We start from the raw sequence: 72,089 nt of genomic DNA, 5'->3' as shown, positions 1-72,089 counted from the left end.
TTCACAATTCCTGAAATCGGTATGTGTTTTTAAAAGCTGATGATTTTTATTATAGAGGTTGAGTTTGGTTGAATTTGGTTTTAACTATATCTCAATATCTTCCAGTGGTTATGTGCCTGATGTCAAAGATATTGCGAAGAGTTTGAAAGTTTTTGAGATGATGCTTCAATCCCAGACAGAAACACAGTGTCGGCCCCAGATCCGGCCCACATCTGGTACGCGTGGAATCCACATGTAGATGTGGCCTGGATCTGGGCCGACACTATGTTGACTGTTAATGTGTAGATTCTTCTAGTAAAAAAATAAATAAAACTCAGTCAGCACAAAAGTTTCACAAATCATTTCCTGCATGAACTTCCTGTAGTGATGAACACACGGATTGTGGCCGTGTAAGGGGCTCCACACTCACACGCTGAAGACTTGAGCTGGCACGGTTTTCATTGTCAATTCTTCACGTCAGATTCGCTCTGCCTTTGTACTTCTCTAAGCTTTTCCTTTCCTGGCTCTGCTTCTCTTTCCTCTCCCCGAGGGCCTCTAATGGACCTGCAGTTTATCTGTGTTCTGGTCATCTGTGTTCCTTCACTCGGTGTACACCGCACTGGTGCCTGTTGAACGGATGGTTTGCGGTCAGATTGAATTTGGCCGATGCGATCGGAGATCTGGTGAGATGAGATAATGATCACGTTACGCAGACTCCTGTAATCACTTCAGCTAAACATTGTGTTTGTAATGCATCAGGGAGCCTGTCAGCGTGTGCCGTGTGCTAATGCGTTCACTAATGTACAGTAAAGTGGCTCTGTGGAAATTATTTTTTTTCCGTCTGCTTTTTTGCCGGCCGCCACTGTTATCTAAAGAACACAGACGTCATTTACGGTAGCTCACACCCTCTTTATGAGCGTCTCATATCTAAAGCATCTTCAAAATGCAAACAAACGTGTTTGCTCTCGATGTCCATCTGCAATTTTGGTTAATACAAATTAAATGTTAAATTAGGGCGGGATAGAACCTGGAACGGCTTCACCAACGAGTCATCCGTACCGGAAATACAATAAAAGGTTACACTTTATTTCGATAGTCCACTTTAGACATTCTACTAACTATAAGTAACTTTTCAACTACGTCAACTAACTGTCATTAGAGTATTAGTAGACTGTCAGTAGACTGGTAGGTTATGGTTAGGTGTTAGGGTTCGGTTTTTTGGCTTTTTTTGTTTTGTTTTTTACATAGGCCTAGAGAAATTGATGTTTAATGATTCTGTATAAACCTTTCAAGACAGACCAACCATGACCTAGGAGGCTGTTAATAAATGTTGTTATATGCTTCTCTTGAATCTATTTTTCAACTTTCATTTTGTAAAGATTCACTTTAATAACCAAAGTCAGTCTCACTAAACTCTCACCTCTATATTTTTGTATATTGTGCAGGAAATTTAAAATGCAAATTGAAAATGTTTTTTAAAAATTTTGTAATCAGTAATATCATATAATGTGAAATTCTTTAATCCTTCATTCCTGCAGAAAACATATAAAGTAGGCCTACCTTTGTCTTTTTTACTGATGTTCTCATATTTTCAACATTTGTAATGTCATGATTCATCTCTGGTTGATCTGGTTAATGGCTTAGATCTCATTTATTGAATCTCTCTTTTTTTTTTTTTTTTTCCCTGTGGAAGAAATTAATGGGAAAACAGAATCAATACTGCTGAAAAGTGTCATTGCTCAGCTATACTATTATCTACTGACTTACAAAAACATAGATTGAGCGGAAGTCATTATCAAATTAAATTAAACATGTTAGAAGTTCATTTGAGGATATCAGTTGATCAGTAAAATGATGCTCCATCAAATAACTGTGATGAGGAAAAAATTGTGTGCTTTTGAAATTAGTGTATCAAAGATTTTGTGGCATTTCCAGTTGATTGCACAATTTTGAAACTTGCAATATGATTAAAATGCTTATTACTTTTGACCACAAGGTGGTGCTGTTACCAAATTGATTTTGTGAGGTCAGTGTGTGGAGACAATAGCTTACATCATCCTTCAAACTGCGAGAATTTAAATTGTGAATTTAAAATACACCCAATGGAAACACATCAATTTAGCAAAAACTCCCATATATAAAAAAATAAAATAAAAAAAAAGTTACGCTTGCATGAGGTGGTTTTTCAGCCAATTCGAAAAATGAATATTTCGCAAAGCTGCAATGGAAACAGTTTTTTTCACATTTACAAGTCACCTGGCGTACGTAACAGAAAATCGATTGGTGAAAATCAGTCTAGGATATTGAAAGGTTTTCAAAGAGATTCAAAATGGCGGACAGCAAGTTCAATATGGCATAATTGGCTCTGCCCTCCTACGTACTTCCGCTCAATTTTCATTTTCCTTCAGTACTCCGTCTGGGTTTGCGGTATATTATTGGGTTTTCTCCGGTCACATTTTGGCGGTCCAATCAGCGAACAGAGGAATTGGCTAAGAACGATGACGTTGAAGTGCGCTAGTTTGAGTTGTAGGGTTACGCCACGACCAAACGTTAGCGATTAGTTATGTCAGATCCAGAGTGGCTCTGGGCAGATCCAATAGTTTTACACTTCAACAGAGTACCCGCCTTCAAGGAAGTTAATGCTTGTCAATGGAGAGGCCAGACTCTCCGTACAAATGAAATGTATGAGAGTCTGGTAGGACCAGGCTAATAATTGGTATAACTGTCCTCGGTATGACTCAAGGAATCAATAAAGACCGGTTTCATTAAAAAAGGAAAATGAATCAAAAGCTATTAGCAGTTTTTTTATTTTATTATACATTTTGACTAGAAGGTGGTGCTGTTCTGAAACTTTTTGAGTACCTTCAGGGCATGGTCGCGATGACACATACCTAGTTCATAACAATATGCTAATGCGGCCATAAAATTCAGCATTTAATGATAAAATTCAGAATGGCTGATGTGGGAAAAATAGGGATCAGTTGAATTGTTATGCTGCACTGAATCAAAAGATCAGTTCAGAAGTTGTGAGCAAAAATGGCGCTTTTCTGAAACGGTACATGTAGCCTCACGTTATGACCTGTAGCAAAACAAGTCTCGTTTCGCTAAAGCGGTGCAGAGATACAGCCTTGTATCCAATTTGGTGTGCTCTTTGTCAAATCCGTTATTCAAGAACGGTTGGGGTTATCAAACAGTAACTTTTATGCCAGCATGGTCTGAAGATGATGTGAGCCAATTTTGGTGAAAATCAGACAAACCGTCTAGGACGAGTTCAAAATGTAGTGTTTTAGGATGCTTGGCCCCTGAAAATATTCAAATGCCTATTTAAAATTGTAACAATATTTCACTGTTTTTACAGTATTTCTGATCAAATAAATGCAGCCTTGTAAGAGACTTCTTCTAAAAACATTTAAAAAAAAAATCATATTGACTCCAAACTTTTGAATTAACGTTTTGTAATGCCACAACCAGTATGTGTGTATAAACAGTGTTTAAAACCAGCAAGACTTGTTTTACAATTCACACTCTCACTCTTCACTGACACGATGCTCTTCTTTTCCTCTTCAGATTGCAGAGATGGCTTTAAACTCTCCTCTCCAACACGTCACTCCGTCCCTATTCCCAGTTGCCCTCCCCAGTACGTTTTCAAACACATCACGGATTTCAGACACAATCTTGAGCAACAAAGTCGGGGTGATCTCCGGCGCGACCATCCTCAGCCTCGTGTTTCTCCTCGGTGTTCCCGGGAACATCTTCATCGTCTGGAGTGTCCTGGCCCGAACTCGCCGGCGCTCCGTCACCACCCTCCTGATCCTAAACCTGGCCTTCGCCGACGGGTTCCTCATGCTGCTGACGCCCTTCTTCGTGGTTTATTTGGTTCAGCGCAGTTGGATCTTCGGTCTGGCGCTGTGCAAAGTGCTGTTCTACCTCTGCTGCACCAACATGTACGCTTCCATATTTCTGATCACGCTGATGAGTCTGCACAGGCTGGTGGCGATAGTGTGGCCGAAACGCGTGGCTGCGGTGTCGGACCCCCGGGCGCTCACACGGGTCCTGGTGGGACTCTGGGTTCTCGCTCTGGGACTCTCAGTGCCCGTTTTGGTTTTCAGGACCACGGGAAATAACACCACGGAGTCTTTTGTGTGCGACTGCAATCACACACAACCACGATATGTGAGTTTGTGCTGCTCTAATATTTCAAACCGAAGCATTACACACTTATTCAAGAAGTGCCTTAAGAGTCAGAACTTTCTATTCACCAAAGAATCCTGAAAAATAAAATGCGGTTTCCACAAAACTATGAAGCAGCACAACTGTTTCCAACATTGATAATAATCATAAATGTTTCTTGAGCATCAAATCATCATATTCAAATAATTTCTGAAGGATCATGTGACTCTGAAGACTGGAGAAATGATGCTGAGAATTCAGCTTTGATCACAGGAATAAATTACATCTTACAATACATTCCAATAGAACACTAGAATATTTTATGTGATCAGATTAATGCAGCCTTGGTGAGAATAAAATACATTTAAAAATATTTAACGTATAACCAACCCAAACTTTTGAACAGTAGTGTATATGAGATGACCGGATGATGAAAAGTCATCTTAAAATATAATTTATCCTCATGTGAAAATAAACTTATTGTGTTTTATTCATAATACATAAACATTCACTACAGCGACAATAATAAACATATAGTTCTGCTGTATTTTGTCATTGTTAAATTGTGACTGATGCAATTACAGGGTGTTGTAAAGTTTTCTTTCATTGACGCAAGACCAGGAGACAGTTGGGATCGCGTTTAACAGAAGTTATTCTTTATTGAGAACTCCGCTGTACGTTGCTGCAGTACTTCCAACATTATCTAAAGTATGTAACTGTACATGGTGTCTTATAGGCATTTTAGGAGGAGGGACTTTTGAAGGTGGAGACAAATTCAAACAAAGCATGTAAATGAGTATACAGGTTAAGGAACCCAACCCAGACTCCAGACTCTCAATCCAATCATCATAACTATTCAAACGCATATGTGCTAATCCAATCAGCCCAACGATTCATCGTCTAGGGCTGGGGCTCGAGCCATTAAAGACAAAGGGTGCGCCTGGGGCTACGGGCTCGAACCATTAAAGGACAACTCCAGTGAAAAATGAACCTAGGGGTAATTAACACATGGTTACCGAGTCGATCGTTCCCTGCGATGCGCTTTCATGAAAATCGAATGTAAAGAGTTTTATCTTTAAAAACATATTAGCTCATAACAGTAGTATATGGGGCACAGAGTAAGTAAAAATAAATCGCTAGTTAATACCACTAACAAGGCTCAAAATAGCCTCACACTAACACGGTAACATAATGAGGGTCCTTACATACAAACCGAAGCATTGAGAACTGTGTAAGTGTACAGACAGTTTAATAAGAAGATACTTTATAAAGACAGTACATTACGTGTTTACATGCAGGATCCATCTTGGAAAACGACTAGTCTCGACTAATCGAGCCACGAACGCCGTCGATAGGATAGCTGGTCAATAGGAATTACGTTTGTGAAATCTAACGTAGCACGGCGTTCGTGGCTCGATTAGTCGAGACTGTTTTCCAAAATGGATCCTGCATGTAAACGCGTAATGTACTGTCTTTATAAAGTATCTTCTTATTAAACTGTCTGTACACTTACAAAGTTATCAATGCTTCGGTTTGCATGTAAGGACCCTCATTATGTTACCGTGTTAGTGTGAGGCTATTTTGAGCCTTGTTAGTGGTATTAACTAGCGATTTATTTTTACTTACTCTGTGCCCCATATACTAGTGTTATGAGCTAATATGTTTTTAAAGATTAAACTCTATACATTCGATTTTCATGAAAACGCATCGCAGGGAACGATCGACTCGGTAACCATGTGTTAATTACCCCTAGGTTCATTTTTCACTGGAGTTGTCCTTTAAAGACAAAAGGTGAGAATCTCAGTGATCTGAAAACAGGACTGGCAGGAAAGGAGACTTTTGCTGGAGACTCAATAATCATCTGAAATAAGTCTACTAAACTTTATCAGTTTGTATACTATTGCAGTGGAAAAAACTAAATTAAAAGATTTAAATTTGTAATACAACATTTCCCCCTTTGAGAGTTCTAATAACTCTCACAAAATACAAATTTAGACACTTAAAAGTTCATTCTTGTAACTTGAAAAAGTTACAGGCACATATAACTTATTCTGTGTTGTGTCCAGGGTCTTTTGCAAGTATTTTTCACCTCACTGAACTTTTTACACATTGTCTAGCTTTACAACCTGGAATTACGAGTTGGAGTTTGATAACATGTTTGAATGTGCAAAATATTGTTTTGGTGTAACCTAAAAGTTAATTAAGCCTCAAGCAATATCTGCTGGTTGCAAGTACGCATCAGTTCTTGTCGAAGCATCTTTGGCTGCAGCTCAGGGTTCTGGGAATGTTATCAGTTTTGCACATTCACGCTGTAACGTCTGGAAATTTTCCTTGGAAAAACTGCTCTGGCTCTGTCAGGTTGGAAGGGACTGCAGTCTGGTTGGGCTTTAACTGGGCCCTTCTGCTTTTATATCATTCTCCTGCTGATCTGGCCGTTTGAACCTTCACGTCAGTGAAGAGCTTCTCCATATGTTTCTGCCACACAGTGTTTTGTGCCAAAAACATTTGGCAGAGATCTATTTTTATGTTTGAAGTGTGTCCAACAAACCTTCCGGCAAATATTTTTCTATAAACAAATCCAGGATGACGCTTCTCTAAAAATGTTCCAGACTTGAGTCAACAAAACTTTTATTTATTTTTTGTACCAGGAAAACAAATCCTTTATCTTTTCTTTTTAAACTACAATATTTGTGTTAGTAATTTGAGTTAAGTCAAATGATAAAATTCCATTTAAAACCATTTTATCTTGATTGTAATGCTACAAGTGCTGGAATGTGCCTGTTTTTCTATACATTACCGTTCAAAAGTTTGGGATGGGAAAAATTTTTTTTTTTTTTTTTTTTTTTTTTTTTAGTCTCACCAAGGCTGCATTTATTTGATCAAAAATACAGTAAAAAACGTTATACTGTGTAGCATTATTATTACAATTTAAAATAACCATTTTCTATGGAAATATATTGTAAAATGTTATTTATTCCTGTGATCAAAGCTGAATTCTCAGCATCATTACTCCAGTCTTCAGTCACATGATCCTTCAGAAATCATTCTAATATGCTGATTTGATGCTCAAAAAACATTTATTATTATTGTTACCAATGTTTAAAACTGTTTTGCTGCTCCATATTTTTGTGTAAACCAAGACACTTTTTTTCATGATTGCTTGATGGATAGAAAGTTAAAGTTATATCTCATGACCGTTGTTGTTCATCTGTAGGTGGTGATGCAGTACGGTATGGAAACGGTGCTGGGCTTCTTGTTGCCGTACAGTGTGATCATAGGCAGTTACGTGTGTGTCTTGCGCAGAATCCGCAAGACGCGTTTTCGCAGACGCATCCGCAGCGAGAAACTCATCCTGGTGATCATCGTCACCTTCGGGCTGTTCTGGCTGCCGTACCACATCGTAAACATGATTCAGGTGTGTGTTAGACGTCAAGCGCTTAATCAGAAGTGTTTCAAATGTGAAAATGCTCTAAAAATGATTTCCTCACACAGGTGGCTGCTGCTTTACATCCAGAAGGTTCTGCAAAAGAAGGGTGAGTAACTTTTAGAAAACGCTCATACGCTCAGTAACACCGGCTAATTTACAAACTCATTTCTGTTCTTCCTCCGACAGACTAAAAACGATCTCCAAGTCGCTGCGAGCGCTCACCTCCACCGTGGCCTTCGTCAGCAGCTGCATAAACCCCATCCTCTACACCTTCGCCGGAAAGTCGTTCATCCGACGGGAAGGCCTGGCTTTCATGGCGCGGCTGTTCGAGGCGACGGCGCATTATTCGACAAAGATCCGCCAGAGCAATCAGAACAGCCGAGAGAAGGACACCGATGAAGGAGGAAGTCTCAAAGACAAAGACTCCGATTCCATCACCACCCCTCACGCGAGCTGCATTATTAAAGTTGTGCCGCAGAAAAAAGGAAAGTGAGCGAATGGCTGTGAAATTCAATTCTGAGAGTTGCGCTTTCCAGTGTTAAATCAAGACAGCTTGTGTTTTTGTAACAGATGAAAGTGAATCCAAGCTTATTTTATAAAATAAAAACTGTGTACCAATTGTGTACCAATAAAAGCCACAAGAGAACAAGGAGCCCAGTGCCTAACTCTCAAACCATCACCTGACTGAAGACTGAGGCAGCCGCAGGGTCTTTACCCTTTACACACGGAACAGGTTCAGACACATGAACCACAGAGTACTGGAAGCTGTATTTATTCCAGCACTTTCAAAGATCTGCTTCATGTCTTTGCCCAGTAGAGGGCGTCACACAACTGAGAGACAGATGAACTGCTACAGGAACAGCCCGCTTGCTCAAAATGGTTTGCATGGTTGTAAATAGTGTTGTTAGTGTGTAAATTGTGTTTTCTTATGCAAATGTTTATCAGTTTTTTTCTTATGCAAATGCTGATCACATTTAGAATAAGTAGATATGTTGGGGAATTTGGCTATTAACATGTAACATTTCAATTCAATTCTGTTGAAATGACAGAAAGTTAATCACTAGTTGTAAATAAAGATTCAAGACTGACCAATGAGAGAAGTTTGGTCGAGTACTGAGATTTGAGAGGGAACTCTGTCATTAGGCCTAATAACCAGCATGGGCATCGAGTTCCTATTTTCTTTTCAAAATGAATTTTCATGACTTTTCCATTACATTTCCAGTGCTGTATGATTGGTTAATGTTTAATTAATATTAATTTTTTTTTAATAATAATTTGACAAGGGTTGCACTCAGAGTACAAATAAATACTTAGCAGAACATATAAAGAGAAATCCATGACAATCAATGTTCCCTGTTTCTCAGGCCCAAATTAGGTTTTTTTTTATGTGTGTGTGTGTGTGTGTGTGTGTGTGTGTTTGTTTATATTACATTGTGGGAACCAAATGGCCCCACAAGGATAGTAAAACCTGAGATCACCTCCATTGTGGGGACCAGCCAGCGGTCCCCATGAGGGAAATGGGTAAATAAACATACTAAATTATATTTTTTTGAAAATGTAAAAATGCAGAAAGTTTTCTGTGATGGGTAGGTTTAGGGGTAGGGTTAGTGTAAGGGGACAGAATATACAGTTTGGACTGTATAAAAACCATTACGTCTATGGAGAGTCCCCACAAAGATATGTGCGCCTGTTTGTGTGTGTGTGTGTGTGTGTGTGTGTGTGTGTGTGTTTTGTGAGCTTAGTTGAGAGATGAAATGATAAACTGGAGCACTTCAATTGTGGTCCAGCTAACAAATATTTGTTCTAAAAACATTTTTCCAAACATTTAGTTTTGGTTATGGAAATGTAAAAATTTCCAGTTTGTATGATGTTCCTGAAACATTATTTCAAACATTCAAACACCTGTTTTTAACAAGCAGAATCACTGAAGGAAAGAGAAACACAAGAACTACAAATGACTTCAGCCACAGCCTTAGAGGAAATCAACTGAAGATAAGAGAAGACATTAAATCTGTGAAGATCTCAGCAGAGGAGGATTAAACAACTCCACTAACAGCATTACCAGCTTCACTTATTACTAAACAGACTGACTTTATTTCTGTCAGACATCTACAGAATAATTCTCTTTTCTCATTGAGAATTAACAGAGGTTTAGATTTGATTTGATATTTGGTGAAAAAAAATGCCTATACACTTAATATTCAGGTGTGCATAATTATTAAGCAGGTTTTCCTTTACAGGTAAAATGGGACAAAAAAGAGATTTAACTCTGAAAAGTCAAATATGATTAAATTCTCATGAGAAGGATGCAATACTAATGCAATACTAGAAATTGCACAATGTCTGCGTAACCAGTGGACAGGAAAACACTCTTTGGTTCAGCGGGGTCATACAAAAACAGGCCAAGAAGAAAAGACACGTTAACTGCTAAAACAATATGAATTAAGGTGAAGAAGTAAGTGTGAAACCATCAGAAACCCTTTAGTCTCCAGTGCCACCATTTTCCAGAACTGGAGTCTCCAGAAGTACAAGGATCTCAGAGACTTTGCTATGGTAAAGAATCCATAAGTTTTGAGAACGTTCCCTGGTAGCTTGGTAGACATGCAAGATCCAATAATTCAATACTTACGGTTCGTTTACACGACAACAATGTGCTCAAAACTGAGAAGTTTTTCCTTTAAGTTTTCCGCGCACAGACGACGCCACTGTCAAAATGATCCCCATAAAAACAAAAAGTTTATTAACATTCTAGGAACATTGATTTGTAACATTCCAAGAACATAAAAATGCCCAGTTTCTTTAATGTTAATAAACGCCATTTAAAAGTTAGTATGACGTTCCTGAACATTTTGAACACCTGCTGTTAACAAGCAGAATCACTGAAGGAAAGAGAAACAACAAGAACAGAAACTACAACTGACTTCAGCCACAGTCTTAGATGAAATCAAATGAAGATAAAAGAAGACATTAAATCTCTGAAGATCTCAGCAGAGGAGGCTTAAACAACTCCACAAACAGCATTACCAGCTTCCAACTTTATAGAATATATATCTATTTAGTAACATAGAAATAGCAAAAGATAGTAATATAATGGCATTTTAGGCCTTTATGTTTCAGGAAACACGCCGTCAAGTGTGGTAGAGCTACAGGATTGTTTTTTTTTTTCTTAGCCCATAATTCATGATCAAAACCTTTTCTAATCTTGACAAAACACATATTGTCAGAAAGGTTTGAGTCTCAAGGTTCCATATTTTGTGACATAAGTGATATTTGGACAGAAATGTATTTATTTGTTACGGCAGAATGCATACAATTAAATTCAATGGAATGTATGTCACCCGGTGGCTATTTTTGGTAATGCGCCCAAACAAAATCTCATGGGAACTTCAATTTTTGTGATATCAACTTTTATAGTAAAAGTTTATTTTGTAAAATATTTTATATAAAAGAAAAAATATTAAGTACAGTATATTTGATTTACTGTAAATTTAAACTTCTATTTACTTTTTCATACTTTCATTTTTTGTGCTTTCACGTCAGCAATAATCTGCTGAGAGTTTTCTTTAAAACAAGACCAAACTAAGGTCTATATTTTTTAATATAATTTTAATAGTTTTAAGTTTTAATAGTGCATTTTAATGTCCATTCTCAAAAACAGTTTAACCATTATGTGACAAATCAACCGTTTGGTTGAGCATGTTTTTGAAAAATTATTAAAAACATACTAAAGTTTTTTCATGGCACCAAGTAACATAATTTTGTAAAGTTAGGCCTCTTACAGTGTAATATGTCAAAAAATATGCTTACCTTGCAAAATTTCACCATAAACAGTTCACATAGCAGGAGTGATTTTTTTGTTGTTTGTTTCTGAAATCCATGTTTGAGGAAGTGTTGTGACAAGTGCTGTTGATTGACACTGTGACATCTATTGGCTTTTTTTTGGCATAACATACCTCAACCAAATGCTAGAGATTACTCAATCAGCTTGAGTTAAGTTAGGTACTCCTCTCAATAAAATATAGAGACTCAAAATGTGCTCAACCATTTGGTCGAGCAGGCAGACAAAGAAATCTGAGAGATTTATGCCCCTCCATAGTCAGCTACGCAAAAACAACTTTCAAGCCCCAGAAAAGTGGTAAAGACATCATTTAAGTAATCCATGTGACTCCAGTGGTTTAACCTCAATATTATGAAGTGACGTGAGTGCTTTCCTTGCGCAAACAAAACATAAATACCTTTATTTACAAAATACTATTCTCCAACGCGTGTCCATGAGATAACCACAACAATTACTTTAATGACGTCTTGACAAACTTTCTAGGGCTTGAAAGTGGTAGTTGTGTAGACTGTCAATGGATGGACAGAAATCTCTCAGATTTAATCAAAAAGATATTAATTTGTGTTCCGAGAATGAACGAAAGTCGTATGGGGTTTGGAATGACATGAGGGTGAGTAATTAATGACAAAATTTTCAATTTTGGGTGAACTATCTCCATCCTTCCCTCGGGTGAGGAAAAAACAAAACAAATTTCTGCATTGCGCCGGGTGTATGATAGGACCCACAATCTTCTTTTATGACGAATAATGGCCGTCATTATTTTAAAGAGTTTCTCCTAAATCGGCACGTGAGGAGCGACTTTTAGCCTTAAGATTTTATGTGAATATTGCCCTAGATCTTAAAGGGAACCTGTTTTTTTATTTTTTATTTTTTTATGTACAACTGCACTGCAAACAAAAAGCCTGGTCGGTTTCATTCAGATCACATAAAGCCAAAATCCAGTGAACTGCAGATCCAAAGAAAACACTTCAGCACTGGTAGATCCCTCAAAGTGAATCAACTGGACAGAAATCTCCTGCACTTCTGTTCTAACGTTGCGTGTGAAATGTCCCACTCTGATTACGACAGTCTGTGGAAACGTTCACTCTCCCCTGTTATGAAAACACTGCGAGTCGTTTGGAAATCGAAGTACACTCTGCAATTATCAGTGATCACAGGACTCCTCGACTAAATCAATTCAAAACAGAGAGAAAGAGGGATAGAGCAAAAAAAATATAAAAAAAATAAGATGGAAACTGGGAAGACAATATGCAACCGAAAGAAAAGATACCAAAATAATAAATGAAACTGCAATGATATTTTGTAAGTGTTAAGTGTTCTTTTCTCTTTCCTGTCTGAGGCAATTGGTAGTTTCTCAAGTCGTGCATGTGAAGAGGAAGCCATGACGTTAGAAAACCCCCACTATTTAAAAGATGTTAATGATAAGGAAACTCTGAGACACAGGTTAGAACTGATTCTAAAACTATTCCTGTCACGCTGATGTCCTCAGCTGCGGCATTCATACTACAAGACCTACAAGACAGTCCATGTGATTATACGCTCTCTTGAGGTAAGGCTTTTTAATGTCTATATATATACATTAATATACTATAAATGGGGTTCTGCAATGTGCCAGGTACAGAAGAAAGTATGTTGGTATTGTTTTCTTGAGAGTAAATTGGACTTGGTGACTGTTTTTTTTTATTATTATTATTATATATATCTAGTCTATAATAGTCACATTTCTAATGCGTGTGCTTGAAATGTTCTTCTTAAAGAATATTACAACATTTAGCATTGCTACATGAGCAGAGCATATTATCAGTCACAAGACAATACATGCGTCTAAAGCATGGTTAACACATCCTTTTGGCAGGAAACATTTCACAGCATTGGCAACTAATAGAATATCAAAGATTAAAACACAAATTACTTATAACACCAATTTTATCCAAAATCATAGTCACAAACCAATAAATAGGTCACCATAAAGATAAAAAAGGAGCAAGAACTGCAACATAAGCATGTTTTAATTGAGCAATGATTCCAGTGCAACAGTTTGTGGTGTGCTGGGTAAAAAAAAAAGTGCTAAAGGACAGCATGTATTTCAGTGTTGCTTCAGCCTCTCGAGCCACCAGTGTCACGAGGGGAGGACTGGCCATCTGAAGCACTGGGAGTTTCTCCAATTTCAATGTCGTTATTATGTCATTCGTGACACAATGTAACTCCTAATTGTGAGTAACGAGCAAATAAACAAATAAACATTACCGTATAGCAGCAGATTATCAGGCATAAGAGAAAGAGTAAATGTTTGTGAATATAAAACATTCATATTAATCATATTATTTCCAAGTAGTTGGGAATGGTTTCCCAATAGATTTTCAGTAATTTCACTTGTGTAAGAAAATGATTCATAAAAAAAGTGGGAAATTACCGTCCTTGAACAAGAACATGGCAAAACTTGTGGCTTTCACTCAAGTGTGTGCTGTTGTTAGGACAGTGTCAAATAAAATGAAATAGTATGACTGTCCTTGTATTGAAAAGAGCTGTAAAGATTATTCAAAATTCTATTTGCCGTGGATACCAGGAAAGGCTAGGCAAATTATAACGAATGCCAGTCATTTATTAATGTTAATGATAAGCACAAAAATATTTTTTACTTTTTAATAATAATATTTTTTATTTCTTTATTGTTTTATATTTTTAGTTTTAAAACTTCCTCAGCAAAAACTGAGCTGGTGTGTCATGTGTTTTGTATTGCGGACCGGGGACCATGGGCTGCCGAGTGCCAGAAAGGCCAGGGCCACTTTTTAGTCCCAGTCCTCCCCTGAGTGTAGCTTTAAGATGCTGTGTGAAGTTAGAGAATGTTAACATTTGAAACAAATCTCCAAACCCCTGCATTGTGTTGTTGTGCTGTACCTGAAGCAAGAATACGTCCCAACTGCCAATACTATTAAAAGTGTCAAACGAAAAAAGGAACTGCTCTTTGTGTTGGGCAATATCATCAACACTACTGCAAAAACAGCAAAAGACTATTTATAAAGATAGATGGATGGATGCATGGATGGATCCCAGATAGCAACATTGTGTCGGCCCAGATCCGGCCCACATCTGGCCCACATGCAGTGTGGAATGACGGCCCTTGGGTGGCTCACTCCTGTTTGCCAGATCTGGACCACAAGCAACCCATAGCAATGCCACATGCCAACCAAGAGCAAAGAAATAAACCAGAACTGGGCCTCATCTGAGCCAAAAAAAATCTGTGTGTATTATACATAGCAATCTCAGCCTTAACAAGCCATTTAACACGCCTGTTATGCTATTTAATCCTCCTCTGCTGAGATCTTGAGAGATTTAATGTCTTCTTTTCTCCTCAGTTGATTTCATCTAAGGCTGTGGCTGAAGTCAGTTGTAGTTCTTGTGTTTCTGCTCGTCTCTTTTTCTGTTCCCTTTTTTCAGTTATTCTGCTTGTTAACAGGCTTGGTATGGCTGAGATTACTATATACAGTTTTGTGGCTCAGATAAGGTCCAGTTTTGGTTTATTTCTTTGCTCTTGGCTGACATGTGGCATTGCTACGGCCTGCTTGTGGCCCAGATCTGGCAAAGAGTAGTGGGCCGCCCAAAGGCCGTCATTCCACGCTGCATGTGGGCCAGATCATCATTCCACATGTGCCAGATGTGGGCCGGATCTGGGCCGACACAATGTTGCAATCTGGGATGGATGGATGGAACCAATGGCAATCAAATAATTATCATCATATTTCAATATGTTAATAGTAATCACTTGGCATACACTTATTTGACCTCTTTAGTCCAGATCCAGTTTAAACACATTGGAACTAACTGTATTTATAAGCTATAAATATTTTTCCCAGTGTATTTTTTATACGTGCGTTTGTTTATCATTTCTTTGCCGGCAAAAGTGATCTTGGCTTTATTTTGAATTTCCTTCTCACGGTTTACTTTCTTTACACAGCAAACACAAGAAGCAACAATCAACTTTGAATCAAATGGCCACTTTTGTTCCTACGGAGATCCCAGTCGTATCTGGAACACCTCCATCTGTCGTTGTGCCCGCCTCGCCTTCCACACTACCCGTCTCCCATCAGATCGGGATTGCAATCCTGGTCATCGCCTTCGTGTTTGGTTTTCCCGGCAACCTGTTCGTGGTGTGGTCGGTCCTGTGCCGGGTCCGCGTCCGCTCCGTCACCTGTCTGCTGATTCTGAACCTGGCCGTGGCTGATGCGCTGGTGCTCCTGAGCGCACCGCTGTTCATCAGGTACCTGGCAGGAGGGAGAGGCTGGGAGTTTGGCGGCACCGTCTGTAAGACGCTCCATTACCTGTGTTGCGTCAACATGTACGCCTCAATCTACCTGATCTGTCTGATGAGCATGGACCGCTGGCTGGCCGTCACAAAGCCGTTTCTGTCTCAGAGATTGAGGACCAAGAAAAGGCTCCTGTCTGTCATGTTGGGCATCTGGGCGATGGCTTTTCTGATGGCTTTGCCCATGCCGTTCTATCGGTGAGTCCGAGAGATTTTTTTCCAGTCACTTCAACAACACAACACAAATCACACTTTGAATTGAGCAATAACAAGAAGCCATGCTATTGTAAACATAAAGGGTGCTGCATGATACTCAGCACTGCAGATTCATATGAAAGCACAATATTACGATAGATCCGATTGTCAAGAAGTTGACATTCTCACTTCCAAGGCATTCAAAACTGAAGAAGGGTTATGCGCTATTAAGACGCTAGATGTCGCTATATCGACACACCAGAACCGCCATTGGTTTCAATCGCTTCCCTTATGCATCAGGCCCACTCAAGTGCCTTGAAACGCGCAGCTTTGTTTGATGCGTTGACGTAATTTCCACTGAAACGGGAAGCTAAGGCGGGACATATTGAATGGCTCCTCCCCTTTTTTAAATAGCCAATAGCGTTTAGTTTCCCATACAGAGACTGTAAGTCATACTTGCGCTGATGATATGTTGGATTCAATAGTAGAGGTGTGAATAAATTCTAGCCATTCCATTCGTAACCAGCGCACAGTTGGGAAACGGAATAAAACTTGAGCGTTAGAGCAACAGAACTCACATCTCCAACCCGTGTTGCTCCGTGACGTGTCAACGCTCCCATCCGCTTTGGCCAGGCTTTTCTGACGCCTTAGATTCTAGAGAGCATTTGATTGGACAGAAGATGTGATGACAAGCTCCGCGATGATGTCATAAAAATCTGTGATCCATTTAGCGGAAGTGAGAGACTGTACGTTTTGAATGCTTTTATCTTCTAAATGCAAATTTTGTTATTGTTTTGGAACACACCAGCTTATGCATAACCTTAAGGTATTTAAAGTTTTTTGTATTTGTAAAAGCAGAATGATTGTATTCATAATCCGGGTGCAAGTGCTATGAATCAATGAAATATTCAAAGAACACTTCTCCACAATATAAAACATGTAACAGGCAGACAAAAGTACATTATTGCAAAAACCGGCCCCAAGAATTATGTAAAGGGCGGCCCATCCTTCAGGCCACAGGCAGTCTCTATGGGCCCCATCCTGCCTGGGGTTTCGTTGCGGTTACTGTAAAAAAAAACATTATTTGTTCTCCACTGAAAAAATGCATTTGGTTCACGGACAAAGGTATTATCTACAGATTGCAAACCTTCCTCAAAAGTGCTCAAGTTGTCAGAAAGGTACAAAATAGGTCACAGAAGTGATTACTTGACTATTTGAACTGCTTCCTGTGTTCAAAGCACGTTTGAATGGCAGGAACAGCTCTTCTGTTGCCGATTAATTCTGGGCAATGAATTCAAAGACTGCAAACCTAAAGGCCAGTATGCAGTAATTAATCCTAACTACTCAGGTACTCTCAAAAATCACTCGTTGGACTAATTTAATAAAAATATGACACGCATTTCCACACAGTTGATAAGATTTATTTGAACTTGTAAAATTCATCTTAATTCCGTGTGATCACATACATTTTTATTTGACGTATTCGTTTTCGCATCATACATCTGTTTACAGTGGAAGTTCGATGCGGCTGAGCCGGCGCAACACACGTCATAACCAAACGTTATGTGATTGGCTTACGGGTAAACATTGATTTTAAACTTCAGACAAGCACCCCCCCACAAGAAAGAAAACGCTTTTCAATTATGCCCTTCCAGACTCTGTCTACGAAGCAAAGCGAAGTAGCAGAGTTTGGTATTACCAGGCTAGAGAATGGAACCTGCAAACTTTGAGTTACAAGTCTGATTCTCTAACTATTAGGCCACAACTGCCCCACCTGAATGTAGTGTAGACTTGGAATTAAGCCTTTAGAAAATAACATTAAACAGTAAAATGTTTAGTCTTCAGTAGCCTATTGGAAATATAACAGTGATCCGAATTAACCAATTCAACTGTCTGAAAGAAGAAGTCCAGATTGCACCTCCCATCACTATTCAATAAGAAATATAACACTTATAGCTCACATGCTATGTGTATCTCTTGCAGTATGCAAATATATTCAGTAAGAATATTTTGCTGCATGGCATAAACTCAGTTGCTCATAAAGAGCAACATACAGCGTAGTTTCGATTAATGTGGCCTCAGAGCCTAACCACACACTCTACTCTTCAGCTCAATAGAAACCACAAAAACCAACGGCTTTGAAATGTCAGTATACACTGACTAGCTTCACTAAATGCAAGGCAAGGCATTTATCACATTTATTTTATTTACCACATTTCATACACTATGGTAATTCAACGTGTTTTACACAGGAAGGAATTAAAATAAGAACAAAATAAAAGCAAGGGAAATTAAAACAGTTAAAAAAGGAATTAAAAGAGTAAAAAGATGATACATAGATAAACTTCTTGTCTCAAAAAAACAACAACACAAAAACACTGGTGTGTCATATTTTTCACAGCTGCTTGTTTTACTGTGAGATTTTACCATGTTGATTGTGTCTGTGGACAAAACTTGCAACACATGCAACAAAACTAATTAATGTAGTCTCAACACAAAGGAATTAAATTTACTTAGCATTTTACAAATTTAATTATATTTAAAATTTTTGGCATCACTTTTTTTTTTTTTTTTTTTTTTTTTTGTGGTTTGACCCATTTCAGAGGCGGCCACAATTCCAATTCAAAAATATTCAGAGCTATAGAAATGTTTCTTCATATTTACAAGTGACACTTCTTTCTACAAACAAACCTTCTAGTGTCTGTTACATAGGCACAATTTAAACCGTCTCCTGTGACTTATGTCTCTCTCTCTTTATATGTTGACCTCTTTCATTTGTTGTTTGCACCGACAGTACCGTGAAGCCGCTCCGTCCAGGTGTGCCCATCTTCGTGTGTACACAGTACCACTGGGAGAGCAGCACTCATGAAATCTTCCAGTACCTGTGTGAGACTCTGCTGGGTTTCCTCCTGCCCTTCACCTTCATCCTGTTCTGCTATATCTCAGTGATCTGTCGGCTGCGCAGCACCATGTTCCAGCGCAAAGGAAGAGGAAACTTCCTCATCCTCCTCATCATCGCTGCTTTTATCGTCTTCTGGCTGCCGTATCACCTAATCAACATTTTACAGGTGAGTAACACACACTGTATGATTAATGCTGCCTTTATCCAAATGATCGTAAATACGAGTTCCCTTGTAAAAAAATGGACATGAATGCCCTCTCAAGTCACATTTACCCAGAGATGGGAAGTAACAAAGTACAAATACTTCGTTACTGTAGCCTACTCAAGTAGATTTTTCAGATATTTTACTTTACTATTTATTTTTGTGCCGACTTTTTACTTTTACTCCTTACATTTTAACACTAATATCGGTACTTTCTACTCCTTACATTTTACCAAATTGGCTCGTTAGTTTCAAATAATTTCAGTGGAGTTACCGTTATTATTTTCCGCGTCATCAGTCAATCATGACCAATCTGACCAATCATAATCCGCCATTTTGTCCGACAAAGCAGTCAGGAGAGTTAGTAGATTAACATGGGAGGATTTAAACTTGAAAAACGAAGTGTACCGACATCTTTTCGCGTAAAAACAACATTCCTTCTTATGTTCATTCATGTTTATTTGATGCTATAAATTAACTAGAAGGAAGAGATGATCGGTTCACAAGCAGCTTTAACTGAAGCTCTACAGCGATCTGTCATGACACATTAAAGATCCACAAAACGGTATTTATTGTTTAAATTTCTTTAAAAAATGACTAAATTTGAAAGGTGAGAATTTGTTTGATATAAAAAAATAACCTGGTCTGTCCTGTCTGTCAGTGTGTTGTCAGTGTCCTCTCTGCTCCGCGACGTGTGTTTCACTGCGTGAGAGCGGCGTCGCTTGTCGGACATAGCAACAGTAACTAAAAGGGAACAGAAGGGAATGGTTTGGGACCGTTCGCAAACCGGTCTTTGCGAACAGTCACAATTGAATTCATATCTTACTACTCAATCAGAATCTCATTAACCTGGATGAGTCTCTGTCACAATAATCATATAGGCTATGTGATGTTTTAGGCCTATTGGCAGACATCCATTTAAAATGTAGGCAAGAACCTTTTTTCCAAATCCACTTAAGTTTCTCAGCTTGCACTCCAGTAATATTAGTGTTGTCATGGTAGCTTTGCATAAAAAATGGTTGTCATTCGCAAGGCTACTTTTACTTTTATACTTTAAGTAAATTTCCAAGCCTGTACTTTGTTACTTTTACTTGAGTAAAGAATTGTTAGAGTATTTGTTAACACAAGTATCTGTACTTCTACTTGAGTAAGGGAAGTGGGTACTTTTGCCTTCTCTGCATTTACCACTAGGAAGCTCTGAGATTTCCTGTGTCGTGTGGGCATTAAACTTTAAACACTGCATATTTACATATATGATTAAGAATTTGAAGTGTATTGTATGTTTTTTTACACAGAGAAAATAGCCTGTATTTGACCAAAATTCAAATTCCACTCTAGATAGCGTGATGAATGTTTATATGGTTGTAGTCTCCCTGAAAAAGGAAACAAATATTTAAAAGAACATACATAAACACTTGTTGCATTTACCTCAATCTCTGTATTATAAGAGTGTAAAATAAACAATCATATAAATCAGATTAAACATAATACTCAAATTATGAGTCATCTGTATTCAAATAATTTGTACTCAAAGTGCAAATCAATCTCAAAACATTTCAGTTATCACAATATGATAACACTTTACACATTATCAGTTTAATGAGGTCATAACACGTGCCATCAGGAACTTAACACTGACCATTCAGCACGTGACCCCTTAACATTCACTCATCCATGATACTAACTCAAAATAAGAATAAACCAGTGTTAAGAGATAAAAGTATCATATCAAACTCATCTTAACATCATAATAACACTGTATTTTCAGCATACGAATTGTTAGACAACCATCAAACTTCACATATTAACCCTTGTGTGGTGTTCATATTTTTGTTACTCAGCCAGTGTTCGTGGGTCTGGTGGACCCGCTGCATTTTTGGGTTTTTAATTCAACACAATCAAAAATGTTATGTTAAAATACTCAACAGATGTTTACTTCATCCCAATTACAAGCAATATAAACAGCATATGGTTAATATTTTCTCTTTACCTTTGTTAGATCACATTTAAGAATTGCAACCTCGTGTGGGAATGGCAGGAGTAGAAACACAAAACTCACTCTTGCACTCTTTCACACTTACACACAATCTCTCTCTCACACGCATGCACACACACACTCATGCACACACATACACACACCCACAACACACACACAAAACACCCACACACACACAAACACACACACACACACACACACACACACACACACACACTCACTTGGATATGTGGTGTACGGTCACTCTCCATAGGCATAATGGTTTTTCTAATGTACAAACTGTATAATCTATCCCCCTACACCAGGGATGGGCAGGTCCTGGAGGGCCTCTGTCCTACAGAGTTTAGCTCCAACCCTGAAAAAATCACCTGCCTGTAATTTTCTAGTAATCCTGAGGACCTTGATTAGCTTGTTCAGGTGTGTTTGATTAGGGTTGAAGCTAAACTCAGTACGACAGTGGCCCTCCAGGACCGAAGTTGCCCATCCCTGCCCTACACTAACCCGACCCCTAAACCTACCAATCACAGAAAACTTTTGGCCTTTTTTGAATTTCAAAAAACACCATTTAGTATGTTTTAGTATGAGGACACAGATGTCGTCATAAACCATGTTTACAATGTAATACCCATGTCATTATACACATTTGTGTCCTCATAAACTATATACAAGAACATACACACACTAACAGCAGGCCCTGACAGGAGGAGGACAGAGTAAAGGTACACAGGACCTACAATTTCCACACTTTTATTGGCCCCGGGTCCAGTGGACCCGAACATCCTGTGTGTAATATAAATGTGTAGGGGGGGTTAGGTGTTCAGTGTGTTTTCATTGAAAATGTGTTCTGATATATATTCCTCACAGAAAATGAGCCAAGGCCAATGAGTCTGAGTTTAAAAAATAATTAATTGTATCATTTTTCTTTTGATAAAAAATGAAAACGGGTCCAACAGACCCGAACACCATACAAGGGTTAACGGTATAGTGCATGAAATGTGCTAATGGTAGCATATAGCATCGGAAGCTATTCAGCATTTATTAACCTTAGATAATGCTACAGATGGACTCTTGTTGTAAAGTGTTACCGTTTCAAGTCATGCTTAAAGATGGTGATCTTTAAACATCTGCACAAAAGACCATAGCATTGAAATTAGACATGTATATTATTTATATGTAGGCCTATACTTTCACATGTTATTTGTTTCTGTCTTAGAACAGTTTGATTATTAATCAAAATAACAAAATATGTGTTACAGTGACGATAAAAAGAACTGATATTGAATGCATCAGTTTGGTTTCTCACATCACTAGCTTTAAATATGCAACTTGCAAACGAATGCATAAAAGCAACCAGCTGGATATAAACTAGTGCAAATAGATGTTTACAATGGTGATACTAAACATTTGGTTCGTGCTTGCATGTGTTTTTGTCATATTGTTTTTAACCGTTTGAGGTACTCCTAATATTAGCGTCCTCTCAGCCTCGACGGCAAACATACTGCTATTCTCCACTAATGCAGAATATAGCCAACAAATGAATTACCGTATAATGATATGAAAACATGTAGTGTAGTGTATACATTTTGCTGTCTATGTTTTAAATCTTCATCTGAAGTGTCCCGCACTGACAGTCTCACGCGTCAAAACAAACTATACGAGGCGTCAGTGTTTCCCCTCTAGAGGCCGCTCTCGTACTGTATAATGACCCTTCTCAGCTGTTCCAGCAACAGATGTAAGCCGGAAAACTATCGGTATGGATTTTTGCCGATTACCAATTGTTCCAGCAATCGGTGCCGATAACAGGCAAAATCTATCAATCGGCCGACCTCTAATTTCCAATAGCACATGAAAACAGCACAATATCTCAAACCTACACAGCAAAATCCCCAGAGTTAAATGAACTCTGCTCAGAGTACATATGGTCCCACTCTACAGAGACTTAAAATAGCACTGAAGAAGTGTTAAAGTTAATGAGATAATTAAGTGATTAATTAAGTGATGATTGAGCATTAGTGATGAACACCTGCTGTTAACAAGCAGAATCACTGACGGAAAGAGAAACACAAGAACTACAACTGACTTCTAACAGAGGTTTCGATGTTGATGATTTTTTTTTTTTAATGTTGGTCAACATTATGGTGATTAGTGTTTATTTTAGTTGGGCAGTTTGAGCTTTTTATGCCAGTTTGTGGTCTTTGTAACAGTGTCTACGAAAAAAAAAAAAAAAAAAGGCCAGAAACAAAGATGATCAGGTGATATAGTTTTCAGTAGAATAAAGTAGAATAATTCACTAATCTTGTCCCTGACCAAAAGTGGTTATTTGTTATCAATATATTATATTCACCAACAATATTTTCTTGCCACAGATTACACATTCAGAATTTTGATTAAGACTGTGGCTGGAAGTCAGTTGTAGTTGTTGTTTATCTTTCCTTCAGTGATTCTTCTTGTTAAGAGCAGGTGTTCATCACTAATGGTTAATCATCACTTAATTAGAATAGAATAGAATAGAATAGAATAGAATAGAATAGAATAGAATAGAATAGAATAGAATAGAATAGAATAGAATGAGGCATTTATTCATATGTACTACTGTACAGCCAAAGCGCTTTACAATCATATGAGGTGATCTCTCCTCAACACCACCAGTGTGAGACGGCAGCCACAGAACAACGGCGCAGTGCGCTCACCACACACACACACACCAGCCATAGTGGAGAGGAGAGAGAGTGATCGAGCCAGTTCAGTGAATGGGGATTATTAGGAGGCCATGATTGGCAAGGGCCATTGGAGGGAATGTGGCCAGGACACCAGGGTTACACCCCTACTCTTGTGAAGAAGTGCCATGTACGGTGTACATTTTAGGACATCCTCAGACCTCAGACATATGAAGACAAGGCATCATGCCTCAGACTAAAAGGCTTCAGTCATTGGACAAAACGGCATCGCGCCTCAGACTGAAAAGCTTCAGGTCTCAGGAAAAACAATGTCAGGTGTCAGGTCTCGTACAATTAGGCATCAGACGAAACAGCCTCAGACAAAAAGGCATCAGACATAAAGACATCGGACGAAACGGACTCAGACTAAAAGGCATCAGACATAAAGGCATCGGACGAAACGGACTCAGACTAAAAGGCATCAGACATAAAGGCATCGGACGAAACGGACTCAGACTAAAAGGCATCAGACATAAAGACATCGGACGAAACGGACTCAGACTAAAAGGCATCAGACATAAAGACATCGGACGAAACGGACTCAGACTAAAAGGCATCAGACATAAAGGCATCGGACGAAACGGACTCAGACTAAAAGGCATCAGACATAAAGGCATCGGACGAAACGGACTCAGACTAAAAGGCATCAGACAAAAAGGCATCAGACGAAACGGACTCAGACTAAAAGGCATCAGACAAAAAGGCATCAGACGAAACGGACTCAGACTAAAAGGCATCAGACATAAAGGCATTGGACGAAACGGACTCAGATGGAGTTTGGAGGTTCGCATTGCCCCGCCACATGTGACATCACATGTACGCAACACAGAGTAGGGAGTGAGACTGTGTTGATGTACGCGATTCATAGCTCGAAAGAACGCTTTACTTGTTACATTTCTGAAGTCTCTAAGGTTGATTAAAAACAAGAAAAGTGACAGATTCTTGAAATATTATGATGATATTTTTGACAATACCACTGATGCATAATGTTTCCTCTGTGTATTTATTTATTTATTTATTTATTTATTTATTTGAAGCTTTACATATACTTATCAACATAATTAGTATATATATATATATATATATATATATATATATATATATATATATATATATATATATATATATATATATATGTATATATATATATATATATATATATATATATATATATATATACAGTACAGGCCAAAAGTTTGGAAACATTACTATTTTTAATGTTTTTGAAAGAAGTTTCTTCTGCTCATCAAGCCTGCATTTATTAGATCAAAAATACAGGGAAAAAAATGTAATATTGTGATATATTATTACAATTTAAAATAATTGGTTTTCAATTTATTATACTTTAAATTATCATTTATTTCTGTGATGCAAAGCTGAATTTTCAGGATCATTACTCCAGTCTTCAGTGTCACATGTGACATCCAGTCTATCACATGATCCTTTAGAAATCATTCTGATTTATTATGAGTGTTGGAAACATTTCTGCTGCCTAATATATTTGATGAATAAAAGGTTAAAAAGAACTGCATTTATTCAAAATAAAAAAAAAAATTTTCTAATAATATAAATCTTCTTTACAGGGGCGGATCTAGAAAAATATTTATGGTGTGGCGAGAGGGGTGGCAACATATGGCAGACATATATATACTGAATTTAATCACAGTTAAATTGGCTATAACATTTAATTCGTTGCTGCCAACTAGGGTGATCCGCCCCTGCTTCTTTACTATCACTTTTTATCAATTTAACACATCCTTGCTGAATAAAAGTATTGATTTATTTCAACAAAAAAAAAGAAAAAATGACTGACCCCAAATTACTGACCAGTGTATATTGTTGTTACAAAAGATTTATATTTTTAAAATATTTCATATTCAATATTTTTTATTCATCAAAGTATCCTAAAAAAGTATCACAGGTTAGGAAAAAATATTAAGCAGCAGAACTGTTTCCAACTTTGATAAAGAATCATCATATTAGAATGATTTCTAAAGGATCTTGTGATAGACTGGAGTAATGATCCTGAAAATTCAGCTTTGCATCACAGAAATAAATGATAATTTAAAGTATAATAAATTGAAAACCAATTATTTTAAATTGTAATAATATATCACAATATTATTATTTTTTTCTGTATTTTTGATCAAATGCAGGCTTGATGAGCAGAAGAAACTTCTTTCAAAAACATTCTCTCTGTCCTAGCATGTATCCCATATTTGTATAAAATTTGTGGTTAAAAACTTTTTTTGTAAAAAAACAAAACAAAATTTAATAGGCTATGTTTCAAAAATTTTGGCCTGTAGGCCTACTGTATATATATATATATATATATATATATATATATATATATATATATATATATATATATATATATATATATGCTTTAATGAAATGTTACACTAATTAAGTTGTTTACAGAAGAGAACATGCATTTTGCAATATGCCATATTTCAACTAGCTAGTTTGTATGTTGGCAAACTAACGTGGAGTTAAAGCGTTCTTTCGAGCTATGAACCGCGTACATGTGACGTCATATGGGGCGGAGCAATGCGAACCTCCAAACTCCATCTGAGTCCGTTTCGTCCGATGCCTTTATGTCTGATGCCTTTTAGTCTGAGTCCGTTTCGTCTGATGCCTTTTTGTCTGAGTCCGTTTCGTCTGATGCCTTTTAGTCTGAGTCCGTTTCGTCTGATGCCTTTTTGTCTGAGTCCGTTTCGTCTGATGCCTTTTAGTCTGAGTCCGTTTCGTCTAATGTCTTTTTGTCCGAGTCCGTTTTGTCTGATGCCTTTTAGTCTGAGTCCGTTTCGTCCGATGCCTTTATGTCTGATGCCTTTTAGTCTGAGTCCGTTTCGTCCGATGCCTTTATGTCTGATGCCTTTTTGTCTGAGGCTGTTTCGTCTGATGCCTAATTGTACGAGACCTGACACCTGACATTGTTTTTCCTGAGACCTGAAGCTTTTCAGTCTGAGGCGCGATGCCGTTTTGTCCAATGACTGAAGCCTTTTAGTCTGAGGCATGATGCCTTGTCTTCATATGTCTGAGGTCTGAGGATGTCCTAAAATGTACACCGTAGCCATGGGATTTTTAATGACCACAGAGAGTCAGGACCTTGGTTTAACATCTCATCCAAAGGACGGTGCTCTTTGACAGTCACTACACTGGGGCGTTAGGACCCACACAGACCACAGGGTGAGTGCCCCCTGCTGGCCTCACTAACCACACAGAGCACAGGGTGAGCGCCTCCTGCTGGCCTCACTAACACCTCTTCCAGCAGCAGCCTGGTTTTCTCAGGAGGTCTCCCATCCAGAGACTGACCAGGCTCAGCCCTGCTTAGCTTCAGTGGGAGACCAGTCTTGGGCTACAGGGTGATACGGCTGCTGGCAAATTAATCACTTAATTATCTCATTAACTTTAACACTTCTTCAGAGTAATTTTAACTCTATGAAGAGTGGGACCATATGTACTCTGAGCAGAGTTAATTTATCTCTGGGGATTTCGGCGATTTATAGCCTACATTACGTGACCTCACAGGTGAACATTCAAACTATATGTTTCCCTTATATTACACTATATTGTACCTGAAGCACATAATTAAACACATCCTTATAAACTGATCATAAAACGGCACTTTAAATTCCCTGGAGAATTAAGGAAGTGTCTTGTCATTTTATGAGATACAGTCTTGTGAATACCTAATCCCTGTTGTTCAGTCTTCACGTGTTTTTTAATATTTGGATCTCAACAATATTTTGGGCTCAATTTGAAATGTTTCCCAGATAAAAAACATACATTGCAGAGATATCGATTTGATGTGTGTGTTTTTATCTGGAAGATGTTTTTTTTCTTTTTTGTGTGTGTGTGTGTGTGTTTTCTGATCTGCAATGCATTCCTGTCAGGGGTTATAACATATAGACATTTAAAAAATGTAAACTGCTTTCTTTTTTTAAAATATTTTTAGATGTTTGTATACAACAGACAGTTAAAATACATCTTGGAGATGTATGAGTGGTATCTGCATTAATTTCACCTGGTCCACACACACGCTTGACTTGATTGGCTTGAAAGGTCACATTTAGTGATTTATTAAATGGTTATGTATGTGAAAGGAAGCAAATCATTCAGAAAGACATTTTTCAAAATATTTGTGAGGTCAGTGTACTAATGAGATGAGTTTGTATGCTGTCAAAGAAAAAAAAAAACTTTTTTTTTTTTTTTTACATTAAATTCATTTGCACTATGCAAATTAGTGGATAAATTGTTAAAAACAGCATTTACTTTAATCACTTTTAATACATCATTCAGAAGGCTCAGTCTCCCTTTCTTGCCAATGGTTTTCTTATGTGTGAAATATAAAGTATGGACATTAAGGGTACATTTTCTCACATTTATGTCAGCCTATTTCTCTTTCTTGTTGGTCACCACAGGTGATTGGTATGATGCAGGACAGCCCTTCTCTTTTAAAAGCGGCAAAAGTTGCCCGTCCCAACGTGACGGCGTTTGCATTCATGAGCAGCAGTGTGAACCCCGTCCTGTACGTGTTTACCGGCAGCTCTCACATCCGTCAGGCTGGTCTGGGCTTCATGGCCAAACTCTTTGAAGGAACCAACTCGGAGTCAGTCTCCAGCCGCACCAGGTCCAGCCGCGGATCTAACGCAGAGAGCTCCGTTTTCACCAAGCTGTCCGTCAAGCTGAGTCGTAAAGGGGACGGGACAAGAGCTGAGACCCTAGGTGGTGAGGAGGAGACTAGAGCAGACATGCACAACTGAGACGAGAGGAAGACTCTGACCACCCTGCATTAAAGTGCTTTCATTCCCCTGAAGTCCATTTCTAATGTTAGTAAAGGTTGCTGGACTTTCATTATCTCACTGAAATAATATCATCATCTTCTGCTGCTGCTGTTTCAGAATAAATGTGTCTTTTACTTTCTCTGTCTCAATACTTGATTGTGATTGGCTGGAATGCGGACATTAAAACATTGTTACTTTTTTTTTTTTTATTACTTCTCTTTGTGAAAATGAATTATATATAAATAATCCTGCTGTTTTCTGTTTCTTTTTTGTTGGTGTGTAAAACATGAACACATCTACATGTAAACACATCCTCATCACTCATTTGTTTATGTACAGACCACATTTAGACAGGATGGACAATATTTACATCTCTGACGTGAAACAGAAGGAGAAACAGTGTTTCTGTTCAATAACAGTGTGTTATTGATGTATTGATTTTATTACATTTCATTCTGTCTTATTCATCTGTTTTATTTCTTTGAGCTTGACTTAAAAAATTACAAAAAAAAACTTTTTTAAAATGGCTGTCTGAAATATTTGTAAAATTTGTCAAATGAATTTGTCATTGTTATCACAGGAAGGAAACTGTAAATATTTGAAATAATATATTTAGACAATTAAAGTTTAATTGGGTTTATTAGATGGTGTTGTTGACACATTATTTTATGTTTAGCACAAAAGGATTCCATATTTTATACTTCACTCCATTTAGAATAAACAATTTTTCATTTAGCTGAGGCACATAATGTTGGTGCTCATTGATTCACATTCATCCAGTCATTTCTAATGTAAAGACATGATTAATACATTAAACTCAATATAAGAGAGACAAGTACAGAGATCCTTAAAACACAAATGAGGAATTTAAAAAAACTCTTCAGTTACATAAATTATCTCATGATAAAACAAAAAGTAAACTGTATAAACACATATCTAACGATGAGTATGATGCCCTTTGACCCCTTATACAATTCTATTAATTTTAAAATTAGTAAACACAAAATAAGACAGAAAGAGTTTGTAAAAGCAACAGTGATTCTGGCCGTTGAGGCTCTTAAAATGCATCAAACACCCACATGAAACACTGATGAATCAACAGAAATCCATACAGTGGAGGAAAACAGACTATAGACCCTCAAAGAATAGTTTAGACAATTTACAGCTCAATAACAGATTACTGAAGAATATATTTGAACTATTTAAACAAACATCTGAGCAGAAGATTTTTTTTTTTTTTACCCTCAGGTATTGATGGAAGAAGCAACGCTTTTTGAAACTTTGAATCAATTGAACCAATTGCTTTGCCAAATGATTTTGAAACACTCCCCAGCCCACATGTGTTTGACCTGGTCTATCTAACTGGGGCCCAGACAGTTTTTTCCTCAGTTTCCATGTAGGCCCCACATGCGTTAAACAGATGAAATGAACACTTCTCAGTGTGCACACTAGAGGGGGTTACATGTAACTGAATCAGTGTTGGAGTTTATGAGATAATTAGATGATAACAAGCAGAATCACCGAAGGAAAAATGAACAGAAAAGGAAACAAACACAATAACTAGAACTGACTTCCATGCACAGCTTTAGATGAAATCAACTGAAGAGAAAAGAAGACATTAAATCTGTGAAGATCTCAGCAGAGGAGGATTAAACAACTCCACTAACAGCATTACCAGCTTCACTTATTACTAACAAGATTTACTTTATGTCAGACGTCTACAGAAGTTCTTACTGAGAATTAACAGAGGTTTAGATGTTGATGTTTTATTGAAAATAATAGTTTGGGCTGAAGTCGCCGTTATGGTGATCAGTGTTTGCTTTCGTTGGACTCATGACCCTTAACGTTTTAATGTTAGTTTTTCTCTGGCTGCCTCAACTTTGTGTTTGTAAAGCACTTTTGTTATCGCAAGAGAAAATATAACCTGGTTATGGTTTGATGATGACATGATCATGAAGTAGTAGCCTGATTCACTGGTGTCATCCAGAGTCTAAATCTCTGATTATATGCTTGATTTGTAACTTTAGTATTGGTGATTGTAAGCCTGTGATTTCACAGCTTGAGATCCAACAGCAATATGAACACATTCAAAAATACATTGTGAATCAGGCCACAACTGATAATAATGTAATCATCAAAACTTAACCATGATGACCTGGCTATAACAAATGTGTTTTATTAACGCAAAGTTGCAAAAGCCAAAGAACACCAATATTAAAAAGTAAAGACTAAAAATGTACTGTTTAATGCTATTTTTTAGTATTATTTTTCTTGATTCATTTTCATAATAATTTCATAATGTATTTAGTGAAGTCAGAGTATGTTGTACATGTGTGCTGATGAGATATATGGGATGAGCTATATTTTGCATACAAGTATGTGTGCAATGTAACTGTTCCAATGATGATGATACTTCAAATGTGTACAGTTGGCATATTCTTTACAAGGAAAGGATGTTTTTCAACTGATGCAAAAATACCACTAATGTATACACCGAGGGATAGTTTCTTAATATGGAAGGTGGATTGTGCCACGTGTAAGCATGAGGTATACGCTACATTTTAAACATAAGCAACATGTTTTGCTACCTTACAAGGACGTTGTAAGTCCCTCAATTGGTGTATATAAGCTCAATCCTTACTGTACTGAAACATAAAGACATGAGGGGGAGAGGGAAGAGAAACTGAGGCATGAGGGGGAGAGGGAACATAAACCATGATGGGGTGAGAGGACAGATAAATGGGGAACAGAGAAATCTGGAATGACGACCATCTCACCTATAGCCTTATTCTTCTATGCCTGTTTCTCTCGTATGTCTGACACATGTATAAAATCATAAATAGAGATCGGTTGGCAAAAGTAACTGGTGTAGCTTCTGTGATTCAACAATAATGGGGAAAAGCATGATTTTCAAATCTACAAAAGTCATTTGTAGAGTCCAACTATAGCAAATACAAACCATCATGACTTAAAACGAAACATTCATTAAAACATCAACATCTAAACCTCTGTCAATTCTCAAGAACTTTTGTAGATGTATGACAGAAATTAAGTCAAACTGGTTATTAATAAGTGCAATAATGTGTAATGGCTGTAAGTCAGTTGTAGTTCTTGTGTTTCTGCTCTTCTCTTTTTTCTGTTTTTGTTGTTTCACTTAATATAACCACCGATGGTCAATCATCACGTAATCACTTAATTATCTCATTACCTTCAACACTGCTTCAGTGTTATTTTAACACCATGTAGTGTGGACAAATATGAACACTGAGGGAGTTCATGGATTTTGATGTGTAGTGTTGCCATAAAAACACATAATTCCCAGAACGTCACGCGTTGTCATCTCATAACTACGAGAACTACGACATGGCATAAATGCAGCACTTGATAGGTATTCTTAATCACTGGTTCAAAACAAGTGATTCACAATAGTTTCAAAGCTTCACAAACCGTGAATCGAAAGCGACCATCACTACCCTCAGGTACAACTGCCTATTGAGGGTGAAATAACTGTATGTAAAATTACTACAAACCAAGTGACAAATGAGAATATAGGAAGTGAATACATAAATTTGTTATGAAAGCTATGTATTTCCTTTCACTCCTAATATCTGCTGCAGATGAAGTTGAGTTTGTCGTGTTCAGGACGGCTGATCCAGCGCTGATCTCCTCCAGACTGAACTGCTCCAGATCTCACTCCAGACCCACAGTCCTCGTCTCCTGTGCCGTTCCCTGGAGCCCAGTTCTGATAGCACACGGTCTCTCCGATCAACCAGTACCAGATGCCCAAAATGCGGGAGTGACGTAAACCCAACCACACCGCCTCAGTAGACGCACGTTTAACCACATTCATCACACGACGCTGCATCTCTTCTGACTGAACCGAGATCAGATCCGTATAATTCTGTCTGCAGTATCTCAGAGCTTCAGGCCACGTCAGATTCTCTTTGATCAGAATCAGTTTATCTGGACACAAAACAAACCACAAGCAAAAACTAGAGCGAGACTGACCAAAAACAACATGCAGAACAAACACTGTGGAGGAATCTGTCATGTCAGACATGTAGCGTGAACTTTAAGATATCTGGAGGTGATGGATGGATTGTGTGTGTTTGTGAGGATCTGCTCACCTTCATGACACACAAAAGGATATTGGTTGTCGCAACGGCTGTCATACCATTGACCCAGAGCGTTCGGAATGAGCGTTGCACAGTTTTCAACACCTCCAGCATTATTAGGTTCACCAGGAGCCCAGTATCTGAATGAGGAGTTACTCTGATCTGACCACTGCCATGAGTCTCTGAACAGACCGATCCAGACATCAGTAGATATGTGACTATCATTGATTATCTGTTGATTCTCATTCTGGTTCCTCACACTGACCAGATCAATGTGATTCTGTCTGCAGTAACTCTGAGCGTCTGTCCAGTTCTTCATCTGATTGACAAAGACGAGTCCTGTGTTCGCTTTAAGAAAAACACATGGAAATGGATTCATAAATCAGTTTGTTCATCATTCTTATGCTGGTTCATGGTTTTTAATGTGAATAAGAGCAGCGAAGCATCAGAAACACGTGTGATTCAAAGACTGTTTCTACAGCTGATGATATATTAAATATTCTAATTATATTCATGATGATTTTGCTGATATAACATCAAGTATCTATTGTGAATTTCTGTGATAATTTTATTGCAACTATATTTCTCCATCATGTTTTGTTACACATTTCTCTGGAATTCTGTATTCAGACACACAGAGCTGAATGAGAGACACATCAAACAGATGAAGATGTTAAACTGCATATTAATGTTTGTTAACTAGTCCTTAGAAATATATCAGCAAAAAAATCAATTCAATAGGTTGAATTGTAGACTAATAATACATACTCATTAATATTGTTGCAATAATAACACTATGGGCCCTATCTTGCACCCAGCGCAATTGACTTTGTACAACAGCGCATCATTTTGCACCCGACGCACAGCGGACTTTTTCCTCCACAGACGCACGTCGGTAAATTAGGGAATGAACTTGCGCTCCCGGGGGCGGTTCAGCGGAAAGAGGAGGCGTGTTCTGGCGTTCAAGAATCAGTTTGTTCATTATTCTTACATTGCATTATGGTTTTTAATGTGTAGCACAGCATCAGAAACACGTGTCATTCAAAGACTGTTTCTACAGCTGATGATATATTAAATATTCGTACTATACTTTTAATAATTTTGCTGATAAAACATTAATTAAGATTTGTCAATTATCTTTATATTTCCCCGTTGTTTTTTTTGTTTTGTTTTTTTTACATGTTACTCCAAAAGCAAAATCCCCGGTGTTAAATCAACACGGCTCTGTGTTTATATGGGAACCACAGCAGGGTGTTAAAAGTAAAAGAGTTCATTAGAAAATTTAGTGATTAAATGAGTGATGATTGTTTGATTATTGAAGACACCTGATGATAAAGAGCAGAATCACTGAAGAAAAGAGAAACACAACCCAGCAAGCAATAGCCGTCATCTCGGTTAAATATAGACCCGATATAGTCCGGCTATGTGCAACCCACTTTTAGCCAAAATAACACTGAATCTGGTTACATGCCATTTTTTGCGAAATAACTTGCGAGATGTATGATATTCCATCATGTATGCACAGTCAACTGTGATTACAAGGTGTTTGGTTTCATTTCTTTGACATGTTCTATGTGTAGGTTGTGCGTAGCCACGATTTAGCTCGTCGTCAGACCGGTTATTTGTGGCCCACTTATAGTCAAAACTGATTAATTGTAGTTTTTTTTTTTTGGCCAGGCAGCGCATGAGATTGTTGATATCCCATTATGTTCGCATTGGTAATAATATCTACAAGGTGCAAGTGTCATTTCATGACATGGTCGATCTGTAGATTTAGCTCTGAATTGGACGGGCTATGTGTAGTCTGCTTTTAGCCAACCCGGCAAAATCGAGGCAATCAGTGGTCAACGTTTAACGGCTTGGCAATAGCCCTGATTTAGACCAACGATTAGTATAGCCAAAATAGTCTTAAAATTGTTTACATGTTTTTCGCCCTCGCAGCTTCATGTTTGCTCTCACACATAACATTCATACACAATCTACGGTATTATTTGAATGTCTTTCATTTTAAATGAAATAAAAATGCAGTTACATTTCTCAACCGCTAGATGGCAACCGCCCTACTGAGACAGGACTACTGGCAACGCAAGACTTGATAATTAGTAGGCTAGAGATCACTGTTCTCGCGAACTTTTCCACCATTTTGAAACAATTGCATTGCATTCACTTATCTGTCGGTCGAAGAGAACAGGTAAAAGACATTCCTACTTTTGTCTTGTAAGTATCTGTGTATTCGTTTTGAAATGTGCTCATTTTTTTATTTAAATGATTTGTTGTTGTCGGAATTGTGACATTTTAGCGGGTAACAGTGTACAGTGAACTGTAACCCATTTCCATGTGCCCTTAAACTCAAATTATCTGAATTCAAAGGGGTAAACATGAAACATGTGCAACTTATTATAATGTGTTATGAAAGCCACAAATATCTTTTACTCTTTTCTTTAGATCATTATGATATGAAAATAGGACTTTTTAACTTGGCAAGTTTATTTGTATAGCACATTTAAACAGCAAGGCAATATAAAAATACAATATAAGAAAACAATTAAAAGCACTTTAAAATACTTAAACAAAAACAAATAAAACCGAATAGCAAAAGTTACAGTGCAGTGTAAGAAGTGAATAATTTTTCCAATTAAAATATTTTATTTTGTCATTCTTTATATTTTCATTATCTTAAGTTAATTTCCAATATTTTTTATTATAATCTTTATATATTTTTTTATTGTATTTATAATATTTTATTTTCATAATTGTAATTGTATAATTAATAAGTGTCATAATTGTATATTTTTTCATTTTTTACTATCTTAAGTTGTTAATTTTTATATTGTTATTAGGGCTGTCACGATGTTGGATTTTTCACACCACGGTTATTGTGGCCAAAAGATTTCACGATATCGATATATCGCGATATCTATAGAATCTTTTATTTTTACTTTGATTATAGTTTTTCTTTTTTACACAACAAACATAAGGATACTGATAAACACAAGGCACATGCATTACTTCTTGTATACTCAATCTATGGCAAATTTTTGTGAAGGAAGACAAGCATGTGAAGTTGTGAAGTATGTGAAGTCTGGTTTCAAACTGAAGCGAAACACTGTCTGAATGTTTCCTGAAGAACTGAAAAGCTCTTAAACCTGTTGTGCTGGCGTCATGCAGATAGCAGATTTGAACAAAAAAAATCAAGTGCAAATACAAATGCAAAAATAAGATGAGTAAAGAAATGGGATATATGATCACAGAAACAGTTAACAGGTTAATGTCACGTTTCCCATTCCATGACTAGTAAAATAATCGCAATTTACTCTCTATAAAATTGCGAAATCCGCAGAGTGATGGACAAGGAGATGGGTAAAAAGGTTGGTGGCTACACATTCTGCAGATTGGGTTTAAGGGGATCGCACACCGGACGAGAAGTGCCGCGACGCGTCTAAGACAACTCGAAGTATATCGCACACCGGACGCGCACTTTCTCAGTTTATGGCCAGCAATACTGTTACGTTTAAGGACATTATGAAATGAAGATAATGTCTGTCTGTACTATGTTATGACTGTACTGTACAATTAAATACAATAGTTGCTGAGTCTGCGATCTGAACACTTTACCTCAGAGCATCCATTAACTGAAGACGTGCGCTTCTCGTCCGGTGTGCGACCCCCTTTAAGGAGATGTTTTCTTTAGGAGATGTTGTGAGCTTAATTTTTTCGGGTGTGGACAGAGTGTTTCACTCTCTCGCTCAGACGACATTCTTCTCAGATTAGCTGCGCGGGCGCGCGCTGCGTCGTCTTCTTCTTAGATAGGTGTCAACGGGTGCAATACAGACACCTGAGAGGTCAACCAGGAACTGGCGCTGGAGTATTTACATGTCATGTTATCATAAGAGTCCTGGTCATTTTAAACATCGTGGTTATCGCCAATACCGGTATATTGTCACTCTCTAAATTAACACGATGTCGATATTTCATGCTTTGAATATCATGATTATCGTAAACACCGGTATATTGCGACACCCCTAATTGTTATTAATAAAAGTTTTATATTTATTTATTTTTTGGATATTATATATATATATATATATTTGAGTAAACAGAATCCTTAAGTTGTATTTTCTTGTCTATTATATGTAGTAATTAATTTGCTGTCTATCTGATGACTACCCAGCTGGCATTTTAACGTAGAGTCAGCGTTGAATCAACGTCAGGTGTCAGTGTTGGATAACCGTTGGATTTTGTTTAGATTTTGCAAATCTAATCAACGTTGAAATAGCAACGTCATTCCAACGTCAATATAATCAACGTTGAAATAGAAACATCATTCCAACGTCAATATAATCAACGTTGAAATAGAAACGTCATTCCAACGTCAATATAATCAACGTTGAAATAGAAACATCATTCCAACGTCAATATAATCAACGTTGAAATAGAAACGTCATTCCAACGTCAATATAATCAACGTTGAAATAGAAACGTCATTCCAACGTCAATCTAATCAACGTTGAAATAGCAATGTCATTCCAACGTCAATCTAATCAACGTTGAAATAGCAATGTCATTCCAACGTCAATCTAATCAACGTTGAAATAGCAACGTCATTCCAACGTCAATATAATCAACGTTGAAATAGAAACGTCATTCCAACGTCAATCTAATCAACGTTGAAATAGCAATGTCATTCCAACGTCACGTTTCTCAACATAGGTGAATTCGCCAACGTTGAATCAATATTGATTTTAGTTTAGATTTTGCAAATCTAATCAACGTTGAAATAGCAATGTCATTCCAATGTCACGTTTCTCAACATAGGTGAATTCGCCAACGTTGAATCAATATTGATTTTAGTTTAGATTTTGCAAATCTAATCAACGTTGAAATAGCAATGTCATTACAACGTCAATCTAATCAACGTTGAACAGTCAGCTAGGAAGAAGCCAATTGGTCAAAGCAAGACCAGGAAGAAGATTAATAAAGACATTTCACTGACGTAAGAAACATGCTTTATTGCATGGCTGCAAGTGTGCCAACATTTCACACAACATCATTTTACACGTGTCGAACTTTAACCTTTAGAAAAACGGCCCAGACATTGGGCAACATTGAACACGGCTGGTTAAATCTTCCCTTCTTGTTACTTCTTTCTGCCACCGCCACCTATCCTCTCTGGTGCATATTTCAAGTATTTGGCCATGTATTCGTCTGCTTTTGTTGTAGTTGTATCAAATGAGCTCAAGACAGCGTCTGATGAGGGGGGGGGGGGGAAACAGATCAGTATTAGCAAACGTTAACCTCTCAAATTAAAATATTTTGCAAATATCAACTTTTGTGGAATTGCCAATGTTTCAAGTATATAAATTAGTATTGATCAATGTGCAAGGTCATTGATAATCATGTGCTTGGGCAAGCAACAAAAGGCAGTTGGTAGTAACCAGTGCTGCCGGTAGAGAAGTTAGTCTAGAGCCCAGAATGGAGTACTGTATATAATATTAGACCATGCTCTGTAGAGTTCTCCAACTAAAATGATTTCTTCATTTCTTATGAATTATTATTCTGCTTACTATATTCAATTATTTAAAACACTGTTACAAAACTACTATGTTAAAGCAAACTCACCACAGATTATCTTGTAGAGACGGGTCTTCATGAAGGCAACCTTCCCACTTCTTCCTCTGAGGCTCATTATGGCCATCATTTTATTTGTCATAGTTCTGCCATGGTTAAACAGATTTATATTAGAATATTATATTGCAATCAAGTTCATTATGAAAATGTAGCAGAGAGTGAGTAAGTGGGTGTGTGGGGGGAGTGCATGACAGTATATGACAGGGAACATCACTGTAAACTAATGCAAAAAAGGAACATAAAGTTACTTACGCAGCCATTGACTTCTTCACATGGTCTGCAGCATCAACGCCTCCCAACATCTTCAGTTGTTTACTCGGAAAAGAACAAGAAACAAGAAATTAAAATTATAACCAGAAAATGTGGTCAGAGTCAGACCTCCACAAAGCAGGCACATGATGAGGACGAGGAGTTTGTAGTGGTCACCAAAGTGAACAAGCCAATTGTCATAATGAAACTTTGCCAGCACTTTACAAGATTAATTATTTAAAACTTACCAGTTCTACTCCCTCATTCTTGTCCTCCAAGTGATTCTCTAAAGCTTCAAGCTCTTCTTTAGTGTTTGCCGGCTTCACTTCATAACTTGTTCCAGCAGAGCTCTTTTCCCGCTGTCTTCCCGTATAGTATTTTCCTATAAAATATCCCGAAAAATGAAAATTTCAACATTCATCTTTCTGTTGCTATCCCTCTGCTGACAGCAAAAATTCGTACTACAAAACTGCAGCATTAACTATGCGAGTTGTGAAGCTAGGTCTAACGTGACTTTGCTTACAGATTGGCATGAAATCGTGCTCTCACAACAACCACGCTGTTATCTTAAAAAGGCCAATATCACGCTAAGGTTGACTTCAAGTAAGCAAAACGATGCTTTGAAAACATCTGTTTCGCTGAAAGGGCAAGGGGGTAGAAACAGGACAACAGTGCAGAGACTGACAGGTCCGATGGAAGGGCTAACATTAATGTTATGAGAGTAAGGTATTAAAATACGGGATATTTTACAGGAAAATTTGTCCACATACTGGTCCCTGGTTTCCCCATTTAACGTATCCCGGTAAATTCCACATCCTTTTCGGGATTCTAGCATCTTTTTTCTTTCTTTTCTTCTCCCTACTCTGTTTCTCCTCGTTCGACTTGCTGTATGTTTACATTCGCGAGGCCATCAACATGGCCGCCACGCCAAGTATGACGTCACGACGCCCATATGTGACAGAGTCAGGCACACACAACATTTATTTAGGAATTTTCTAGTTATAAAATGTGACTTCAAAAACTTTGCTTACCGTTTGAGATGTTACCACCAAATTCATTCCGAACCCGTCCAGGTCAGAATCTGCCTGACGATGACAACACAGACCCACTTCGCGCATGAGCAATCGGGTGTTGTCTGGAACCGTCAGAGCCAATAGAATCACAGTTGTGTGATGGACAACCGCCGTCCTCCAATCAAGCTCTTGTGTTGAACGATATTCCAAAATGATCAATCAGACTGGAGTTGCTCTCAAAGTACGCCAGGAGATGTAGAAAGCGTCTCAATTCTCTTTTGGCTGATGTGTATTTATTTTTATTTTTTATTCCTTATGAAAACATGAATTGTATCTAAATGATGTATTACAAGATCAATTTCTTTTTTCGGCAAATTGTAACAAATGTGTTATGCAATAAAAAAAAAGAAAAATAAAAGATGTAACGTTAGAAAGCGCTTTTATCACGACTCAACAAACGTTTAATTCAGAGTTGATCTTTCAACGTTGTATCATTATTCATGTATCAACACTTTTTCAACAGTTAATTGATCAGCATTGTTTGGATGTTGGAACAACGTTATTTTTCTATTGATATATTTCAACAAAATGTTTAAAAGTCATGGTTGTAAAAAAAATAATGTTGATTTGAAGTACAACTAAAAAAAAAAATTGTATTTCTATGTTGAATCCGTAGTGAGTTAACAACACCACTTCAACCATTTAGTGTTCAACGTTGTTTTGACGTTGAATTAATGTTACTTAACAAACGTTTAATTCAGAGTTGATCTTTCAACGTTGTATCATTATTCATGCATCAACACTTTTTCAACAGTTAATTGATCAGCATTGTTTGGATGTTGGAACAACGTTATTTTTCTATTGATATATTTCAACAAAATGTTTAAAAGTCATGGTTGTAAAAATAATGTTGATTTGACGTACAACTCAAATTTTATTTATATTTCTATGTTGAATCCACAGTGAGTTAACAACACCATTTCAACCATTTGGTGTTTAACATTGTTTTGACGTTGAATTAATGTTTTTCCATAAACTGACATTATTTCAACCACATTTAAACGTTTAAGGTCAGTCGAATGCCAGCTGGGTAGTCTATTCTTGGGCTACGTTTAGACGTTTTTTTTTCATTTTCACTGACAGCCCAAATTTAGCCTTGTTTTAGCCTAGATTAATATTCACTGTCTATTAGATGTATATATGTAGTCGTTCAATAGCGGTCTAATTGACGTCTAGTCTATTCTTGGGCAAAGATTTAGCCTTGGGGCGGCAGTGGCTCAGTGGTTCATGTAGATTATCTACAAACCAAAAGGTTGGTGGTTCAATCCCCGGTTCCACCTGACCAAGTGTCGAGGTGTCCATGAGCAAGACACCTAACTCCCGATGAGCTGGATGGCGCCTTGCATGGCTGACACCGCCGTCGGTGTATGAGTGAGTGAATGGGTGAATGTGAGGCTATGTAAAGTGCTTTGGTGGCCATAGGTCTGTGAAAGCGCTATATAAATGCAGTCCATTTACCATTTGTTTTAGCCTAGACGTCAGGGCTGTGTTTGGACGGCTATTAGACATCTTTTAAATGCAAAATTGCTTGCTGGGAAGAGACTAGTTTGACTTCAAACAGCTCTGCGAAGACCGATCGGTGGCTGACTTGAGCAGTGCAGACACCACTTGACTATGACGTATGCCATCAAACTACGGTGATAGTGATTCAAGAGCAGGAGGTCTCAGCCAGAGCAGCTTCTCCAGAGCGACTCACGAGCTCTGATGTGTGTTGGACATCGAATGCGGCTGGATGTAAGCGATCGGCGAGAGTAGCCGTGTGCAGGAGAGGAGGAGCTGAAAACAGACGTGAGTCGGACACTTTCTGCATCTCGTAGTGACTCTCGCGCTGTGTTTGCCTATACTATCAATGAACAATATAACAATCAGTTGTGTCGTCATCAGAGCTCGTGGATTCGGCCAATCGTGGATCAGTTGTGTCGTCATCAGAGCTCGTGGATTCGGCCAATCGTGGATCAGTTGTGTCGTCATCAGAGCTCGTGGATTCGGCCAATCGTGGATCAGTTGTGTCGTCATCAGAGCTCGTGGATTCGGCCAATCGTGGATCAGTTGTGTCGTCATCAGAGCTCGTGGATTCGGCCAATCGTGGATCAGTTGTGTCGTCATCAGAGCTCGTGGATTCGGCCAATCGTGGATCAGTTGTGTCGTCATCAGAGCTCGTGGATTCGGCCAATCGTGGATCAGTTGTGTCGTCATCAGAGCTCGTGGATTCGGCCAATCGTGGATCAGTTGTGTCGTCATCAGAGCTCGTGGATTCGGCCAATCGTGGATCAGTTGTGTCGTCATCAGAGCTCGTGGATTCGGCCAATCGTGGATCAGTTGTGTCGTCATCAGAGCTCGTGGATTCGGCCAATCGTGGATCAGTTGTGTCGTCATCAGAGCTCGTGGATTCGGCCAATCGTGGATCAGTTGTGTCGTCATCAGAGCTCGTGGATTCGGCCAATCGTGGATCAGTTGTGTCGTCATCAGAGCTCGTGGATTCGGCCAATCGTGGATCAGTTGTGTCGTCATCAGAGCTCGTGGATTCGGCCAATCGTGGATCAGTTGTGTCGTCATCAGAGCTCATGGATTCGGCCAATCGTGGATCAGTTGTGTCGTCATCAGAGAAGCTGGAGAAGCTGCGCTGGTTGAGTCCTCCTAGGCCCTGTCCCAAATGGCACCCTAAGCACTCGTGGTCTTCCTACGAGTCCGCACTTTCGTGACGTAATGCCGCTTTGACTGTCGGAAAGAAGTCTGCTGCGGAGTCCGCATCAGTGCAGGCTCGGCAAAAGTGCGCTTCGAGGGCGCATATCGACCGCATAGGGGGCGCTCACAAGCACCCTTCTGAGGACTAAAATGACAAATGGGACACCCTACGGTCTCACGAACTTAACGGACACACGCACGCGGGAGCCATTGTAAGTCCACAAGACCGAAAGTGCATATGAAGTGTGCCATTTGGGACAGGGCCCTACTCTCGAATCACTCTTATGGTACTTTGATAGCATACGTCACAGTCACGTGTCGGCGCTGTATCAAGTCGGACACAATTTCTACAGTGTTTACGGGAGCAGTGTTTGAAACTTTTGTTTCAATCGGACTGAATTCATCATGAATGATGAATCTTAATGCAGTGTTTACTTGAATGCTAAACAAGTGTTTAATGTGTTTACATGAGTATTAAACCATCAATCCAGTTACTAATGGATTTGGTTGCATGTAAATGTAGCCTATGTGATAAATTGCCTTTTTTTTTCTCTAAAACATTTTTACATAGGGGGTGTGAAGTGAAGACAATGGGTAGACGCTCAGTCTAGGTGCTAATTCTGGGTTTATCACCAGGTTCACTCAGAAGTGTCGGCCAGAACACCACTTAAGGCCAAATATTCCAGAGTATGAAATGACGAGCTGAGAGATAGTTCTTATTATTCTGTTTATTCTTTCCTCTTTCTTGTCTCAGTAATTTTCAGTGTGTAATTTGAGTGTGGTTTCTATACAGAGAGAAACAAAATACAAATGAATAAAGGAAACATATGCATACACATAATTCCTCCTTAAGCACTAATATACATTACAATATAAAATAAACAATAGTCAGAATATGACTATATATATCTTAAACTCTAAAATGTAGGCAGATAAAGATTCAAACATTTACATGGGATTCTCAGATTTTCTATGCATTAAGTCACCAATAACGAACTTTCTGTCATCTATGATATAGCTACTCAATAGCCTAGATAGCCTATAATGGTCCAGATAATAATATTTAACACAACTTACTTCATATTTTACTCAACCACAAAGTACTGATACGTAGTAAAGTATAAATCAGGTGGATCAAAGCTAGAAAGTAACGTCCGAACGCGAATATAATTAACACAACGCTCGCGTAGCGACCCTTAAACTCCTAACTCTCATCCATATCAAATAACAGAAATAACAGCTAACAAAGAAATGCAATATCACGAGTAATACAGCAAAAATACTTACTTTTCTCATTCACGCACACTCTGAGGAAAATGTCGCTCACAATGAGAATCCAACTGACTGACGATCTCTATCGTACTGCGTACTAACTTTGACAACCGACCGACTATCTTTCATACTGCATACTAACTGCGTGACGTCACATACAATATACAAACCAGCGCGCGCGTCCGCTATCCTATTACAAGCACTGAATAAACGGCAGTAAACGTAAAACATAACTCACAATATGGTCAACTGTACTAAATAATATGAACACATAACTTTGGGGCCTTTTCTACAGGGTGACATATTCTTATTTTGGTCCACATACATCAATAATCAGCATATGAATCTCAATAATGGTGACATGCTTCAGGCCGCAATGCATGCTGGAAGCCATGAGTTTTATACTGGTGGCTCCCAACATCATTCAGACATCAAGAATCAGCGTACAGTATGTCACTCAACCATGGTGACATGTCACAATGCATGCTGGGAGTAACCATAGTATAAAACTCATGGCTTCCAGCATGCATTGCGGCCTGAAACATGTCACCATTATTGAGATTCATATGCTGATTCTTGATGTCTAATTTAATTTTAATTGTGCTATGTCTATTTGTTGATGTATGATGTAATTAAATTCAAGCTGTGTAATGATAAGAGTAATGGCTGGAAGTTAATTGTAGCTCTTGTGTTTCTGATCTTCTCTTTTTTTCTGTTCTTGCTGTTTCATTTGACATCAGGTCAATCATCTCTTAGTCATTTAATAATCTTATGAACTTCAACACAGCTTTAACACCCTGTAGTGTGGACACATATGTACACTGTTCATTTAACACTGGGGATTTTACTGTAAGTTGGAAGTGTGACAAATATCCACAGCCTCCTCTATATTCATGAGCACATTAAAAATTAGCAGCATTTAGAATTATATTAAAATTTTGTACAGTATATTGTGCATCGTTTTATAAATTAATGTTTATTGTGATTGTATGGAGCTGCACTTACTGTTAGATGAACTGCAGATGAAAGTTCGGCTGTCACTACATGGATAATCTTCCCATTCTCCATTTTTCATTAAAGCACAGCTCTCAACTCCACCATTAGGTTGTCCAGGTCCCCAGTTCAGATAGAGCGCAGGTTCACCTGAAGACCACTGCCATTTATCAGCACTCGTCTTCTTCAGCCCAATCCAGATATACTGAACACCTCCATCATTCACACTCTTCTTCAGCTCGTTCATGTCGTTCATGTTGTCAGCGGTGGCCAGATCTGTGTATTTCTCTCTGCAGAATCTCTGAGCTTCAGTCCAGTTCTTCAACACGTTTATAAAGTGATACTGACGCTGAACACATTCAGATACGGAGCAGAGAGCTGTGAAAGAGAGCGTTTGATTTAATGCTTTTCATAACAGGGTCAAACCTGATGAAACTATAAACCATAAATAATACAACAAACACACTCACCAATGAGAAGAAGAATCAAATATAGAGTTTGGTCCATTTCTGAAGAAGAAACACATTGATAAAAAAAAACCCCTCTTATATTCATCTTATATTAAAACATAATCTTAAGCGTATAAACATAACTCAATTCATAATCATTGAGACAATATTAACATCTGAAAGTGTAATTGTGTTTGAAGAATGAACATGTTCTTACTTTAGAGGTTGTGTGTTTCTGTCCTGAGTCTGATGTTTCTGTCTGCAGATTTAAACTACGTGATTATTATATCTGCTCTCATCCCTCATTCAGCTCATCACGTCACTTGTTTATTTCTCAAAAAAAAAAAAACTATTTCATATTTTACTTCCTCTATATTGTATTTGTCCAACTCTTTCCCCTTATTTGCATCTTGACGTCTATGTCTGTATCAGTCTATGTTAATATGGATCTTGTATGGAAAATTGTACATAAGAACATTCATAATTTAAATGTGAACATTAATAACTAAGCAGCTGCTTTAATGTTATTGCTGAACTGTATAACTCGTGTTACATCCCTGTCCAATTTATTGTGTGTTTGTGTTTCTCTGTTTTTGGTCACTTTTTATCTGTTTGTGTGTGAACTGAACAACCCACTAATGATCTGATTGATGAGGGTTGAGTTCATTAGTGAAGACTGGTGATACTGGTTACTGAGAGCCTTTATAAACCCCTGTTTGAGACTCCAGTCAAAGAGAAAGAAACGTGTGTGAGATGAAGGAGTGAGTTTGACTATTGAGAGAGTTTGTGTTGAGAAGAGGGATTAAAAAAAAATTTGTTTTGCTCTTATATTTCTTCTTTTTCTTCTTCTGAGAGCCGAGATCGCTGGTGTTGAGGAGGAGATCACGACAGACATTCACAACAGAGACGAGATAAAAACATTAAAGTGCTCATATCATGCTTTCATTCCCCTGAAGTCCATTTCTAATGTTAGTAAAGGTTGTTGGACTCTCATTATCTCACTGAAATAATATCATCTTCTTCTGCTGTTTCAGAATAAACGTGTCTTTATTTCCTCCGTCTAAATACTTGATTGTGATTGGCTGGAATGCGGACATTGTTATGCATTTTTAGAATCCATCTCTTTGTGGAAATTTTTATTTTTGTTTTGTTTCATAATCCTGCTGTTTACTGACTGTTTTTGTTTTATTTTTTTATAACTCATGAACACATCTGCATGTAAACATATCCTCATCACACATTTGCTTATGTACAGACCACATTTAGACATTCAGGATGGATGATATTTACATCTCTGACGTGGAAAAGAAGGATAAACACCATTGACCTTTAAAGAGATGCAATCAAATAATTTTTGAGTGGTTCAAAACTTGGTCTTTTTAAGATTATGACATCTAAACAAATACAAAAAAAATGGACTTCATTCAATCTGGTGAGAGTCATTCAAGTGGTCGAGTGGATGAGTCAAAATCTTAGGAGGAATTATAATAAAAAGCAGGGTTAAAAACATATTTTCTAAAACATGTCCTCTGACTTTATGGTGTGAATGAACATCTCTCTATAAGTTATTGAATAAAAGTTGTTTCCCTTTCGAAACATTTACTCGTATTGCGTCCGTCGCTAGATACTAATGGGGAAAACTCATTTTCTCTGAACTTTGAAGACTTTAATTCAAAAGCGCAGTGGCACAGCCATAACAGAGCAGCGATCTGGGTTCTGTGTTCGGTGACTCGAGGTTACTCGCTCCTGTTCGCTCGCAGGCCTCCCCGATTCGCTAGCATAGTCGACGTCGGTGAAGAGCAACATGGTTCACGTCCTCCGCACCAATATAATGAGCTTACTTTCGCTTAAGACCGCATCACTGCTAGCATTAGCATCGGTCATGCGAGTGGGAGACCTACAAGCTCTCTGTCAGCGCTTTCTGCCTCGAGTTTGGGCCTAACGACTCCAAGGTTGTCCTCAAGCCGAGGCATGGCTACGTGCCCAAAGTGCTCTCTACTCCGTTCAGAGCACAAGAGATTACGCTGTCCGTTCTTCCCGATTCAGAAGACGAGTGTCAACCTCACTTACTCTGCCCTGTTCAGGCCTTAAGAGTATACATTCAGCGCTCTGCCGAAGCAGAGACTATCCCGTTGGGTAGTGGATGCTATTGCGTTGGCTTACGCTTCAGTGGGCCTTCAATGCCCCCCCATCAGAGCTCACTCTACCAGAGGCGTGTCTATTGGTGACATCTGTGCGGCGGCCGGCTGGTCCTTGCCGTCCACCTTCGACAGATTTTACAATCTGGAGGTCTCTGTCCCCACAAATCCTCTCTGTCTAGCTGGAGTTGACCTCGAGGCAAGCTCAACCCGCTATTACCCTTCCAGAGGCTCCGATCTCAGTCTGAGCCCTTCATTGTAGGCATATCTTGCTCTTCGCCCTAATCATAGGGACCCTCAATGGAGCGTTCCAGGCTAGGGCCACAGAACATGTCGTTCTGCTCATAAGCACGGCGTGATTGGATTGGTTCCCCATAGCGTCAAGCAACGCAATACGAGTAAACATTTCAAAAAGGAACATCTCGGTTACTTACTTTGCATGGACGGCTGTGCTATATCGCTTCACGTCTGGCATTCATTGCTTCATTCAAATTAAACTGGATTCCTATGGCGAAATGAGCTGCTTTTATAGGCAGACGCCCAGCCACAATTGTCTCGCTCAGACACACTGTTTCGCCATGGGTTCGTGCAGTTCCCCCTGAGCAGCCGATGAGCGCGCTCAGATCACCGCTCTGTTATGGCTGTGCAGTGGCACTGTGCTTTTGAATTATAGGCTTAAAAATTATAGGTTTGTTGTTTTTGGTTAGTAAGGGCATCAGTTCAGTACCTGTGTTTAGTTTAGACTTTTTCTTTGAGAGGGTAATACGTTTTCTTTGGGGAAAAGGGTAGATTCAGTTTTTGTTTGTTATTTTGGCCTTGACCCAACCCTGAAGTCAATATACTTCCTTTTTGATGTCATGTGCTGACAGTGACAATTTTAACAACTTTTTAATAAATAAAATTAGCAGTCAGGTGTAAAGACTTTATTTATGTTATACTCCTGGACTCTAGACCTGGGACGTAACAATATATTTATACCCATCTCTACAAATGAATAAGCCTGAATTAAATTTAATGAAATATGACTAGAACAATAACACTCACTGTTTCTCCTGTTTCACGTCAGAAATGTAAATGTTGTCCATCCTGAACGTCTAAACGGGGACATAAACAAATGAGTGATGAGGATGTTTACATGCAAATATGTTCATGTATTATAGACAAAAAAAAAACAGCAGGAGTATGAAACAACAAAATAAGAATTTTCACAAAAAGTAATGTTTTAATTTTTATATATATATATATATAATATTCAAACAAAGTTTCATTGTCATATGTAAATGAGATTGTAACTCTTCAGGGCTTTTGAGTTGACATATTTGTGAAAATTTGTTTAAAGATGTCAAGGCATCAGATATTTATCAGAAAAAAAAAAAAACTTTTATTTTCATATGTTCATGCTGTATCTTAATGTATATAGTATTTATTTAGATGATATGATGTTATATGTTCAATATAAGGAGATAACATCTCGGTTACTTACATATCCTCGGTTCTCTTAGATAACGGGAACTTGTATGGCATCGCTAGACGCTATGGGGAAAACTACTATTTTCACAACAACTAGTTTAACAACAAAACTTTCCTCACATCCTAAAAGAGCACCAGCGATAAGATTTTCTGCACCCTTCTTGTGGCGTATGTCAATTGTTAAAACCCTGGACCACCAAAGACCTAGCCTGACAAGCCAGACACACATGGAGATGTTGGGTCTGGGAACACACCATTGGCAGGACTCAATTCGAGGGGCGGGATAAACTGTTGTCTTCAAATTCCCTCTGCACACAATAGGATAGCGCTACAACCAACCAGAGTGTTTTCCCACCAGGAGCTAGTTGATAGATTAAACGTTTGCCGTATCCGGTCGGCAAAACTCCGAACACATCTTCCTTTTTTAAGAATGACTTCAGTGCCGTTCTTTGCTCTTTCCTCAAAGAAAAGCTTAACTCCAAGTCCTCCAGAGTCGTGGCCAAAGCCGATTCGAAAGACCCATCTTCTTGTTTTCAGGTAACGGAATTCACACGGAACCGACACAATTCTGCCGTCATCATGGTAAGCCCGCCCACCGACTCTATACACGATGTGATTGGCCTGAGTTTGGTTTTCCCAGCTCGCAAGCCAACGAGAGTTTCTAGACGACACTGGCTGCAAATGACATTTGCTGCCGCTAGGGTGTGTCTAGATTTCTAGGCTACCAAAGACCTGGGACGTAACATAAATTGGTGGCTCGTCAGGGATCTTTGGTGGTCCAGGGTTTTAAAAAGATAGATTTAAAAATGAAAATACCTCAGTTGAAATGTATCAAAATAAAATACCAAATACTGTGAGTAAAAAAAACAAAACAAAAAACACATTTAAATACAAATACATTTTGTATTTTGAAAATACAGAAATTACATGTGAATTTAAGTATCCCTAGGCTGAAATCAGTCTGGACTCATTCTGAATGCAAATAAACATTTTAGTGAGTACAACCGCTTAGAAACTTTTGTTTTCATTTCACCTACCTCTCCCTCCATCATTTCAAAAACACCGGGTTTAAGGTGCCACTAGTGTGTGCCACTTCTATACTTATTTCTGACCAGGTTACACGGAGGACTATCACTTGTGGTGAGCACTACTAAAGAAATCACATGTATCCACAATTGTAATCCAAATCCAGGCAAGGGTCATACACAAACAATCCAAACAATAACAGATAAGGGCTGAGGCAATAAGAGAAATCCAAGGGAACAGGGAGAGAATCAAGAAAACCAGGACATGGGAGACACAGGATACAAACACGCTCAGAAAAGCAGTGAGACACATACAAGACTTCACAGAGACTGACAGAATGAACCAGGCTTTTAAGGGGTGCTTCTCAATTAGGGTGGCCAGACGTCACGAAAAAAATCGGACAGTCCCGGAATCTAAGCTGTTGTCCTGAATCCTGAATCCGGCCCTTCTTGTCCTGAAAATGATACTAAAGCAAAATCTTGAGTAGTTATTGTCTGATAAAACTTTAAAAACTGTCCGTGGAGGTTGAGTCGTCCTGCAGCCCCTGCCGGCTGCTCATTGGCTGCAGCATCTTTTTTTATTTTTTTGATGTTCTACAAAGATACCGCAGGCGCAAATTTATATGCATTGATAAGCGAACGCAAGTTGCAGCAGCCGCGAGGACTGATTGGTCGCGACACTGTGTGCAAAAAAATACTTTGGACTAATGTCTGATGTCGGGTTACACAAAGCAAATCATCTACACAATTATTTAGTTTTCTTATTTAATGACCGACAATTTAGTTGTAATAATAATTTTGGCATAAGGCTTATTAGCGTTAGGCTATAGCCTGAAAGGTCTGATTTACGCACTGGTACAACAGTCATTGTTTTTGTTTTTTTCACAATGACATTTGAGTTCATGATTTTAATGTTGTTGTTTTTTTGTGGCAGACTAAAGACTAATGACAGACTGTTGATCTTTGAATAAAAATATGTTTGGTTCAGGTTTGAAATTCATTATCTTTTATTATAGGCTATGTAGTCTAATATCATAATAGGCCTACCCCACCAAAGCAACCCGCGTTCAGCTCCACTCCTGTAGGATACGATGAAACGCTGCAAGGAAAGAAAATGAGGACGGAGGAATCGAATGAAAGCTTTTTTATACATTGGAATACTTGATTACTCGAGCGTCACTTCACAGCGTCATCAGCAGCGCTCAAAGGATCTGCCCTTATATTGTATTAGTTTGGTTATTTAAGAAATTCATAATAAAGCAAGATTCCCTGCTGAAATATGTGAAATGTGTGGTTTAAATAAAATGCAAAGGTAAAGTATAAATTTAAATGATTGTGAGGAGAATTTATACGTGCGTCACATTTAGTCAATAAAGCTCTTCCGCATAGGACAAACCTGTGTATCCTCGCTCATAACTCCTCAGGAAGCTCCTCACTCCTGGCTGTGCAATTAGAGAATTGAGATGTCCTTCAAGATGGCTGAGCTCGATCGTTTTCCGGGTCATAGGATGGAGAACAGAGAAGCAAGGAGACGAGGAGGGATATTGAAAAGCTAAACCGAATAATGAGACACAGCTGAAAACAATGGGCACTGATGAGTCCAGGCAGAGAATTATGGGAGATGTGAGGGAATGACAATAGTCTGATGTGGAGTGCCCTCTAGTGGCTCTCAAGGGCACTTCAGCTGGTGACCGTTACACTGAGTAGTATGAAGCTGCAGACTCGGAGCCTGCTGCATCTACAGTCCCGCACCCAGAGTCCCGCATTCTCAGGACCCCTCGTTTTTCGAGACAGCGCCTTCTATCAAATTGGATCGGATAAACATTTGAAGAACTTAAGCCGAAACGTGAGTATCGTCAATTTTATTCAATGATTTCTTTTTTAATCAAACTACTTTATAGCTCATCGATACACCAACATATGAATAGTTAATATTTGTGAAGATAGTTTGTAACAAAATTTGAGCCATTAATGTATGTTTTTTCGCCTTTAGTGGCGGTTCTAGGGGGGGCAGTGCCCCCGTGTCACCAAGCTTGGCCCCCCCTCTGGTCCCCCTAAATTTGGAATCGTAATATCACACCAAACAATTGCGCATTTTATCAGTTGCGGCGCCTTCATCTATAGGCTACACTGCAGCACGACGTATATTCACATCAAATGTTAACGCAGAGGAACGGGACACTGCAGTTCACAAAAGTTCATCATTTGCATGTGCTTTAAAGCCTTGCCGGTTAAACATGTCATTCGCTGCTGATGCGCTGTTCAAATATGCGCTTTACTGAGCGCGTACACTCGACACGCACATGCACTAAAAGCCTGTTACTGGACTAAGTTATCTTTTGAGTCTTATATTGCGCTAATACTGTCAAATACAGACAATGTTTACATAAACAAAGTTGGTTATGTCTAAAGTGAAAGCAAACAGAGAAAATTAATTAAAATCTGCTTGTCACATGCGTGTATATTAGACGCGTCGCGTGCAGTTCTTAAAGAGACAGTAGCCCTAATAATAAACATGCTGCCGCTTGTCCTTAAAGAGATAGTTCACCCAAAACCAAACAGTTGCTGGTCCCCATTGTATGGAAGCCCGTTTCCGCCACGTTGAGTAAAAAAAAAAAATTCTTTAAGTCATAATAATGAGAAACTTTCTCATAATAATGACTTAACATCTCATAATAATGAGAAACTTTCTCATAATAATGAGAAACTTTCTCGTAATAATGACTTAACATCTCGTAATAATGAGAAACTTTCTCGAAATAATGACTTAACATCTCGTAATAATGAGAAACTTTCTCGAAATAATGACTTAACATCTCGTAATAATGAGAAACTTTCTCGTAATAATGACTTAACATCTCGTAATAATGAGAAACTTTCTCGAAATAATGACTTAACATCTCATAATAATGAGAAACTTTCTCGTAATAATGACTTATTTTCTCGCACTTCTACGCATGCGCAAAGCAGGGGAGCAGAAGAAGGGCGTGCCACACTAGCGACATCCCCTGGTCAAAGCCGTGTAAATGTATCACAGCAAATGGCACGCTCTGCAGTGAATAACATTAATGATTGATAAATGGTCAGTATATGAGACGGGCTTCCATACTAGATAGTCTTTTATTCATTTGTAATATTCATTTGTATTTTTGTGTATGAACAAGTAGCAACACAGAAGGGTGATCCATGGATTTCAAATAGATGGAGGAATGATAAGACAGCACACCTTTCCAAATCTGTTTAAGAACGCTTCATCTGGAAATCTGTGTAAGGGTCCGTTCATACAGAACGCACTTTTTCATTGCTTTTCTAGGCATACGCGCACTAGACGGACGTTGCGCTCGCTCTTCTGCAGCGTCTTGCGCATGACACGGCGTTCTAAAAACGCGGCGCTCATTGAAAAGAAGTTCAGCTTTTAAAAACACGTCTCGACCTTGCGTTTTCCCCCATTCCACTGCCCACTTATGTTTAAATGTCCCCAAAGTCATAACATCTTAAAGGTGATTTCTGTATTGATATCTTCCAGATGAACCTGCACATCAAATATCCTAGAAGCATCTGCAAAATACGTGTTATATTAACACACATATGTGTTACACTTAAACTTGACGAATAAATGTAATATTCCAACTTTAATCTGATAGTTTTGTAAATTCATGTAACAATTTCCATCGGTGTGCACAAGCAGGCGTCCTTCGTTACCATGGTAACCGTCCTGCTTCTGCATTCCACTTTCACACCTTATCGTGCGCATGGAAAAGTATGGAAGATATAGGCCTACTGATGATGTTATTTAATGATACTACAGATTGCACTTAGTAGATCAAACTGACTTTAATGAAAACAACTGTTTTGCAGAGCGTGCCATGTTTGCTGTGATGCATTTACACGGCTTTGACCAGCGGATGTCGCTAGTGTGGCACGCCCTTCTGCTCCGCTGCTTTGCGCATGCGTAGAAGTGCGAGAAAATAAGTCATTATTACGAGAAAGTTTCTCATTATTATGAGATGTTAAGTCATTATTACGAGAAAGTTTCTCATTATTATGAGATGTTAAGTCATTATTTCGAGAAAGTTTCTCATTATTATGAGATGTTAAGTCATTATTTTGAGAAAGTTTCTCATTATTACGAGATGTTAAGTCATTATTTCGAGAAAGTTTCTCATTATTACGAGATGTTAAGTCATTATTACGAGAAAGTTTCTCATTATTACGAGATGTTAAGTCATTATTATGAGATGTTAAGTCATTATTTCGAGAAAGTTTCTCATTATTACGAGATGTTAAGTCATTATTTCGAGAAAGTTTCTCATTATTACGAGATGTTAAGTCATTAATTATGTAATAGCAGATCTCTGCAAGAGATAGTGACTATGCATGCAGTTTGTCATGCGACTATCTCTGTCATGCGACTATACTAGTGACTATCTCTGCAGTTTGTAGAGTAGAGAAAGTAGAAGATGCATTTTCTGAAGCTCCTCTTTAGTAGTAGTTTGAAAGTAAACCTTTATTGTCACCGATCATTATAAAGATGCCAGTTGGTGTGATGTAACCTGACTCATCCTGATGGATGAAGTAACTAGTTAGAAAAAATAGCAACTTTCAGTTTTAACCAGAATTATTGTGTCATGCAGACTGCCGGCAAAGGGATCTGTGGAGCCAGTCAGTGGTCTGCTGCACGTGAAACGGCCAGAAGAGCAAGTAAACTGGATGAAGAGGGCCTTGAGGTGGTTGTTTGCAGACATGGAGTGCTACTCAAGGCTCTTAACATGTACAGGGGGGAAATATTTGCTTATCCGCTGTACCTGCAGAAGGAGCTCCAAGCAGCCACAAACGGACAGTTCTATTGCACAGATATTGCTTGCAAGTATTGGCCTTACCTTGAGAAGTTGGCAGTCTCCATGTTGGAACTCAGACCTTTACTGCAGATGAGACCATTCCTTTCTGTCATGCATGCCAAGGCTCATTCAACCAAGTGTGAGGTACTGCATATTCTTTATCTTACCATTAAAAAAAATAAATAATAATAATTACTTATATAATACACTGTATATGACTATAATTTAAGTGCCATGCTGATTTGTAAGATAATCTGGAGTGGCAAAAATCAGGAAGGTGCTGGCACAACTGCAGGGGAGGAGGTCGAAATGGTCAACAGCTACCTGTCTCGTTGTGCCCTCACAACCAAGTACATGACAAAATCTGGTAATTATTGCTGATTTATATTATTTTAGGAAACCTGTCTTTTTATTCTAACTGTCTAATACTTCGTACTGAGATTACAAAATATTATATAACATAGCAAATATACAGCTGTAAATATTCTAATATAGTACATTAATAAAACTGCATTACATCTCTCTTAAATTAAAAATCAATTGTCAATGCGTGGATGAACTGCAATACCATGAGCATTAATGGTACTTTCCTCCATCACATCATTCTGTTGTTTAAAGCCAGGAATGACATGCTAACTGTCCATGCTATTGGGTGGAACCGACGGAAGTGGGAAGGCCTTCATCTTGCCCGATCCAGCAGATACATCAAGGTATTATGTTATGTCTGAGTTATGTATACTAAGCCTTTCATGACTTTCCTCACTTTTTAAGATTGGAAAGTCAAAAATCTTTTTTTTTACACCAGACTTTGAAAAAGGCTGAGGCTGAGTCTCAGAAACTGGAGGATTTGAGCAGTGAACTGGGGTGTCCTGAGAACATCGTGCATCAGTGGGTACATGATGTCAGACAATGGGCTACTGATGGTACAGTATTTTATGGACATTCTTCTAAGTAGTTTACTAATACTGCAATTGTATAAGTGAGAATCTTTGCCATGCATAAGGATTAAGTAAGGGGGCGTTGTCCTGTTTTTGTTTGCTATAAACTTGTGGGCTTGTAAACTCCTTTGACACTGTTAACAGTGATGTGATTTGGGGCTCTAAATGAACTTGAACTTGAACTTGAAAGACATCATAATAAACTTGTATTATTGTTGTTGCTTTAAGATTCTGTAGGTACCAGATGTGATGACCAACATAACCTTCAGAAATCAATTGAACAAATGTTTCTTGGTGTTCATCAAAAAAAAGCCAGCCTTTATAATCACACTGGTATGTTGAAAACTCATCTAATATTTGTGTCTTTTATTAATTGCAGATGTCTTATGTGGATTGTTTTTGTATTATAGTGTTTTTAGGTCCTTAATTTTAAAATGTCTTCTTTTTAATTTTACAGATATGAGGCCTATTATTATGCCTTTTAAGTCATTTGATTTTTTTTTTCATTTTGATGTATTAATTCTTAAGTCAGTTATAACTATTTCATGTAACTTTCTGATATCTGTATACATATGCTTGTGCATCATGTTTTCTGTGTTTTTAAAAAAAATAAAAACATTATTTTGTTTGCCACCATTGTTGAGATTCATACACTCAATCTTGATGTATGTTTGTGCCTAAAAAAATATATATTTTCTTTTTTTTTTTAAATCAAAACAACTTTTAAGAAATACTTCGGATTATATTGAACATTCTGGATCTCATTTTTTAGAATCACAGTGATGCTGTAATCAACAATATAAATCTATGTCAGAGATTAGACTCTAAATGAGTTTTGTGATTCAGGTCAAGTGATGATTATGTCAAAACATAACCAACAACATCTGATCACTTTTGTCTCTTTGTTCATCTGCCAGTTATAACGTGTAAGAGTGTCCTTACACCAGCCAAACAAAATTTTAAGTGAAAAATGTAAGGGTCAAGAGCCCAACTAAAACAAACACTATTCTCCATAATGGTGACTTAAAAATAGTGATTTTCTCCTTCAGTGATTCTGCTTGTTAACATCAGGTGTCTTCAATAATGCTCAATCATCACTCAATTCATCACTTAATTATCTCATTAACTTTTTATCACTGGAGTTTTTGCTTTGTACGTTTTAGGAGAACATTCTGGGAACCAAAATAAAACTACCCGCTGAAAACATTATTAGAACTTCATGGTAATGTTCTCAGAACGTTTTTAGAACAAAACATTTCTAGCTGGGATGTTCGTGTAGTGGACCTGTGTGGACCAATTGGGCTTTAAATCGAATCCATGGACGCCTCTCTCCACAAAATAAACAAAATATTGCATACTTTCTGCAACATTTTCCTATGATATTGCACAAGGAGATATTGCAATAACGATAGTGATTCAATATATTGTGGACCATGAATAGGAAAACACCAAAACACCCAAACAATGTCCTAAATATGGGCAAACACAGGCATTATTGAAGTAATGAAGTAATGACAACAGCAGCAGTTCATGGAATTTGAGAGGTTCTAATCATATAATCGTTTTAAAATGTATATACTGTACAGTGGTGGCCAAAATCATTAGAACGGTTAGATTTTTTAATGTTTTAAAAGAAGACTTCCGGTCTCCAAGGCTCCAAGGATTTATTTGATTCAAAATACAGCAAATACAGTAATATTGTGAAATATTTTTACAATTTAAAAGAACTGTTCTCTATTTGATTACATTTTTAAACGTAATTTATTCCTGTGATCAAAGCTGCATTTTCAGCATCATTACTCCAGTCTTCAGTGTCACATGATCCTTCAGAAATCATTCTAATATGATGATTTGATGCTCAATAAACACTCATATATATATATATATTTTTTTTTTTTCGATTTATCCAAAGCAACTTACAGTGCACTTACAGGGACAATCCCTCTGGAGCCCCTGGAGTAAAGTGCCTTCACTGCCTTGCTCACGGACACACTGTGTAATTTATTATTATTATCAATGTTGAAAACAGTTGTGTAATTTTTTTTTAGGATTATAATAATAATAAATGTTTCTGGACTCTGAATTTGTTTAGTTTCACATTACACAAAGTAAGAGAATGGTTTTGTGGGGCTTACAACTTATTTTCAATACAATTTCAATTTTGCTTACCTTTTTCAAGAGAAACTGGGGAGGCTTCTGAAGGTTCTTCTGGGGAGTGGGGTCTTTTCCCCAGGTTCTGGGATAGCTGCTGTGGTTGTACTGAGGGTGCTAAAAGGGACACTGACTGTCCAATTGGGGACTTCGGTGGTTCAATAAGTGCTGCTGGGGGTCCCATTAGAGCTGTTGGGGGATTAAGCAGGGCCACTGTTTCCTGTTGATCTGGTGTGACCATTGGTGGTCCTGCTGGGGGTTCAACTGGGGCTGCTGATGAAGGTTCATTAAGTTGTTCTGCAGCAACTTGTGTGGTCCAGCCTACATTGTAGAAGTACAGAATTATTAAACATTGATCAACCTTTTTCACAAATTTACGTCATTTTATAGAACAAACATCTAATCGATTAATTTAAGGGAAAAAAAACGACAGTAGAAATAATCGTTGGTTGCAGCCGTAGTAGCAAAAAGAGATGTGTATAGACCTAACAAGTGCTGTTCTACCAAACTACTTCTACCAAGCAGTATTGATTTAATAGGTGAATGTTCTTAAGACATGTGATGGATGTTTGAGTTAGTCTGGTGGTTGACCAATTGTGCCATTTTTTTCTACTGGAATTTTGTAATTAAAATTATAGCATGGCTAATTACCTTGTCTTCCAATTCAATGTCATAGTTCTTTATAAACAAACAAATAATAAAATATAGGCTATCGTGAAGTTACTCTGCTAGGACCAGTTTTAATTGTAAGCGAAAACCATCAATGATAATCTGAATGATCTATTAGTCAAGAGAAGGCAACCACAGCCTTACCTGTGACAGCATCAAATACAGGACATTTAAAAAAATAAAATAACAGAATATTCTTACCTTGAATAACAATATCATACAGGCCCTTAATTCTTTCGAGGCATGTATGTGATGTCACATTCAGCTGACAGCGGGGTGCCAAAACCTCAGACACCCAAGCATTCGGCTTTTTTCCAGGCTTAGACAAAAGTAAAACCCCCCTTAAACCCAGTGCCTGCAATTTTTCAAGCTAAAAATACAAAGACACATACATACAAAGTAACATGTATTATTTGAAAATATATATAGCAACATTTGGAAAATAACCTGCGTAACCTGTATAAAAACAATGAAAGCAATCGCATACCAACAACACAGCTTAATCCTGGATATGAGAGGTGGTCCGATTTTTTTTCTGCATATCCACCCAGCTCTCCCTCTTCTGATCAAACTTTTTTAGTTTTTTTTTTAGCCTCAGCTTATGTGGCTGTTCTTCCTTGCATGTGTTGCAAGTTTTGCAGGCCACATTCATTTCTGTATGGCAAACCATACAATTTCTCCTTGTTGACCCTTGGCCTGGCATTTCTATCATAGATAAAGAGAGAGAGTGACAAAGACACAAAAAGATTTTGAGAAGTACTTCTTTCACACAAACAAAGCAGGACGAGATTTAAATAATAAAAAAATCAATACTTACTTGAAGACACCAGGCTTCTGGAAGAGAGGAAGACAATGTGACAATGTTATTAATGACAGCTTGTTATAGGACTGCATAAAATATGAGAAAGAGATAGTGAGATTGCACACCACAGAACAGAAAGTACACTGGATACTGCAAAATTTGGTATTGATCCGATACCAAGTAAATAAAGGGTTCAATAACGCTGATACCAATACTTTTTACTTTTAAAAGCATGCACTTTGGGTTGATATATGAGGTGAATACATTTTCATGACCTCTAAAATAATTTGTGATTTGAGCACTCACTGCACCTGTAATTAGTCGTGTGTATGGTTACCGTAGTAAAACCATTGTTAATTTTTTTAAAGGGCTGCCAGTGTTGTTGTACCCCAATAGGTAAAACTTTTGCAAATTAAAAACTACATTTTTAAAAATGTTTTGGACAGTGAGAGAGAGAGTAATGTGAAAGAAAAATAAAGAATAGAGTAACAATACTTACTTGAAGACAGTGAAGCTTTAGGAGAAAGAAATTGAGAGAGAGAGAGAGAGAGAGAGAGAGTGAGTGAGTGAGTGAGTGAATTAGAAATAGAGAGAGAGTGTGTGAGAGAGAGAGGTAGTAAGAGGAGTATAGGAGTGGCTCTTAAAAGAGCCGTTGGTTTTCTTATAAAGAGATACAGGTGGCGGTAACAGGGAAGGATGGTGGGTAAAAACAGGAGCTGTTGGACAAAGGGGAACAAAAACATAGTTAATTCTCTTGCAGCAAGGCTTCATGGATTTGTCATATTATAGACGCAGAACTGTAACAAAATAAAGAAGATAACTGTGATTCTGTTATTGCACAATGCATATTTAGCATGTAAACTGCATTCATGAACAGAAGCAGTGTGTCGTGATATATGAGATGGTGAATGCATCATTAATATGCTAAATATGAATACATTTTCACGACCTCTAAAATAATTTGTGATTTGTGCTCTTGATGCACCTGTAATTAGTCGTGTGTGTATGGTTACCGTAGTAAAACCATTGTTAATTTTTAAAGGACTGCCACTGTTGTACCCAATAGGTAAAATTTTGCACATTTTCTTCTGACAGATTTATTAACAACAATTACAGAACATAACACAATCCATTTGAACTTTAACGATCAATCAAAATAAATTTAATTGCACAAACTAGCATAATTATAGAAAATGTTACATGTTACTTTTCAAAAGTTTGGGGTCGGTAAGATGTTTAATGTTGAAAGAAGTCTAATCTGCTTACCAAGGCTGCATTTATTTGATAAAAAATACAGTAAATATTTGTAAAAACAAATATTGTAAAATATTATTGCAATTTAAAACAGGCGATCTGTTTTCCATTTGAATATGTTAAAATGTAATTTATTCCTGTGATCAAAGCTGAATTTTCAGCATCATAATTATTAGGACAGCATTTACATGAAATATATATATTTGTGTAACAATGTAAAAGCCTTTACTGTCACGTTTAATCAATTTAATGCATACTTTCTAAATAAAATAAATTCGTGCTAAATAAATAAAATTACTGGTTTTTAAAAAAACACCTTAGGATCGATATTTTGTATGTGTGGATAGATCCTTTAGATTAGAATAGATACAACATCAGTAACGTTTAGGCCTATCGATATTTCAGGATCAAAATTCGCGCATATTATCATCATCATCATCATCAAGTTACTTCCCATCGACCATAACAACTTTTTATAATGTTAATATAACATAATATGCAGTCATTGCAGCTTTCTGTGATTAATTAATTAACGTTAGCCAATTAATATCAATTTCCATTAACGTTATTGACCACGGTAACGTTAACAGCACCATAGATTAAAAAGCCCCACAGTACACACACACACACACACAAATATAACGTTAGGCTACAGCAACGTTAGTATTTCTTAAATTACAGAACCATAATAAAAATGTATGGCTTTGACCGACCTGACGCGGGAATTTTGGAGAATGCAATATATCGCTTCTCTCTTTGCTCCGTGGGGAGTTGTTGGCATTGAGGAAATCATCGCCCCCTACCGATACTCAACCGATACTCAACCTTCATTCATGCGTGTCATTTTCACGCCTAGAGGAGGCAAAGCGTGACATTGACACGCATCCGCTTGTGGACCAGCGTGTGTATTACACGCTTTAGCGTGATACCGGGTTGGTATTTTCGCACATCTATTCAAATCAGGAAAACAAGTGTAGAATATTTGTATTCTTTACACCTGTGTCACATTGCTGGATTAAATATGATATGATCACATTTCTTCTTCAATAGTGTTTCTTTATCTGTAAAAATACAGAATGAAAGGATCATTTTAATTGATGTAGCCAATTAGCTCAAAAAAGGGAATAAATAATTACTGGCATACTGGTTATGATCAATTATTACCTACATATTTTAAATCACCCACTAAGGGGATACATAGTCCATGTATTTGTATCTAATATGGATAATTAATTACATCAAAATTTGATAATCAATAGGCTAGAACAGATACATTTTCAGATTAACCTTTAACAGACTCTCAAGAAAGGCATTGGAAAGTTTGTTAGTACATCAGGAGTTTATTTAAATAACACTGATGGCTCATGCTACTGCTAACCCGGACGTTGACGTCACTTCATTGAGTTGAGAAAAGCACGTAAAAGTCCTGACAGAAAGCGATGCATAAGGATGTAGTGTAACGACACATTATTATTTTTTCCGAAATGTTGACAACTTAGTTTTAACTAATTGTTGTAAACTGGTACTACCAACAAAATATTAGTGCATTCTTGTAACTGGGCGTCGTTACACTACATCCTTATGCTTATCCTTATGCGGGTATGTTTACACGACAATGATGTATTAAAACGTTTTTTTCTTTCTTTTTTTTTTTTTTGTACAGATGAACACATTAGCTGTGTTTCTACCACAGGACCTTTCCCTGGGAACTATGGACTTTGGGGTGGTACTCGGTGTGTTTCGACCGCAGGAACACGGGTCTAAATGGAGTTCCGGGTAAAAATCTTCCCTCAGAAAGTCCAACTCGATTCTCACAGCAATTTGTATGTATTTTACGAGTTGCCCAATTCGTATGAATTTGTACGAATGACCTACCCCTGACCCTGCACCTACACTAACCCATAATTTGGGTTTAGACAAATTGTACGAATTCATATGAATTTAGCCACCTTATACTCACTTGTGTGGATTCGTACAAATTGGTTTGTGAGATATCGATGGAAAGTCCCTGTTCGCGAGGCAGTACTTTTTCAAAGTTCAGGAACGTTCGGGACTGGATGCTGAACACGCTGATTGGTTGAGTTCACGCAGCATTTTGATTGTTTGACTCCATGCAGCATTTTATTTCAACCACCATTTTTAAAAGTGTTGCGGTGCGTTGTTTGCTATTCAAAACAACAATGGAGTTAAAAAAAAATATGACAGATGGACCGACGGCGAGGTTCAGGCTTTATTAAGCTTAAATATAGAGGATGAAATCCAGCGGGAACTAGAAAGTAGCACGCAGTCCTACGTCACTGGACTAACTTTCCTAATATTCACAGTACTTTAGACCACGATGGAAACACAGACAGCAACAGGACAAATTGTTCCAGGTAATTTTGGTGGAAACGCGGCTATGGTCAAAATGATTCCAATACACACAGATCCGCGGAAACAACTAAAAACGCTGTATCATGCATGCAAGGACAGTAGTTGGTGATGTCAAGTCAAGTCACCTTTATTTATATAGCTCTTTTTACAATACAGATTGTTTCAAAGCAGCTTTACAGTGATAACAGGAAAATAATGCAACAAAGATTGTTTTGGCTGTGAAGCAGCTCTAGAAATAAAGTTATTGTCCAGCTTTCGTTTTTGTTCGTTTTTGATTGATTCATTTTTGTTGTAAAAATCATTAGTTATTATGTTCATGCTGCAGTACCCACATAGCAAAATTGTGACTTCCCAGATCCGGCCCACATCTGGCACATGTGGAATAATAATCTGGCCCACATGCATTGTGGAATGATGGCCCTTGGTTGGCTCACTCCTGTTTGCCAGATCTGGGCCACAAGCAACCCATAGTAATGCCACATGTCAGCCAAGAGCAAAGAAATAAACCAGAACTGGGCCTTATCTGAGCCACAAAATCTGTGTATATTAAATATGGAGTCATTTCAGCCTTAAAGGTCCCATTGCATGAAAATTTCAGTTTATGAGTTTTTTTAACCTTAATATGAGTTTCCCTAGCCTGCCTATGGTCCCCCAGTGGCTAGACATTTTGATGGGTGTAAACCAAGCCCTGGGTGTTTTTGAGAAAACGAAAGCTCAGACGGGTGAATCTAGAAATATTTAGGTTACCTCCTAAAGGTTACCGCCCCTTTCTCTTCTTTACCCGCAAAAAGAATTTGGCCCGCCCATGAGAAAATGAGCTGTGCGAGCGCGATATTGTTTTTTCCTCGAGAGACATCATGGTTTGCAAATGAGCGAAGCATGGCAGTTGCTCAGTGTTTGGATTGTACAAAATGAACACAAAAGTATTTTTTTAGTTCCTTCATCCGAGCCTCTGGAGAACCATGAGTTATGTGAATTTCTGATGTGTAATTGTTCAAGTTCAGACATATAATCTTTCTCTCAAAATCGTTCAATACTGTTTATGCATCAGTAAATCAAGCCAGTGACTAAACGATCAACTTCACGTCGTTTCTCTTAGTAGGATGAACATAATCTTACTTAAACTGTGATTAATATATATACAGAAAGCGATCAAAGAACAATCCCTTTCCAATCACCCAAGCTGTCAATCACACAGCGCAAGTTTTTATGGACACTTGCCAAAACTCATTATCAAATCAATGATGCTGTTACACTGCACAACGAAGCTCTTACTGTATCTCATGTTTGCACTGGTGAAAGCATTAGTGAGGGTGCAGAAACTGCGTTCCAATGATAAGATCTTCATTCACGCGATCAACAGGCTGTCATCTGCTCAATGCTCATCACTGCAACCTTTTATGTGATGGGAATAGATCTAAATACTTAAAAAATTTCTCACGATTCGTTAATCCCGATAAGCTGTAATAGTAAAAACGTATAATAGTTGTAATAGTAAAAGTTTTCGAGAGAGTTCCACATGTAATGCGAGATATTTCATATGCAAGCATGTCAGCCAATCACAGCAGTGGGGGTTTACACTGAAGTCTCACAGCAGCCAATCACAGCAGTGGGGGTTTACACTGAAGTCTCACAGCAGCCAATCACAGCAGTGGGCGTTTACACTGAAGTCTCACAGCAGCCACGCCCCTTCAAACAGAGCGTTCAAATCAGAGGCTAAAATCAGGCTAGGAAATATGCCTTTATTTATAAATTATAACAACTTTTGATCTAAAAAAAACATACTAACATTATAAGGGCACCCCAGGAAACATTATAAAATAATAAAATAATCCATGCAATGGGACCTTTAAAGGGACACTCCACCCATTTGCATTAAGCTTTGCATTGTTAGAAACCCAGTCATACTGTTGAATGGTCGTGCAACACTCTCTCATTTTCCCCTGAGACGGGAGAAATCCGTTATTTACCTCTTACACTTCCTCCTACAATGACGCAAAAATCGTCATTTTGCGTCATTGTAGGAGGAAGTGTAAGAGGGGGGGATTTCTGTTGAGACTATAAGCACTAGTTCCTCATCTCTCCAATCTTTCCCAGGGGCGGGACCCGCTCACGCTACAGACCTATTACAGATCAGTGGGTGGGACTTTACTCTCTGAAACTGAAAGCAATATCCTCCATCTTGTTTGAAGCTAAGCTAACAGGCGCTGTGGAGACAGATGTACAGTTATGACAATAGCGGAGGAGAGTGCTCAATATGATATAGAAGAAGAGGATTTCGGAAGTCTGATGCTTGAATCAGGTGTTTGTGGCTACCTTTACAAGCCGCATTATAGCGAAGAGCAGCCGAGGCAGAAGACCTGCCTGCCGCGGACGAGGAGCCCGGACTGGCTCGAGTTAGGGCGGACTGGTGGCGCCGGTGATCTCACTATGCAACTACGAACACAGAGATAGAGTCCGTCTGCGGCAAAGAATTTCAACGATGACAATTTCTCCTGGACGAAATCTCTGAATCAGACGAGGACACGGACGTTTGTGTTGTGAACCATCCTAGTTTCGCACCGCATATGTTCTGACTGAACATCCAGGTACCATGCAATAATTCACCTTTTCGAAAGAAATACAAACAAGGAGTAATGCACTAATGAGTTCGCCAACTAACTAGACATTTTGTGTGAAATGAATTTCAAGCTCTGGTGGTAGCTAGCCTTGTAGACGGAAGAGTGATTTCTCTTATAGGCAGATATGCGCTTTCTGGATTAGTGGGAGTGGCTTGCGGAGCTGTGCAATGTGGTGCATTGTGGGAGTTGTTGTCTTTCATACAAATGCGTCCTGAAGTTATTTTTTGTCTTTCCTCGGTCACGAAGGCACCAAATTCAAAATTTATTTTACATTTCGACTACATATATGACCCACTTTAAATAAAAAACAATGTTCAAATGGGTGGAATGCCCCTTTAATAAGCTTGTTAACAAGCAGAATCACCGGACAAGAAGATTATTGAAAAAGAGACGAGCAGAAACACAAGAACTATAACTGACTTCAGCCACAGCCTTAGATGAAATCAACTGAAGATAAAAGAAGACATTAAATCTCTGAAGATCTCAGCAGAGGAGGATTAAACAACTCCACTAACAGCATTACCAGCTTCACTTATTACTAACCAAGCTGACTTTATTTCTGTCAGACGTCTACGAAAGTTTTAATTGAAAATTAACAGGGGTTTAACTCTAATGTGTTTCATTGGAAGTCACCATAACAGTGATTAGTGTTTCCATTAGTTGGGCTCTTACACTTATTACATATTTTGTCTTTTTTGGCCACCGTGACAGTGTTTTTGTCAAACACATTTGCAGCAGCAAAGAAAGCTAAAATGAAATGAGATCAGGTTATGATGTTACCTGTTGATATAATCAACATGAAATAAACTGATTCACTGATGTCTTTTGAATCTTAAAGGGATACTTAAGGATTTAGCATTAAAGACACATGCACTTAAACGGAGTGTTGAAAAAAGAGCTGTTTTTGACCAGGTAAAATTAGTGTTTTCTTACAATACTAATGAGAATTTTTAATTAAAGTATATTACAAACTTTTAATTTAGACCCTAAAGAATCATATTAGCTTGTGCAAAAATGACATTATATGACCCCTTTAAATAATGGCTCGTCCATGTTCACTGGTCGCCTGTCAATGACGTAATATCCGCGTTATCCCTGGTTTCCGCCCGATCTGCCATAGTAACCATGGCGACAGACGTGGAGAACTGCGTTACGTTCAGCTCACGCTGTTGTTGTTTCGTTCAAACATTATAGACCCTGGCAAGCAGACTTTGGGACAAAAGGAGAACTAAAACGAGGATCAACATCAGCGTGGCGTTTTCGAGATGCCGAGACTGCAATGGGCTCTAGGGGTGGGCGGATCGATCATGAAGTATCGATACTGACGTGGTATCGAAAAGGATCGATCCACACATAAAAATATAGATCCAAATGTGTGTTTTTTTACCAGTAATTTTTTATTAATTTAGCATGCAATTCAGTGCGTAAAATAAGCTTCTAAGTGGAAAAATAAGCAAATGTTAGAGGATAATTGTGTAGGATAGAACTTTTTCTCCTAGTCATCTGGATACAAGACGAAACCAATCAATCACAGAGAGCGTTCGATGCTGGTGCTTCGCTGAGCTCACAGGCCCAGTGCGTTTGGGAAACGAAGCCTTGCTTAGATGACAGAGAAACAATCGGGAGTTATTTCGCAATAAACAAACCAAAAGTGTACATAACGGTTCAAAATGTTGATGTCAGTACGATTTTTTTAATGAAATTAATATTTTTATTCAACAAGGATCGATGCATTAAATTGATCAAAAGTGACAGTCAATACACTGTTAAAAAAAAACTACTTCATATAAATGCCGTTCTTTCAACTTTATTCATCAAATAATTCTGCATCATGGTTTCCACAAAAATATGAAACTGTTTTCAACATTGATGATAATAAGAAATGTTTCCTGAGCAGCAAATCAGCATATTAAAATGAATTATCATCATGACTGGAGTAATGATGCCGAAAATTCAGCTTTGATCACATGAATAAATTACAGTTTACTATGACATAGAAAACATATGGTAAATTGTAATATTACAGTGTTTACTGTATTTTTGATCAAATAAATGCAGAAGAGTATTAAAAATCTTACAGACCCCAAACTTTTGAACAGTAGGCTAGTACTAGTAGGCTAGTACTATAGTTAGGGTAGTTTTGTAAAAGTCACTGACTAATTACAGGCGAGTTGAGAGCACAAATCACAAAATATTTAGTAGTCATGAAAACGTATTCAGCATATTAATGATGCATTCACCTCATAAATCATGACACACTGCTCTAGCACAGGAAAGTGTATGTCCAAGTGCATGCTTTTAAAATGAAAAAGTATTGGTATCGGTATCGATATAAGCGATACTGGCCCTGTATTTGTATTATTGTTTGTCTTGTAATAAATTCAGACTGCAACAGATGACAACTGAACTGATGTTCTTTATTCACTATCCCTCACGTGTCTCTGTCTTTCGTACTTCCCACGTACGACTTACATCATAACGTACTGCTTACGTCATCACGTATTACACATATAGAATACATTACATCCCCCTTTTTTTTTTTTTTTTTTTTTTTTTTACAACTTTAACAACTATCTCAACACTGAATAAGGAGTTCACCAACAAGCATTATTATTCCGATGTGTAATTAAACATTTACTCAGATGCCTTAGTCAATTTAGTGCATTTTATAGTCTCTAAATCTTGAAGGAATTTTAGCCTCTCTTCCTGATCTTGTGATGATGTTTGGTTTGATTTGTCCATCAGTTGAACATTCTTGATGTGTGTCTGGATTTATTTCTCTCTCCAGTGTTGCACTTGCGTTTGACTCTGTGTCAAAGTCATCTTTATCATTTGTTGATGGAAATTCTTGTTCTTTTGTCTTTAACAGATGCTTTCTGTTTCTTCTGTAGATCTTTCCATCTGATGTGCGAAGAACATACGATCTTGGCAAGTCATGTTTCCTCAAAACGGTTGCAGGATTCCAGATTTGTCCTTGCTGAACTCTCACTTTGTCTCCTGGTGATATCTCAGGCAACTGTTTGGTGTTTTTGTCATAGTACATTTTTTGCTTTAACTGCCTCTGTTTAAGTTGTTCTTGAACTTTCTTACTTCCTTTTGGAGTCAACAATTTGCTTGAAGTCGGCAGTTTGGATTTTAATCTTCTTCCCATTAGAAGTTGTGCCGGTGACATACCAATGCCATCTAGTGGAGTATTGCGGTATTCCAGCAATGCAATATATGGATCTCCATTCTCACTTTGTGACTTTGTGAGCATTCTCTTGATGGTTTGGATCATTCTTTCTGCTTGTCCATTAGATTGAGCATATCTCGGACTAGACGTCTTGTGCTCGAACTCCCAGTTTTCTGCAAAACGCTTGAATTCTTGACTGGCATATTGTGGACCATTATCTGATATTACCACATCTGGTATACCATGTCTTGAAAACAGTGATTTCAGTGCTAGGATTACACTTTTGCTGGTAGTATCATTCAGCTTTGCGATCTCTGGAAATTTGGAGTAGTAGTCCACACACATCAAATATTCAGAACCATTGTGCTGAAACAAGTCAGTGCCAACTTTTGCCCATGGTCTTTCTGGCAGTGCATGAGGTATTAGCGGTTCTTTTGCATGACTGTTTCGATGAGTGTTGCATGTGGCACATTGAGATATCATTTTTTCAATTTCAACTGACATTCCGGGCCAATAAATGATGTCTCTCGCTCTTTCCTTGGATTTCACCATGCCCAGATGCGACTCATGAATTTTGTCCAACATTTCTTTTCTCATTCTACTTGGAATGATGAGTTTTGATGCTTTGAACACAAGACCTGATGCATAACTGATTTCCTCTTTAAAAGTCCAATACTTCTGAATGTCTTTGTGCACTGAACTTTTCTCTGTAGGCCATCCATTCAGTATGTAGTCTTTCAGTTTCTGCATTTCAAGATCTTCAGCTGTTGTTTTCCTGAACTCTTCCAGTTTCTTTTCAGACACAGGTAGTTGAGGTGTGACACAGTTTACCTCTAGCTCCTCTTCAAGCAGGTCTTCGTTGTGTTCATCAAGGTAAGCGCGACTCAATGCGTCTGCTATGTGCATTTCTTTGCCTGGCTTGTACATGACTTTCAGATTGTACCTTTGAAGTCTTAGCAACATCCTTTGCAGTCTTAATGGCGTTTGATGCAGCGGTTTTTTGAAAATGCTCTCAAGCGGCTTGTGGTCACTTTCTACTTGAACTTCTCTGCCATATACATATTGGTGGAACTTTTCACATCCATATACAATGGCAAGGAGTTCCTTTTCTATTTGTGCGTATCGGCGTTGGCAATCCGTGAGCGCTCTTGATCCATATGCTACAGGTCTCTGGTCTTGAAGCAAAACTGCACCCATGCCTTCAGAGCTGGCATCTACTGACAATGTTAACGGTTTGTTGACATCGTAATATTTCAATGTTGGTGCATTTGTTGCTAGAGCTTTAAGTTTCTGAAAACTTTTCTCTTGTTCACTTCCCCAGAACCACTCAGCATCATTCTCCAGCAGTTGTCTGACTGGAGCACTTACTTCCGACAAGTTAGGAATAAACTTGGCAAGATACTGCAGCATACCTAGAAATCTTTGAAGAGCTTGCTTATCTTCTGGTGGAGGTAACTGAACTACAGCTCTCACCTTCTCTTCGTCTGGTTTCAGTCCTTCTGCTGTCAGCACATGACCAATATACTTGATTTGTGATGTTCGGATTTGACATTTCTTTTTGTTTAGTTTGAGGTTGTATTCTCTTGCCCTTTGGAGCAGTTTTTTCAGTCTGGCATCATGCTCTTGTACCGTTTCACCCCAAACCAGCAAATCATCCACAATGTTTATCACACCATCCATATCTTCAATCATCTGTACTACAGCTCTCTGAAAGACTTCAGATGCTGACGATATTCCAAATGGCAAACGCAGGAATCTATATCTTCCTATTGGAGTGTTGAATGTGCACAACTTGGAACTGTCATCATCCAATTTAATCTGCCAGAATCCTTGGTTGGCATCAAGCACAGAAAACACTTTAGCATTTGGCATGTTAGATACAACCTCTTCTACTGTGAGTAGTGGGTAGTGTTCACGTTTGATTGCCTTGTTCAAATCTTGTGGGTCGAGACATATTCGAATTTTGTCTGGTTTGACAATTGTAACCATGCTACTCACCCAATCAGTTGGATCTGTCTGTCTTGCAATGACATTCATCTGTTCCATCCTGTGCAATTCTTCAATTATTTTTTCTTTCAGTGCAACAGGAACTTTTCGTGGAGCATGTACTACAGGCTTTACTGTCGGATCAACTTGAATGTGGTGATATCCTGGCATGCATCCTAGACCATTAAACAGATCTTCATACTGTTTCAGAATGCCATCATCATCAACAGAAACGTCATGTATCCTTTTTATCATCCCTAGTGCTTGACATGTGGATCTTCCTAGGATTGCAGGTGCATCTCTTTCAACAATCTGGAACTGAATCTTGTGTTTTTCACCTTTATACTCACATGTGAGCTGTTTCTGTCCCAATGGCGACATCTGGTGTCCAGAGTACGTAAGTAACTTGCAGGTAGATTTACTCAGCTTCTCCGTTATGCCCAGCATATTGTAGATTTTTAATGAGAGCACATTACATTCTGCACCAGTGTCCAACTTGAATTTCACTTGCATGTCACTTATCTTGAGCACTTCAGACCATTTTTCTTTATCTTCTTGCATTTCTGTGGTGAGAGATTGAATACTTTTCAATTTGTTTTTCTGAACTTCAACCGTGCCAAGGAACATATTTTTGTCATCTTCCTCTGTCTGTTCTAGCGTGTGCATTTTTCTTGGCTGTTTATGCTCAATTCGACACATTTTTGCAAAATGGTTCTTCTTATTGCACAGTCTGCACGTTTGTCCATAGGCAGGACACTTTCTCTGTTCATGTTTGTACCCACATCTGCTGCATTTTGTATTTTCACTCGAGTCATGTTGCATTTCTCTTGGCATACTCTTAATTTTCTGTTTACTTTTCACTGCTTTAATTTTGTGCATGTCTACTTCTTCATGTAGTGCTTTCATTTGACTGGATGTGATTTCGTTAGCTCGACAGATGTCCACAGCTTTTGCTAATGTGAGATCTGCTTCTCTTAGCAATCTTGGTCTTACTGTGTCATCTTTAATGCCACAAACAATTCTGTCTCTGATTAATGAATTATGTAATTCTCCAAACTCACAGTCTTTGGCTTTGTTTTTTAGGTCCGTGACGTATGAGTCAATATTCTCCGACGGTCCTTGAGCCCTCGTGAAGAAAATGTGACGGATGTAAGGTAGGTTTTTTCTTGGTTCACAATAGTCTTTGAACTTTTGTTTGAGAACGTTGATTTTGTCTCTCTCATCATCACCAAATTCAAAAGTATTGAAAACTTGAATTGCCTCCTCACCCGCGACATGTAGAAATGTGGCGCATTGCACTTTTTGAGATTTTTCCGCGATACCGCTAGCCGTTAGGAACAGGTCGAATTTTTGAATCCATATCTTCCAGTTTTCGGCTAGGTTTCCTTGTAGACATAGGTTCGATGGTGGCTGTAACTGTGCCATTCTTCTTTCTTTGCATTTACAACTTCTGACACCATGTATTATTGTTTGTCTTGTAATAAATTCAGACTGCAACAGATGACAACTGAACTGATGTTCTTTATTCACTATCCCTCACGTGTCTCTGTCTTTCGTACTTCCCACGTACGACTTACATCATAACGTACTGCTTACGTCATCACGTATTACACATATAGAATACATTACAGTATTTACTTGGTATCGGATCGATACTGAAATTTGCAGT

The 72,089-nt window shown here is 38.1% G+C and overlaps 4 protein-coding genes and 1 long non-coding RNA gene across 6 annotated transcripts in view; 3 read left to right on the top strand and 2 right to left on the bottom strand.

The window, feature by feature from the left end:
• ltb4r2a (leukotriene B4 receptor 2a) overlaps positions 1–8,919 on the top strand; it is a 15,286-nt gene extending 6,367 nt beyond the window's left edge. Inside the window, exons 2-5 of the mRNA XM_084107546.1 lie at positions 3,547–4,152; positions 7,364–7,564; positions 7,642–7,682; positions 7,763–8,919. Coding sequence (XP_083963672.1) covers positions 3,556–4,152; positions 7,364–7,564; positions 7,642–7,682; positions 7,763–8,069 — 1,146 coding nt within the window. The 5' untranslated portion in view covers positions 3,547–3,555 and the 3' untranslated portion in view covers positions 8,070–8,919. The remainder of the gene's footprint in view (positions 1–3,546; positions 4,153–7,363; positions 7,565–7,641; positions 7,683–7,762) is intronic.
• Positions 8,920–12,807: 3,888 nt separating this feature from the next.
• On the top strand, positions 12,808–29,162 carry ltb4r (leukotriene B4 receptor). The gene is made up of 4 exons (XM_084107547.1): positions 12,808–12,963; positions 15,370–15,915; positions 18,707–18,980; positions 28,157–29,162. The coding sequence occupies exons 2-4, from the start codon at positions 15,404–15,406 to the stop codon at positions 28,496–28,498; spliced, it is 1,128 nt and encodes a 375-aa protein (XP_083963673.1). The 5' UTR covers positions 12,808–12,963; positions 15,370–15,403; the 3' UTR covers positions 28,499–29,162.
• On the bottom strand, positions 29,142–45,244 carry LOC311078614 (macrophage mannose receptor 1-like). Its single transcript, XM_084107548.1, has 5 exons — positions 45,201–45,244; positions 45,005–45,043; positions 44,547–44,912; positions 32,647–32,982; positions 29,142–32,482 (listed from the first exon to the last, which is right to left on the bottom strand). Exons 2-5 carry the CDS (start codon positions 45,039–45,041, stop codon positions 32,121–32,123), a joined length of 1,101 nt encoding a protein of 366 aa, XP_083963674.1. The 5' UTR covers positions 45,042–45,043; positions 45,201–45,244; the 3' UTR covers positions 29,142–32,120.
• LOC311078618 lies at positions 37,181–39,536 on the bottom strand. Of its 2 annotated transcripts, XR_014605218.1 has the most exons (5): positions 39,282–39,536; positions 38,760–38,893; positions 38,515–38,577; positions 38,254–38,348; positions 37,185–37,881 (listed from the first exon to the last, which is right to left on the bottom strand). It is a non-coding gene; the product is annotated as an uncharacterized lncRNA (long non-coding RNA). The 2 variants fall into 2 exon arrangements; XR_014605217.1 differs by having other exon boundaries at positions 37,181–37,881; positions 38,760–39,536.
• An 8,768-nt stretch (positions 45,245–54,012) lies between the features above and the next one.
• Positions 54,013–55,819, top strand: LOC311079884 (uncharacterized protein; the record flags this gene model as incomplete). The annotated part of the gene is made up of 6 exons (XM_084109606.1): positions 54,013–54,598; positions 54,704–54,821; positions 55,073–55,164; positions 55,260–55,377; positions 55,621–55,725; positions 55,812–55,819. Exons 1-6 carry the CDS (start codon positions 54,245–54,247, stop codon positions 55,817–55,819), a joined length of 795 nt encoding a protein of 264 aa, XP_083965732.1. The 5' UTR covers positions 54,013–54,244.
• Positions 55,820–72,089: the final 16,270 nt, after the last annotated feature.

This window comes from Abramis brama (assembly GCF_963993115.1).
Source record: "Abramis brama genome assembly, chromosome: 3".
Classification (NCBI taxonomy): Eukaryota; Metazoa; Chordata; class Actinopteri; order Cypriniformes; family Leuciscidae; genus Abramis; species Abramis brama.
The sequence above is the reverse complement of the archived record's forward strand: the minus strand, read 5'-3'. Positions and strand labels throughout refer to the sequence as shown.

Excerpts from the sequence above, each read along its gene's own strand:
- LOC311078614 (XM_084107548.1), bottom strand. The coding sequence starts at position 45,041 with ATGGACCAAACTCTATATTTGATTCTTCTTCTCATTG. Across the intron at positions 44,913-45,004 it reads TTTGATTCTTCTTCTCATTG|CTCTCTGCTCCGTATCTGAA; the intron begins GTGAGTGTGTTT and ends TCTCTTTCACAG. Across the intron at positions 32,983-44,546 it reads CATCTGCAGTTCATCTAACA|CGAACACAGGACTCGTCTTT; the intron begins GTAAGTGCAGCT and ends TTTTTCTTAAAG.
- ltb4r (XM_084107547.1), top strand. The coding sequence starts at position 15,404 with ATGGCCACTTTTGTTCCTACGGAGATCCCAGTCGTATCTGGAACACCT. Across the intron at positions 15,916-18,706 it reads TTGCCCATGCCGTTCTATCG|TACCGTGAAGCCGCTCCGTC; the intron begins GTGAGTCCGAGA and ends TTGCACCGACAG. Across the intron at positions 18,981-28,156 it reads ACCTAATCAACATTTTACAG|GTGATTGGTATGATGCAGGA; the intron begins GTGAGTAACACA and ends TGGTCACCACAG.